Raw genomic sequence first — 72,089 nt, 5'->3', positions numbered from 1 at the left:
ATCCCCCCAACAATTAACTTCTCGAGAATGGTTAAGTTAACGTCTTTAAACTTAGATATCAGAATCAGAAATTCATGAACTTGATCTAAGATAGAAGTACCATCGACCATAGTAAACTCAAAGAATTTAAAAGTTATGAACTTATCTGCCCCTTGTTTCTCTGCATCATATTTGTACTCAAGGGACTGCCACATCTCCTTCGCAGACTTCATAGGAGTATAGAGATCATATAGGCGATTAGACAACGAATTCAGAATGTACCCTCTGCACAGCATCTCGTCTTCAGCACGATTCTTGCGTTGGACAACTTCCTCTTCAGTGTCTTTGTCTGATGGTTCTGGTAAGGCTTCCAGTTTAGGATCAAGAACATAGAATATCTTCAAAGTGGTGAGTAGAAACGACATCTTCTCCTTCCAACGAAGGAAATTAGTTCCATCAAAACGGTCCAATTTGACAGCATCATTGCCGAAAATATTCATTGTTGCATCCATATTCTAATTCTAATATTATCCTAAGATTGTTAGAAAATTATGATTACAGAAAATTAGAAAACTAATTACAATAATAATACAAACAAAATAGGACGAGATTAATCTCTGTCCTTAGGATAATATTAGCCCCCACTACGATGCTGATGGGAATTCCTACGCTAATTTACCCCCAGGATTATCCTATTTCTAAGAATGAAAACACAGCATAATTTTCACTCTCCATGAACATGTTTTTGAGAAGAACGTTTATCAGAATGAATATGAAAAACTGATTATTTTTTACTGCCAATGAAACAATTATATAGAGATAAGTATGGCAGTTATTTTATCCCAAAAATAACTGCCTCCCTATATTATCCGAAAATTAAATTAAAAAAAATATTAATTAATTAATAGGCACATGTTAGTCATAATTAATTAACCGTCGCGCGCGTGCCACGTGCCTAAGTGCTAGTTTATGATTAGTAAATATTCTGATAAATATACTACCAATCATCTGCTAACAAGCCCATGATCAAGCCCACACAAAAAGGCTTACAAATCATAATACACATAGTACACACTAGTTAATAAACAAGACCAACCTTTCATATTCTTTCCATGTGGGACAATGTTCCCACAAAAACTTACTTGTTGAAGACTACATACAACAGTACGTAGCAATCGAGCATGAAAAAGTTTCACATTTTAATCTAAACTTTAAAACAATATTCTCTTTGTCCCTTAATACAAAGGCTCTTTCTATTATTTATTACTCACATAATAAAGAGAAAGAGGTTTTTAGCTTAGAGACGGAGGGAGTATTCTTCTAATATTCTAAAAGGATAACACACAATATACTCCCTCCGTTTTTTTTATTTGCATCACTTGCAAGTGCGTGGAGTTTTAAGAGAATGAATTAAAAATGTGAGTAGATGAATAATTTATTATGGTAAAAGTAATGTGGGGATCATGAAAGTGAAAGTATGTGAGAGAGTAGTGGGGACCATGAGATTGAGAAATGGTAAATTAATTTGAGTGGGGTTTAAAGTAAGCTAGAGAGAAAAATAATAAAATATACTGTAAAGTTACTATGGCCCCGTTCTTTAGAGTTTCTCTGCTCTGCTCTGCTATGTTGAGCCCTGCTCTGCTCAAATCAAATCTGCTCTGCTTTGCTCTACTCTATTTTCAAATAATAATTACTAATAATAATTAATATTCAATAATAATAATTATTTCAATATTCTACTTTTAATTTCAATCAATATTAAAGTTTTATTATTATTTTTATGATTAATATTATTGTTGTTATTATTATTATTATTATTATTATTATTTTGTTATTATTATTAATTATTTTGATTATTAATTATTATTATTATTATTATTATTATTATTATTATTATTATTATTATTATTATTATTATTACTATTACTATTACTATTGATAATGTTATTATTATTATTATTATTATTATTATTATTATTATTATTATTATTATTATTATTATTATTATTATTATTATTACTACTACTACTATTGATAATAATAATAATAATAATAATAATAATAATAATAATAATAATAATAACATTATCAATAGTAGTAGTAGTAGTAGTAATAATAATAATAATAATAATAATAATAATAATAATAATAATAATAATAATAATAATAATAATAATAATGATAATAATAATAATAATAATAATAATAATAATAATAATAATAATAATAATAATAATTAAAACAACATTAATAATAGTAAAATTAATAATAGTATTAATAATAACACCATTAATAATAGTATTATTGTTGGCATTATTGTTATTATTATTATTATTATTATTATTATTATTATTATTTTATTATAATAATAATAGTAATAACATTATCAATAGTAATAATAATAATAATAATAATAATAATAATAATAATAATAATAATAATAATAATAATAATAATAATAATAATAAAAACAACATTAATAATAGTAACATTAATAATAGTAAAATTAATAATAGTATTAATAATAACACCATTAATAATAGTATTAATAATAATGTTGAAATCTGCTCGGCTCGGCTCTGCTCAAAATAAATCTGCTCTGCTCGGCTAAAATTTAATCTGCTCTGCTTTGCTGACTCCTGCTCTGCTCTGCTCAGAAGCTCAAAAGAACAGGGCCTATATATAAAAGTGATGCAAATAAAAAAAAAAACATCCATAAAAGGAAAGTGATGTAAATAAAAAAAAACGGAGGGAGTATTACTTTAAGAATATTATTTTCCAATATCTCATGAAAACTGTTCAATGACATGTATGAACTAATCAACACACTAATGGTACAAAGTTATAAAAATTAGTGAACTATATATATATATATATATATATATATATATATATATATATATATATATATATATATATATATATATATATATATATATATATATATATAGCAATGGATTTGCTTGTTGACTATATTTTAATTTCAACCATAATCAATTTAAAATGTAAATGTAGACTAATATCCCTACCTTATAAAAAGTAGAATATAACTCTTAGGAATAGTGTACTAATGTGTATTTACTTTAATACCCTCATTAAAATGTTTACTATCATTAATATATTTAATGTTTTTTTCATTAAACATATACTACGTATATATCATCAATTAATTCTGTTTTTGTTAACAAATAATAATAATAATAATTATTATTATTATTATTATTATTACTACTATTATTATTATTACTATTATTATTATTACTATTATCATTATTATTATTATTATTATTATTATTATTATTATTATTATTATTATTATTATTATTATTATATCTCAAAAACAAACAAAGTCATCCCACCTATAAAAAGTTAGTGGGTAGCCGAGATACAATCTGGGCCCCCATTCCTCTAGCTATAGCAAATCCAATCCTAGTAAATATATGAGCTGCAGCACGTGCCCCAATTTCTTGCGCCGTCGAGAATTTTTGAATCCGCTTCAGCAATGCAACAACCTCTTTCTCTAATTCCCCAAGTGAAGAAAAGGAGAAGGGAATGAAACCATATCCAATTGCCTGACATCGAGCTTCATACTTAACCCGCTTCCGATGAGCCGCATCGGCCACAACCCGCCCAGGAATGAAGTCAGATAGCCCTGACTGGGTCAAAGGAGAAGACCCTGTCAAATCAACACAGACATCGCGACCACGATCCCAGGAATAAAGTAACACATCCGCAGGTCTGAGAGCCTCGTCGTTCCCTCTAGAAAACCCAATGTCAACCTCTTTTCTCGCTGAAATCCCAGAATGATAGCAAACATCAACAAGGGTATCCCGAACAACATTATGCCGATGTTTAATACCCACCATACCAGCACACAACACCGCGTGATCACCGAAAATATCTCCTGCAAAAACCCTCGAACAATCAGAGCACGACGTCGAGACAGAGAATAATGGAACACCCAATCGATATGACAACACACATCGATAAGTCTTTGCGTTCATCGTCTGACCCAAACCCGAAATGGGGACGGCCCGAAGCCAAGCAGACGTGTGATCTCCCTGCTTAGATTTCCACAATGCTGATAGTCGAGGAGATAATGAAAAGGAGGATTCTACAGAAGCGGTTATGTAGACACCCATTTGTGTCACCCCAAAAACAAACCCGGTGATGAGTACCTTTCACGTCGAATCGTAATCGAATGAAGTGAAAGTGTGGAAAGTCTAGTGTTGCGGATAGTTTTAATTTCTTTTCTTTTCTCTCTATTTTTGAAAACCTATTTTAAGAAAACAACCAATCCAGTTTGGTTGGTCCATGATATGGGTCCAATAGTAGTGTAGTTGGATAGGGCTTAAAAAGAGCTTTCCAACGATATATTATAAGCCCAATTCCGATGAATTTTGAGGAAGTTATGGCCAAATTACTAAACTGTGTCTGGTTTGAGCCTTATATGCGGCCCAATGATCTAGGGGAGGGCCTATTATGGATTTATCATTTCTAATGCAATTAGGAAAGGTTTTAGTCTTCTAGATTCTTCTAGAAGGTTCTTTTCATTCCTAATTCAATTAGCATTGATAAATTGACTTTTGTTGACTTTTAGAGTTTTAATCAGAATAAAACAACGTTTTTGAGGAAAATACGATTTTATCCTCTTGTACGGTTAATTTCAATCTGATTTTAGAAAACGCGTCAGAAATTTAATTAGCGCCAAACGCCAGCATTAGCGCCTGACGCTAAGCCTGGCGCCTGGCGCTAACCTTGTTTTTGCGCGTCAGAACCCTGTTTTGATTTTCTATCTTTTTGGCTGATTTTCTTTATAAATAGCTTTTTAAAAACTCTGTTTTCATTCTACAATCTCCAATCTAGAACTTCCAATCTACAATAATCAGACCTATAATCATCAACTTTCTCTTTAAGCTAAAGCTTCTCTCTCTCTCTTTTCTAAACCTACTACCTTTCTCACAAAATTCCGCATTCACAAGACCTAGAGACACCTAGCCAAGTTCGAAGTTGTCTTCGCCCTAGACGTGAAAGGTTTTAATTTTTGAGGGTTTGGTCCTAAATCTCTTTTTCAATTATTTAATTTAATTGTTTGTTTTATTATTTTCCTTGAAGTTACTAACGTGTGTATTTTGTTATTAGAAAGAGGTACGAGGTATCCAAGTAAGTGCTTTAATGGTTTTTATTGATATTATTATGTAGAAATCATGCTTAGGTTATTACTATGATTCCCAATGTTATGTTAGGGCGTTTTGATCTTCCTAGTATCATGTCTAGGGTAACTTTAATATCAAGTATGATTAAAAGTATGATGCCTTTTATGTTCTTCCTAATATTTATGATTGTTAGTATCATGTTAGGGCTAAAGTTTTGATTTTTATTGCTTAGTGACATGCTAGGGTTTGTTATTAATCTTGTTAGTATCATGCCTAAGATCTTGTTATTATTATTATACTTTAACATGATTATTTTATGATGATGATTATAATTATTTTTTATAGTTGTTATTATAATTATGATTATTATTATGTTGCTTGATATTTATTGTTATTGCTTGATCACGCCTTTTACGCATGTTTAAAGGGAATTGGTACTTGTAATCACGCTTAATAAGATAATTAATAATCTTGTTTGGGGTTAATTTGATTATAATTCAAGTGATCGCCAATAATAGATTTGTTTGTGCATTAATATTCAACCAACATAGATAAACAAGTTTATGTTAAACCTATTGATTGCATGTTAGTCAGAAAGCGCACATGAATACGATCAGAATAAAGTAGAGGCCTATAATTAGGGCAGGTTCAATCTCTTTTAGGTTGAATTTGTACCTTCATCCCCGAACTACCAGTCATGGTTCCAGACCTATTGGAGTTGACGATCTCCTGGATCGTTAAGGGGTGTAACCTTCACCCTGTGAACGGTTTACAAGTTCCTAAAACTTGGTGGCGACTCTTTTGCTCTAGCTTCCTTCCCTTTGGACGTCACCGTACTTAAGTGTATGATCACAGTGGGGTTCAAGCTTGGGGTAATGCTTGAAATATTCCCTACAGGTTACCTTCGTGAAATATATGTCTGCCAATTTCTTCATGAGTTTCGGGGCAGCTACCTCACTAGGATTACTCAAAAAATCAAACTCCACCGTGCCATTAAACAGACTCAATACATCTTCAAAAGCTCGACCAAGACCAATAATGTCAGTATGCCGTAGAAGCTTCATCTACAACCCAGCAGACTGTAACCGAGAAGCAAGAAAAGCATAATGCCGAACACTTGTTTTTTGGCTGCTTCACCGGCGAAGTGTCAGGTCTGGGTTCTCGGCGGTTAGGCGGCAATTTCTGGGCGAAATCCTGTTGAGTTCCAGGGGCTATTTTCGGTGCAGTTTCAGGGGATGTTATATGCGAGTTTCGGGCAGTTTATGGTGCAGTTTTGAGGGCTGTTTTATGCGAGTTTGGGACGGATTTGTAACCGAGTTTTTGACATAATTGTAGTGCGTTTTGGGTCCAATAATCTGGTCAGATTTTCGTGCTTTTAGGGTGCCTTTTTCTGGTCTTTTTGGGTGATGTTTTACGTGCTGTTTGGGAACATTTTTGGCAGCAGCTTCTGGTATGTTCTTGGTGTGCTTTTGGCTCCTAATTGTAGTGCGTTTCGGGTCAAATTTCAGTTTTCCGTGCTTTTGGGGTGCCATTTTCTGGTCTTTTTGGGTGCTATTTTACGTGATGTTTGGGAAAATTTTTCTGGACAGTACATGTGCAGTTTCTTGTGCATTTGGGTGCATTTTTTGGTCGATTTATTGGGCTTCTTGAGTGTTGTTTTCTGTGTGGTACTTGATCCGGTTTTGGGTGGTGGTTGCGTATAGCCATGTCGGTGAAGTTTCATTGTCCCGTTGTGGGTCTTAGTGGGTGTCAAGATGGGAGTGGTAATGGACTTACTAGACGTTCTTTAATCAAGCATATTCATGATCATCATTGTTGTACTAGTGCGCGGGATGTCACGCGACATTCTCTTACTTCTAATTTGGCTTTTTATACTGAGACGGAAGTTACTTTTACGCGTATGGGGATCTGGTTATGTTGGGTTTGTTACAGAACTCATACGCTTCACTCTAGGTGTCGTCATGATAAAGGTGAGGATGTGTCACCCCCTGATGAAGGAGATGGTATTATTCATTTTGTGCTTCATAATTTCTCTAGGCCACAAGCTCCCTCTTCTTCGACTCGTATTGGACATATGGATGGTTTGACGCGAGATTAGTATTGTGGTTTTGATGTGGCTCTCCTTAATTATTTGTTCTCAAATTAAGGGGTTTCGCACAGTGAAATCCATCCCTCCCAAGTGTCGTTTGGGGTTTTCTCGGGTTCTGAAAGGTGCTCTTGATAAGGTGATCTCTAAGCCTGATGACATTTCTAGTTGGGTATCGTTGTTGGTGTTACCTCTTTGCACCCTTAAAACCTTTCGCCCGCGGAGTAGTCGTGAGTCTAGGTCTTCTATAAGGCGCCGACATCAAGAAGAAAGTATTTCACGTGCTATTTGTTTTTGGGGTGCACTAGGTGGTAGTTTGCAGCTTGTGAGGGAAACTTTGGCAGAGGATTCTCCTACTATGTCGGTGGTTGATGATGAGGACCTTGATTTGGAAGAGCGTAATATTAAGCAGTGTCGTATTATTTTTATTATCATTATTTAAAAAGAAAAAAACAATTGTTTGTACGAAGAAACGGTTTATTACCAAGAGAAGACTGTTTATTTTTACTCTTCCATAGTTGCTCTTTTTATTTACTATCTTGTCGTTCTTTAATTGCAAATACTATTAAGGTTTATTAGCTTTTGAAATGTACATATAAACAACGTTATAGATTTTTAATGGATTCATATTAAATAGTTTAGTCATATTTGAGCAAACATATGTTATCAAGAGGTATAAAGAACTAAAAATCCTAAAATCAAGGAAAATCTATGGTAGAAAATAGTTGGAATTAATGATGGAGAGAACTTAAGAGGAAAAATATAACTAATTGGTTATTGCTTTAGTATTGATATAGATATTAGATAGTTGTCGTAGAACATTAAGGAACTTACATTAGGCCTTTTTGGCATTAGCTTTAAAGTAGTTGTTAGCTTTTAGACCTAGTCAAAACAGTACCTTAAAATAATATTAGTGTTTGGTGAAGTAGTGTTTTAACCAGTAGTTAGAGGTAGATGTAGCTTTTAAGTAGCTGTTGCTGAAAGCTAAAAAAGATAGCTTTTGAAATTGTAAAGTAGCGTTCAACCTTTTTTTTTTCCAATGATTTTTTTTTTTCATTTTTTTTTGACTCAGTATTATTTGTTTCGGTAAACCATAATATCAAAATTTACTATTCCATATCCTTTTTTCTTTTTTTTTTCTCTTTCATTATGAGGAGTATTTTTTTCTATCTTATTTTTTAAATTAATTATTTATTAGCAATATATGTTATACTATATAATATTTGAAATTATCAAACATATGATACATAACACGTCACACTAATAATAATAATAATAATAATAATAATAATAATAATAATAATAATAATAATAATAATAATAACACGTCACACGTCACACGTCAAACATATGTCAGGGGGTGCAGCAGGGTGATCCTCTAGCCCCTTTGCCTTTTTCTTTAGTTCTTCATCCGTTGGTATGCCAAATCAGAGATTCTTTTGATTTATGTTTGCAGGCTTGGTATTTAGATGACATCATTGTTATTGGTGACACCTTAGTGGTAGGAAAGGTTTTGGAGTTAATTTTGGCGGAGGGACCTTGTCTTGGACTCCATGTCAATGTTGAGAAAACGGAAGTCGAAAACATGTCCATATCCATGGCATTAAGTTGTGTGGTGGTCCTCTCAGTGATGATTTCTCTTTCTGTGGTAAGCTTGTTACGCAGAGAGTGTCGAAAATCATTGTGCTAATGGATGTTGTTGCTAAGCTCGATGATCCCCAATGCAAGTTGTTGCTTCTTCGTGCGTGTACTGGGGTTTTGAAACTGAACTTTTCTATGCGCACTTGTCCTCCTCGTCTTTTTAAAACGACACAAATTTCTTTTGATGTGGCTCTTCGGGCTTCTTTGGAGCGCATTGTAACTGCTTCGAGACCTGGTTTTGGTGATTGGCAATGGCGACTTGCCACCTTACCTTTTACTTATGGTGGTTTGGGTGTCTATTCGGGGGTAATGTTCGACACTATGCTTTCCTTGCGTCGCGTCTGCAGTCTTCTTGTCTTCAGGCTATGCTTCTTAGGAATTCTGGTATTGTTGGTTCGGGACCGGCCTTAGATGGTGCTCTTAGTATTTATAACAGGACTGTGGAGACTGACCTTATGTGTAACCCTAGTGAGATCGCTGCCACCAAACTCATGAAAAAATTGGCAGATATATATTTCACGAAGGTCACTACATCTGCGGATTACACTTTCTCCTTATCTGCACGTCAGGTTGCCTTATGGAAGTCCCAACAGGGGGATCATGAAGGAGTTATGTCTTCGTCGTGTGCAATTACTAGATATATAAATGGATCAAATTATATATGGAGATAATTAAGTTCGTACATTTGGGTCGTCGTTTTTCCATAGCTAGAGGTACTAACGATCTTTGGACTTGTAAAATAGGCCAAAGCCCAATTGGACGGATCCTATAAGGTCACACAAAGGGGTTAGATCAAGCATTAGAGGACGAGGCCCATCATGGGCCTCATCACTCTAGGTGTCGGTCATGTAGGGGAATTAAGAGGTTTTTGGGCTTCGTGCCCTAGTCTAATTATAATGAGATTATAAATAGACTAGGTACCTAGGTTTGCAGTAGAGTATGCAATTAACTGATCAGTGTGATCAAACCCTAATTAGCAAACACGAAACCCAACCCCTCTCAAAGTCCTCTCTCTCACACGGCTCTCTCCTCCTCCTAGCGCCGGTGGTGTGTCGCGGTGGTGGTGGTTCGTGCGGTGGTCGGTTGTCCATAAAGGTGGTGATCGCGGTTTTCCTCAATCACTCGACCAATATAGTATTGGTGGACGGCTCGTTCGAATCTCATGGACTAAGTAGAGGAGCAACGCTTGGGGCTCTATTCTCTCCCGGATTTGCATGTCGAATAGCTTCGTGGAATTCACGCGTCAAAGGTATGATTATGTGTCTTGTGTGTTATGCATGTGATTCTTGGGATTGGTACTTGATTGAATATGATTCATATTATTTCCGATGCGTAGTACCTATAAACTCCTACAGTGGTATCAGTTAGCCTCTTGCATGAACGCGCTAGATCATAATTATACGATTATTTGATGTCCACGTTAATTTTATAATCAATTAAGAGGGAGAAATTAATCTAATTATGGTTCAATTATTATATTTAATGTGATTAAACTTTTGGAATCGATTAAATGTGATTTAATTATGCTCATAATAGCCATGAAGAGACCGAATTTTAGCCCTAATATGTCCAAAAATTTCGAACCCCATAAACCCTATTTTTTGAATTTTTCGAAAATTCTAGCCCTAAAATATGATTTTTGTGCTTGATTTTGATTTAATTCGATTTATTTTATGATTCATAATTTTAATAGGATTGATTTATGCATAAAAATGTTTTATGTATGATGATCAATTTAATTTTAAAAGTTAGAATTAAATTGGGATTAATTTTATGAAGAACCCTAATTTTAAAGTTAAATGTGATTTAATTTTAATCTTATGGACTGATTTAATTTAATTATGATAAATGTTATTTTAATTAAATTAAAACACACAAAAAAAAAATTGTTTTAGGTGGTCGGCAACCGCGGCTGGGTGGCGCAGCCACGGCGGCTGGCGACCAGGTGGCAGTCCGAGAGGGAGGGCAGGCGGTCGGGGTGGCTGTGGGCAGCAGCGTGCAAGTGTTGCACGGCAGCTGCCACGGGTGCCAGAGCAGCTGTTGTTATGGCAGCCAGCCACCGTGGCTAGCTTCGGCTAGCCAACCACGGTGGCCGGCGGTGGTGGCTTGCGGTATTTCAAAAAAAAAAAATTAATTATCTTATTTTAAAAATTATTTCAAGATAATTGTGAATTATTTTGGGATAAAATCAGTTTTATTTTGGATAAGATAGAATATTTTGAAAATATGATCTTTTATTTTGGATAAGATAGAATACTTTGAAAATATGATCTTTTATTTTAAAAGATAAAATTGGTTTTATTTGGATAAAATCTTTTATTTTAGGATAAAATCAAATATTCAAAAGTTGTTATATTTGATATTACCCATATTTAAAGTTGTTAAATTGGTAATTATCCTAATTAAAGTGGTTAATTTTGCATAAGATTGACTAGATATTTTGAGCATATTCCAAAAGGATAATAATTGATTTAAATAATGTGATTATTCCATAATTAGATTAGGATATAATTGATTTTAAAATTATTTGATTGGCTAGTAATTAGGATAGAATCTCCTAAATTTGTTAGGATAATCATGAAAGATTAAATATGATTTATCTTTCTAGATTAAAATATGATTTGATTCTATCTCATGACTAAATTAAATATATGATATTTTATAAACGGTCATGAATAATATATGATATTATCTAATTATGATTAAAATATGAGATATTTTAGGAAATGCGTTGACTTTATTATGAACATTCGATGTTGTAGTTTAGACAAACATGTTGAGTGATTTATTATATGGAACTTTTATAATATATGATATTATGTTGCTATATATAGACTAGTATGGCCCATAGATTCCTAAATACGATCTGCGCATCGTGATGTATTTTTGTAATCTAAATACGGTCTGCGTACCATTAAGTATTTTTGTAACTTTTATTTAAAGTAAATAGAATAGTTATTTAAATAGTGTTAGTCCAAAGAAGCCCATGAAGTGAAGGCCCAAAGGAGCAAGGTGGATGGAGATCCATGGTGATTCAAGTGGGAGCTTTTTCATTTCTAGTTTTCTTAGGACTAAGGGGCCATAATATGTCATGATTTATTGCATTAGTAAATTATGCATGTTAGATTTTATTTATGTTGATTGATGATGCGCTAGAGTTCACTAAATAATCACAACATAATAAATCTAGGTCCCAGTAATATTGAGATTGCTTTTCCAATTAAAAACCCGATGAAACCTTTGATATTTATGATGGGTCATGACAAATCTGGGTGTCATATTATATCTTAGGGGAGTGGGGGTAAAACAAATTTTACACTTTTAATTGGTTATGCTCAACAAGGTTACCTAAAGAGTTTAGAACCTTGAAGCAAAGGGAAATAATTAAACATGTGATGATTAATTATTCAACCAAGAGTTACAAGAGTTGTAATCAGTAAAGAGTTTACTCACCTTGAAAATGTAATGGTTGATGGTAGGGCCAAAGTCCGGTCAATTATTGCACAAATAAAGGATCTTGGAATCACTTAAATTCAATTGGGATCAACTAATTATTGAATAAAGTGTTTTAAAGTTACCAAATGAATGCGTTTATGGTACTTTAACTTTAAATTGAACATAATTTTTAAACTTTGCCTTATTTTGACATAGATGGGTAGCCGTAACCACAATGACAACAATGTTAACAACCTTCGACCATTCCTTGAGAAGGATAGGTTGACAGGGGAAAACTTTTCCACTTGGGAAAGAATGCTGAGACTTGTTCTGAAATCTGAGGATAAAGAGGATATCATTGACACCCCATTGCCAGGACCTCTTCCAGAAAATCCAACTGCGGCAGAGATCAAGAAGCACAAGGAAGATCATGACAGAGCTATACCTATCACTTGCTTAATGATTGCTACCATGGAGCCTAGTCTTCAAAAGCGTTTTGAGGACCAGGATGCCTACTCAATCATGCAAGAACTCAAAGCTTTGTTTAGGAAACAAGCTAGAGTTGAAAGGTATGAGCTCCATCGTGAGATTCTGGATTGTAGGATGGAGAAGGGAGCCACAGTTCATGATCATGTTTTCAAAATGATCGGCCTAATTCAAAGTATGGAGAAACTGGGGCACCCATATAGTGATGATTTGGAAACAAACATCATTCTCCACTCACTACCAGAAAGTTTCAACCAATTTATCATGAATTTTAACATGACTGCCACTGCAAAGACTATGAATCAATTGCATGCAATGCTGGTTAGTGCTGAGAAACAAATCCCTAAGGAACCTAAGAAGGAAGTTCTTATGATTCAAAAGGGAAAGGGGTTCAAGAAGAAGGGGCAAAAGGCTAGTGCTAAGAGCAAGGGCAAGCAAGTTGCCAAGGCTCCTGAAAAGCCTAAGACGACTCCAAAGCCCAAGGCTGCAAGTGAAAGTGAATGCTTTTACTGCAAGAAGAAGGGGCATTGGAAGCGAAATTGCCAGAAATACCATGACTTCCTCAAGAAGAATGGAGCATCAACCTCAGGTATAATGTTATAAACATTTTAACTTTCACTTAGGTATGAGATACCAAGTTGCAGTGCTTAACATAGTGATGTTGCGCAGGAACTGCAAATAAGTGAAGCTGGCATGGAAATGGAGCTTGAAGGTGCACTAGAAGTTTTGAGTGACCAGAAATAGCTTCATAGTTTTAAATTTTGATTAGTTTATCATGATTTTAGAACAATTTCCAGTTTTGATGAGACAATATTTCGGTTTTCTTGTTTTGAATATTGAATTTGGTTTACTTGGCTTAGACAAGTGTTGATTCATGACCAAGGTAATAAATTGTTTTTTCATTTTGCTAGATATGAGTTAATTTTGTTTTATGACATTGATATAAGTAGATCACAAAAGTAAAATTTAGATGATTTAAAGTACACTTACTTATAACAAGTAAGGTTAGGTCACACTAACCATTTGCACATCCTAAGTAATGGATGGACTCTTACTCTTATATGATTATGAATCACTTGAGAATTATAAGTCATGCTTGATAAAAGTTAAAATGACCAAGTTGCCTTTTAGTAGAAAGGGTAAAAGAAGCTAAAATGACCTTTTGGTACTCATACATATGATGTATGTGAATCAATAAGTTCAAAACTAGCAAAGGGATTTAACTATTTCATCGCTTTTACTGACGATTTAAGTAAATATATCGATAATTACTTAATGAAGTAAAGCTTGGAAACATTGAAATGTTCAAAATTCCAAAATGAAATGTAAAATCAGTTTGAGATAAACAATTTAACACCACAATATGATTGTTGTGATAAATATTAACTCAAAAGGAATGATCATCTAAAGGGAATTGTTGAATTAATTCACAACCCAGAAACATTACAATTAAACTGTATGTTTATGAAGAAGGAATCAAACTTTTCTTGCCATTGTTTGATCCAAAAATTAATGATTTACAAATATTGTTTTGAGGATATGCATTAGTAAAACAACAATTGCGAATATACTAAAGTCATAAGAGTTATGATTTGGAAATGTTCCAAAAGTTATTTTTTCTAAACATGATTAAGGGTTATGAAATCAATGTAAAATGTTTACAAAGATGACATAATGCACCCTAAATCAGATACTAGTTCTTCATGGGTTTTCTCATGGAAACTAAGAGGTATTATTCCTACAATCGCGTAGAAACAAAGTGTGTGTTGCTCGCGATAATGTCTTTATAGAAAGAATGTCTTTCTACAAAGCCAAGTGGGAGTAAAGTTAGATCTCGATGAGATTCGAGACGAGCGAAAAATGGATATGGATAACACTACATCAGAGACAAAGGCATATGAAATCAACTAATTTGATAAACCATGTGTCGAAGCAAGCTAATTCCACTAGCGAGGCTTCTATCGTCCCACTAGAATGAAAGGCTTCAAAGAGTTTAAGAGAATAATTCTATTGTCGCTCATACCTATCGTAGGTTACTTGGGATCAAAACAAATAGTTTGTGTTGAAATTCTGAGAAAAGGTGGATTCTAAAATTTTCTTATTAGAACGGTTAGAATCCTTGGCCTACAAGCAAGCTTTGGATAAGTGCCAACTCAGGAAATGGCTTAAAGCCATGAAATCCAGTATGGACTCCATGTTTGTAAAAATGTGTTAGTCTATAATAGTCTTACAAATAGGGTCAAACCTATTAGTTGGGTAAGCCTATTCGGATTATTCTAGTTATGGATATCAAAATCACATTCATGAAATGTTCTTGATGGTGAATATGTATATGATACATCCTAAGAGTTTTGAAATCCATAAATTCCTAGAAATTTTTGCAAACTTCCGAAATTCATTTATGGATTGAAGTAAGCATCAGGGAGTTGGAACATTCGTTTTGATTAGGCAATCAAACAGTTTGATTTCCTTAATAGAACGAAAGAATTCTTGTAGAGACAAGAAGTTTAGTGGGAGCAATTGGTCTTTTATTCTAGTATGTAGTTGACATACAGTTCATATGAAATGATACATCAATGCTTGAATAAGTCAAGCAGTGATTAGAGAGATTGTTTCAGTATGATAGACTTAGAAGATGTTGAGTACATATTGGGATTAAGATTCATGAAGTGAATCTTGAAGAATGATTGGAATGAATCGAGACTTATGTTGATAAGGATCTTGACAAATTCATGAAGCAAGACTCTAAGAGAGGATGTCTTCCCATGTTTCATGGTATTACACTCAGTAAAACTTAGTGCCTTCAAAAGCTAATGGAGTTGAGTTGTATGGATAGTGTACCTTATGCTTTTGCAAAAGGTTCATTATATGTGCCATGAAATGTACAAAGCAAGATGTTGCATGTGACTTGTGCATATGTAACAGTTTTCAAGTAAATTCAGAATAAGCATACGGAGAATTACCAGGAACAAATCCTTGAGTACTTGAGAAGCACTAAGAGGAATTCTTCTAGCTATTGTGTTAAATGGTAATTTAAACTAGTTGTCAAAAGGTTACACGAATGCAAGTTTTCCAAATAGGCGAGATGATTCTAGATGGTGATCTAAATGCATATTTATGTCTAGATGAAAAGGACAGTGAGCTTGAAGAGTTCAAAGCAGAGCACTGTTGCATACTCAATGTCAGAATATGTGTATTAAACTATAGTCAGATAGTTACAGAGGAAGTTTGGATTAAAATGTCATGTGACTAACAGATCACCTTTGCCCAAGAACAAAGGAGCCAGAGTCACATCACAAATCCAAACAAAAGGATATGAGATATCACCTCAATTATGAGATCATTGACCAGCGGAAGGTCGTGTTCTGCAAAGTTTTATTATGAGTGAGAAATCACTAAAACCCTTCCATGGACTAAGGTATGAGAGTCATATTAAAGTCCTAGGATTGAAGCAAGTTGTGTAATTTAAGTTGTATATGTTTTGAGAAAACATATTACATGAGAAATGCATCAATTTGCAGAATTATGTTTAAAATAGAAATTATCATTTCTCTTATTTAATTATGGTTTTGGAAATTAAATAAAATGTCCAAAATAATTATGAATTTATGGGCTCATCAGGTTGATGACCTGGTGAATTGAAACCCCACAGGTGAACAAAATTCATATATTATTTAAAGTTCCTAGTTCGAGATCATTGAGCCTTGCCGACCTAGTATGTTAAGACAGGGGTTGTTGAAGGTTTGAGACGGACGCACTAAAGTCCGCCTGAGTTGCAGAAGGATGCCTCCCAGTAGATTGCAGCTCGAACGACATCAAGACCAAGCTGGTGAATTGAGAACATTGCACATCCGGATTTCGCCCAAATGTAGAAGTGCCTAGCTGATTTTTGGCGCTCTTTGAAAGAGGTGGTTAGTTCGATCACCGAGCGTTCACTACCACTAACAGTTGTGGTACCTTTTTCGTATTCGAGGTTTCCTCGTCCGTATTATTCGGATTATAGGGAACTCGAGGATTTACAGCGTGTAGGTCATACGCTTGCATTGTATACTTGTCCATCGTACGTTTATATTGTATGCACCATGTTCGATTGTATGGGCAGAGAAGAATAGGTGGGGGTGAGTGGGTACACACTAGAAATGGACCCACTTCATAAAGATGAGAACTAGTCTTCGTCCACTCTAGACTCCTTAGTCTCAGGAGAACGATCGGCCTCATGAGGAGATACGGACGAGGCCGAGTGTTGAGTTAGTTTGTATTTTAAAAAAAGGGAAATTCTACATGGTGGCCTTCAGGTTTCAATATTTCTACGTTGAATACACTTTTTTCCAACTCTCTCAAGTGGCCCTATGGTTTTGCAAAATTATGTATAGTGTCCTTTTTTTAGTTTATGGCTAACTTTTATAATTTAAATGGTTAACCTAAAGTTTTTTACTTTAAAAATTAATTCAATTATATTTTAAAATAATAAAAAAAGGAAATTAAAAAAAAACATCCATACCCACGACCACCTTCCCACCACCACGTCCACCATCCACAACCCCAACCCCCTTACACCGCCGGCGCCGAGAATCCCTTTTTTCCGCGCTGGCGGCCTAGTCCCCCTACCTACTGAACCCACCATGGCACCACCTGAACCCTATATCCCAAACCCGAAACCCCCAAATATCCAACCTGAAGCCCCTTAAAAACCCTCTCCCACCACTTTAAACCCCGAATCAGGCCCTCCCCCACCCTTGAAACTCCGACGCCCAAGGTTTCGAGGGTGGGAAAGGTCTGTTTTGGGGTTTAACGTGGTGGGGGAGGGTTTATTCAGGTTTCGAGTTGGATATTTGGGGATTTTAGGTGATGGGTTTAAATGGTAAGGGAGAGGGGGGATAGATTGCCAGCGTCGACGTGGCAAAAGGTTGTCTGGGTGGCGGCGAGGGGTTGGGGTGGGCTGGGTTGTCGGAATGGTGAAGGTTGCCGCCTTGCGGGATGGTGGTGGTGGGGAGGGTGGTCGTAGGTTAGGGTTTTTTTTTTTTAAAAAAAAAAAAAGAATTTGATTTTTTGTACAAAAAATTAATTATGGTTAACCAAAAAAACAAAAGGTTACCATAAAACCCAAAAAAGGGCGCTATACTTCATTTTTCAAAACTTGGGTGCCACTTGAGAGAATTGGAAAAAAGTGTGTCTTCCACGTAGAAAAATTGAAACCTAGAGGCCACCATGTAGAATTTCCCAAAAAATAAAACAAGTATATAAAATAAAAGAAAAATGGAAAGACTTTGAAGATCTTGAACGAAGTTGATCGAAAAACTCAAAACTTTTGATCGGAAACCTCAAATACTCGGCTAAGCTCTTAAAGATTCGAAGGAAAGTAACTTTCTCTGTTTAGAAGGCTCTGACTTCTCTCTAGAAATTGCAAATTTCCAAAGTAATAAAGTGAAGTCAAACAAGCTATATTTATTGTCAAAAATTAATGAGGGTAAGACTGTAAAATTGTCGTTCCCGCCTAGAAGCTTAAACGGTAAACTTTCAAAGAGTTTAACCTAGAAGCTGAACGGTTAAAAAACCGCTCCGTCATTTGAGACGGAAAGCCGAACAGTCATCATAATGGTTCATCAAAACAGATGGTAACCTTGGAAATCGAACCATCATTTCAGAAAACATGGATGACAGCTGGTCTCTTCAAAAAATCATTCGACACTCACTGTTCGCCTGATTTAAAGACTTAAAATTCCACCACTGAAATCAGGCTGATCGGACAAGGCACCAGCCCAGATGGGAAATCCCCATGGAAGACGGACGACATTATCCGTCCATTATCAAAATAACGGATGCTCAAAAAGCCAAAGTTCTCGGCTATATTCGGACGAGAGAAATGAAAAGAGGAGGTGGCCCGTATGGTACTAGTCACCCCCTCTGAGGGGAAAATGTTAAAGGTAAAAATACTCCCAACACGTGGTCCAATCCCATAGTGTCACGTAGCCCAATTAAAGGGCAACACGTATCGCTATAGGAAGATGACACGTGTAAAACCCTAAGAGAGCGCTTGAAAAGAGAGCAAAAGGAGACACCTTACATCAAGAGGCCCAAATCTCGAGAAATTAAAGACGCAAAACGGCGCCCCAGGTGAACACGTGCCCATTCTTGATTGCGCCACCTGCCAGGGCACGCCATCCTAGGTCACTAACCCTAAGGGGCACGCTTTCCCACCTCTATAAATTATGATAGGAGGGTTGGATTGTGACATGACATTCTAAGAGCATTGAATAGCTCCAACTTCTTTCAACTTCTCTCTCTAAATTACTTCATTTTCCGATCACTAACTTGATCGTTGGAGGCGAATATACTGATAAATGAAATATTCGTTGTTTTGCAGGGGTCCGCGTCCATCCAACTGTATTCAAGACCAGTATCCTGAGGAAATCTAAAAAAATCCCAAAACAATTATTATTATTATTATTATTATTATTATTATTATTATTATTATTATTATTATTATTATTATTATTATTATTATTATTATTATTATTATTATTATTATATCTCAAAAACTAATAAAGTCATACAACCTACAAAAAAATTAGTGGGAAACAGAGATACAATCTGGGCCCCCACTCCTCTAGCTATAGAAAAGCCTATCCTAGTAAAAATATGAGCAGCAGCACGTGACCCAATGTCCTGAGTCGTTGAGAATTTCTGAACCTGCTTCAGCAACGCAACAACCTCCTTTTCTAATTCCACAAACGAAGAAAATTAGAAGGGAAGGAATCCATATCCAATAGCTCGACAACTAGACTCATACTTGACCCACTTCCGATGAGCTGCATCGACCATAGCCCGTCCAGGAACAAAATTAGATAACCCCGATTGTGTCAAAAGAGAAGACCCCGTCAAATAACACATACATCACGACCACGATCCCAGGAACAAAGTATCACAACTGCAGGTCTAAGGGCTCCGTCGTTCCCTCTAGACAACCCAATGTCAACCTCCTTTCTAGCTGAAATCCCATATCGATAACAGATATCAACAAGAGTATCCTAAACAAAAACCTACAAAGTTAATCAATTTACAAGAAATTAGTGGGGAGCTAGGATATAATCTAGGCCCCCACTTCTCTAGCTATAGCGAACCCACTCCTGCTGAAGATGTGAGCAGCTGCACAAGCACCTATATCCTAAGTCCTTGCAAACTCCTAAACCCAACGTCAAGTCAACACGCGCATCAAGGCCTCTATTCTAAGAATAAAGCAACAAATCTGCAGGTCGAAGAGCCCCATCATTGCCTCCAGTCAACCCAACGTTAACCTCCTTTCTCGCAGAAATCCCTGACCGAAAAAAAATATCAACAAGGGTGTCGCAAATAACTTTATGCCGATGTTTAATACCCAGCACAGGATACTGCATGATCTCCAAATGATTCCCCATCGAAAACCCTTGAGCAAGGGGAATGCGGTGCCGAAACCGAGAACAATGGAACACCCAATCTGAAGCAAAGAACAGAACGATAAGCCTTACCATTCATAGTCTAACCAAACCCCGATATTATTATTATTATTATTATTATTATTATTATTATTATTATTATTATTATTATTATTATTATTATTATTATTATCATTATTATCATCATTAAAACCTACAAATCCAATCAATTTATAAAAATTGGTAGGGAGCCGAGACACAATATGGGCCCCCACCCCTCTAGCTATAGCAAACCCGATCCTATTGAAGATGTGAGCAGCTGCACGAGCACCAATATCCCGTGTCTTTAATTAGATCAGATTGGATGAATGAGTAGCTTTTAACACCTCTAGTTGTGACTTATGAGGTGGGGAATGAGCATGAGCACGAGCATGAGCATGAGCATGAGCACGAGCATGTACACTACTAACAATATGTTATACTCCGTACTCATTATTACTCTGTACCATATCAAGCACTCCGTTTATCCCCATTTTTTTTTGTCCCATTTAACTTAACACGGTTTTTACACGTATTAAAACGTTTCTATCTCTATTTTCGTACACGTAAAAACTATAAAAAGTTGATATTAATAAAATATATACAATGAGACGAATCAAATAAAATTCCATGTGACTATATTATGTCTTGTAGAATAACAAGAATTCATGGTCAAAGTTTGACCCAACTTTTGACAATAGAGCAAAAAAAAATAGGGATAAAAAGATTACTCCTTAATATTATTGTTTTTGCCTTAATATGTATCGATTTGAGCTGGTCTATTCAGTCCCACACTCCCACCAGCAAAACACACCTGCTAAACGGCGTTAATACAAAGCAAGTCTAATTTTAAATTTTACTCCTTTTCAAACTAACTTAATATCCTCGAATTTTATGAACTCAGTCACTTTGCACGATGATTGGGAAGGTTTTGCAGTAGCTAGTCATACGGTTTGGCCACATTGGTCTACTAGAGTAATATTCATTTAAATATATGGATAACCTCATTTTTTTTATAAGAGTAACTCCATGTTGTCCATAAAATTAATATTAAGACTAGAATAGACTCGGTCTACAATAACTTATTGTAGACCCAACCTTCTAGTATACCATACGAATGTGATTATATCATACGAAATGTGATTATATTATTACAAAAGTGATTATATCATCTTGAAACTATTATGTAAATGTATCACTCAAAAAGTGAATTTATCATTACAAAAAGTATCAAATAGTAAATTACATCATTCAAAAGATGATTTTTAAATTTTATCATCCTAAAAATAATTATATAATCTCATTAAATGGTTTAATATGAGATCAAAATATGACTCATAAAAAGATAATTATATCATCTAAAAAAGTGATTATATCATCCAGAATGTGATTATATTATTTGAAAGTGTCAAATTTTGGGTCTACAATAATTTATTGTAAACCGGGTCCATACAAGATCAATTATAAAAGTAACCCAAATTTAATATGAGTAAATAAAGTAATTTAGAAATAAGTAACCCCATTTGTTTAGACGGGTAACCCCTATTATTTTGTTTTAAAATTTGAAGGAATAATTCTACATACTTAAGAGAGTAACCACTTTTTCTCATTAAGTAACCTACATACATTAAGGTAACCTCATTTGCTCATCAACGGGCTCCTATTATTAAATTAATTGACTTATAGTATGTGATTATGTGAATTGGCCACATTTATACGTCATGTGACTGGCCACATATAAGAATTTGTGTATAATATAAAGCTTAAAAAATTATCAACTCTTATGGAGTATTATCTTATCCGAATATATCAACCCTTATTTTATCTCATCTAAACTAGATTAATAATAAAATAAAAAAAAATAAAAAGTAAAAATGCTTGAAATTGAATCTTCATAATTATTTTTGTAGAATCAGTCACTCGTACTATACACGTTAACCTGGTCTAACAAGCCTTCTAATAAATTAGCCTAGGTAACAATTTGGTTAGTTTAATTGTTTAATTTAATAGTGAAGAATGTGATTTATTCATCTTTTTAAGCTAATTAGTTTTAGTCAGATCTCAAAATTACCTTTTCAATTCAACCACATTAGAATAGTAATTCAATAATAATTAATTGTACTATGTTGTTATTAATTACTTTATGTCTCCATGATTAAGAGTTGCGAGTTGGATGAATAGTTGAATAGAGACAAATCTGTAATACGTTTCATATAATGTTGGCATAATTTGTTCCAAATTGTTTAATTACAAATAATGATAGAAGTTGATATGTATCTTTCACTTTTAAAAATTTGCCAACTCTCACCATCTCTTAAGTTGACCCAGTTATCCAATCAACATAATTTTTTTTGTTTTTTTTTTTTTTTTGCCCACATTACATTGGTTGATACGTTCTTCATATACCATGAGTCCATGAGATAATTATCAGTGAATTGACCAATGATGTCTTTGCCAGCTAATTTTCTAATAATTCTTGATATTTTTTTTATAAGGGACGTTATATATAAATATATAATTTATTGAGATTTAGGTAATCACTAATTCTTAAAATTCATATATCACCAAAAAAAAAACTAAAGCGAATGGGTAGACTACTTTATAAATACAAGTCCTATATATACGCAATGCATGCATAGATATCAATATAGATAAATTGGTATCAAATTTTCAAAATTGGTTCATTATAATTCAAGTTGACAAAATTATGACATGAATTGCTAAGCATACATGTAAAAATGTCTTGTTTTAAAAGCAATCAAATTCAACATAAGAATATTTTCTTTATTTTTTTCTTAATACGGAGTACATAATAACCATTTAATTTTAGTTTGTACTGCTGATTTTATCAAAGATTCTTTTATATCTAGAATTTTTATTAAAATAGGCAAACACACTAACACAAGTTATATTCTCAAATACAATTTCACCAAATTATAAAAAAAGAAATAGTCAAATGTAGCTTTTACATACTCTGCACTATAATCCAAAAGTATTCAACACCACAAGATTTATGATTGTTCAATAGCCTTCTAGCCGATTTAGTTTGCACCAACTTTTCATTATTTTTGGAGCATAACTCATCCATCTATCATCTTTTTATGAGTAAAGTTTCATCTTTTACAAAGTATCATTTCAAAAAAAAAATGTACCATAAACAATACTCTTACATATTTAAATATTTTGGTGCGTCATTGTTCGTCTCAAGCTTACAACAATGGTATGTCAATTGTCAAGTGGTAGTAGATTAATGAGGTATGGTCCGTACAGACATTTTTTTTTTTTTTTTGACAGGACATACTGTTGATTTCGAAGTAAATAAAATTAATAGAATTTTATTTATTATTATACGAAAGTTAATGCTATATGTAACCTTTAGGGTTAAAAATAAATATTTTTTTTTTATTGTTTAATATGTTATCTTATTTGGTGAAGTATAAAATTAGGAATGCATGTATGATAAAATCACGCCCCAAATATTGTATTAATGTTATATTTTTATTTATTTATTTATTCCACTCTTAGCTCCTTATATGTAGCTCTAAGAGTTATGTATAATATTTTTTCAAAAAAATTGTATAATATTTTCCTTAAGTTAGTTATAAGAAAGCTATGCATTTTTATTTAATTGATCACCCTTCAAATATTTAATACATCGATTTCGTCAAAATAAAATGAATACATAGATCAATGGTTTTTTTTTTTTTTTTGACAAGATAGATCAATGTTGTTAAAAATTATTTATGTTTTATAAATTGCGTGATTGGGCTCCTTATATCTCATTAAAATAGTTATGAGAGGTTATTAATTAATCGTAAATTGAGCAAATATTTAAATTAAAAAAAATACAAGTGACTAATTTTAACCCAACTTAACAAGTGTCATTTTATTCTCTAATAATTTCACCATAGAACGAAAGTCTTTGATTCTTTTTATTCTGATTCGGTGAAATAATTTTCCTTGCTCAATATTCAATAAGGAGTATTTGCTGTTGACCGCATATTTATACATTTAATACACACGGCTAATAGTTGGGCCATGAATACAATAAAACATATGCACAAATATATAGTCCTTTAATTTAGAATTTTCTTGCATAAATATTCTTCTTCGTCCTATGTCATAGATATTGGTCTATTGTTGATATTAGAAGGTTGATTCATACCAATTCAAGTATTAAACCACGACTTTAATTGCTTAATTAGTCCATTTTGGCCGACGTTTACTAATGTATGTGTAGTACTTCTTTGTATATGGTTATTAAAAAACCATTATTATAAATGCACCCTATATTTTACAAAAATTATGTTCATTTACTATTTATGCGCTTAAAATGTAAAACAAATTTACTGAGTATTATTTGATACTTCGTAATGAATACGTGAGAAGGAAAAAAAATTGTATTTACTATTTATGAGCACAAAATGTAAAACAAACTAAACATATATAATAAATGAAATACAACATTAATTGTATTTATTTTTAAAATTGTATTTAATCGACACATAGTATAGTTTTATCATAAATTCAACATCAATTTGAGAACATAGTTTCAAATATTGATTGAAATAGTAAGGCAATACCAATTGCGCGTATATTAAAAATTTCTATGTTTGTGAATAGTAATCAACTGAAATATGTTGCTCTAATAGTCTAGACTCTAGAATAGTGGGTATTTTAAGATCTAGATAGTGGATTATACTTGTATGAATTAGCAACAACAAAAATCGAATTAAGTAGTGGTAAACTCCACTTACACCTCTTAATTAATTCCATAATTTAGACTTAAATAACTAAATAAGGGTAATTAGTCCAAAACCAAGCTATGCCCACTTAGGCCACCTTACCAATATTAAGGAGAAATTAGGGAAAAAAAAAACTACAAAAACCAAACTTAAAATGTACACTAATTAAGTACTAATACTAGTCAAGAATCACGCACATATACATGTGCTTTTCATGATACCCTCATAAAAAATATAGACCTATATATTTTTATCTTATGCTTTAAATTTGCACGTCTCTTCTAAATGTATATCATTACTTGACCTTAAACCCCTTTTCTTCTCCTCTCTATCTCCCTCTCTTTCAATCAAACATGGCACCATTGTCGTTGACACAATGGTGCATCAACCTACGACGTCGAAAACCGCCACCGTTGTCCATGCTACCAATATGTTTAGCTTGTGTAACTAGCTTTCTCATCCTTTTGTACATGTCTTACACCTTTGACAACTTCTTTCATCTTACAAAAATTTTTCCTGCTGACACTCCTTCACTTGTAAAACTACCAAAGCAAAATGATAGTATTAGTGATGATTCAGTTACATTTGAGGATCAAAATGGGCCTCCGATTACTCGAATCCTCGATAAGACTCGTGATTCGAGTAGTGTTAATGTTAATGAAGATGATCATTTGATTGTTAATGATACTCAAGAAAATTCAGAGATACCGAAGAAGTTAACTTCACCACCAAAACGTAAGTATATATTTTATTTTTCTATTATTTGGTTTATTACATTTATTTCTATTATTTTGCTACTTTGCTAGTATTCCAGTTTCTAGTACTGTATTAATTTATTTTTATTTTTTTTAATATGAGCTAATCATCCAAAGTTAATTATAGATTACGTAAGTAAACTTACTCTATATCTTTTTTTTTTTTTTTTTTTGAAAACCAACTTACTCTATATCTTGTTAATAGTTACTATCCCCATTTAATTTCCCTATGATTTGAGGTAAATATATGCATGTAAATTATAGATATACCGTAGACTTTTAAATCCCCTAAACTATTAATATGATATAAAGTTAAAAATGGCTACCATTATACTAATTTTTTATTGGTTGATTTTGATTTATTTTTTAATGTCAAAAATCAAAATTAATTATAATTCGTTTATCTCATTTTGAAATTCAATTATTTATTTTGAAATAATATTTTTGATTTTTTTATAATTTTCCTAATTAATTTTTAAAAATTAATTTTTTATTATTACTTATATTACAAAAAAATAATTCATAAATTAAGTATGAAGATATAAATAAAATTAAAAATAAAATTTTAAAATAAGAAAAAGCATTTATAATTAAATTTGACATAAAAAAAATAAATAAAAAGTTAGCCAATAAAGAATTTACAATTGTAGTCATTTTAAGGATGACTACCATAGAATTTTCAAAAATACATGCCCACATTTTATTATTCTATCAAAATTAATGAAATAGTTCAAATTGGAAGTTGATTCTAAATTAATAAAAATTAAAAATATAAGTATAAATAAATTAATTGGATATTGTATTGATGTTATGATTTATTTACCAACTATAAAATACTGTCCATGCACAAATTTTTTTTAAAATTGTTTATTTTTTAAGTTTTGTTTAGTTGGTGAAGTCCTAGCAATATATATCGAGCTTTGTCTACATCACTTGACCTTTTTGTACCTTTCTCTACACTTCTTATATAAGAAAACAACTACTAGTTTGGAACTCAAATAATATAATGTAATATTCAAAGCAATAACCCAAACCACGGGCCATACATCACTAATTAACAATTGAATATTATATATAGTTGGCAATTTGGCATTAATATGGTCTATAAAATAGATTTGTTTTTATAAATCAAAGGACATTTGGCGTTAATATAGAAGTGATCAATAGTTTTATCTCTTGGCGGCCTATATCGAATCATATTAGAGTGAATTTACTATTGGGCCAACTGAATTTTGTATATTTGATGCTAAATTGTTTTATGTAAGAGTAATATATATAATACAACAAAAATATAATTTGGAAGGTCGTTTTCCACCAACCATTGAAATGTTTGGCCTCTAGATATACACTTCGTACGTATATCATGTTACTTGTTAGTTGTTACTTTATTTTAGAGGACTTTTTAGTTGTTACTTGTATTAGAATAACTTAAAAGATACTATATTAAAATCCAAACATTGTTTTTACCATGTAGTTTAATAAATAGATAAATAAATCATGTTATATGATTGTATAGCCATTGGAATAACTTAAAAGATACTATATTTTCCTCTCATAATGGAGTGACTACTTCATGGTTTCTTTTACACAAAACTTAGCCCATAATCTTGGTATTTTACCTTAGTCAATTTTGATCAAGAGCCATCGTCATAAGCACTTTTGATTGTATGGTCAAAAGTTATGATATTTTAAGAATTTATAATAATTTATTTTTATATATTTAAATTATAGATAACTATTTATTTTATTACTCTCTTGATCTGCTTCTTTTTGTTTGTCCTATTTGCTTTTTGCATAGTTTTCAATGCAATATTGTAATTAAAATATAAATCAAGCCATGTATTAAACAGATTTCAAGATGAATCTACAAGACTTCACATAACTTGTTTTAAAGTATATATTTATCACTAAAATATTAGATTTTATTCTAAAGATTCCAAATAAGACAAACAAATAGAAATGGAGGGAGTATAATACTTAATGTCTTGCAAAGAGTGAGGGAGAGCTCAAGTAGTTAGAACTCCCCTCTCGATTTTAAGTCTTCCTGGGAGATCGAGTCTCATCACCTGCCATTGCGGCTCTCTAAAAAAAAAACTTTATGTCTTGCATAAGTTGTTGTCGGCATAATAATCCAAGATTTGCTACATACAAGTACTACATACATTGATAATTTTGGTATTGAATTATGGATCTTACATTTGTTTTGGTTTTTTTTTTCCTTCAAAAGTGCAATTATGTCAATCTCAAAGTTTTGACAAGTTATTGTTGGTCTTTCTACGAAGTTCCACAAGCTAGAATAATTGAAATTAATTGCTAGCGAAAAAAGGAAAGTAAACCTTTTATAAAACATCATAAAATGTTACTCTCAAAACAGAAAAATAATTGTTTTCCAAAATTATTGTACTTGTCCTCTTTGAAGAATTGCATTTTATTGAGTTGATGCATGAAAGTGACTTGAAAGGTTGTTCTTTAATTTTGAAATATATTTATAGACAAGAAGACGAAGTTAAACATCGTTATTATATTACGTAAGGAATTGGAGAACATGGTTTACTCAATTGACTTATTGATGTAATTAGCATTTGATTGTGGTGTGCTTGTGTACGTTTCCATTTCAATTTCTATTTTTGTGTATCCAATACGATGATATCTTCAATAAATGTAATGAAGAAAATGTAGTAGTTAGAATTTAATGGGTACGGAGTATAAACCAACAATTATACTGAGTACAAATTAGCTTTAAGTCATATTTTACATAATGATGTGGTAGGTTGTACCACCCTATTTTTTATTTTGTTTTTCTTTTCCAGGGGCCTAGCCCCTTGTGCACCAAAAAAAAAAGAAAAAAAAAAAAACTAAGTACAAATTTTTCACAAATAATATAAATGAAGCAACATAGTCTGCTGCTTTATTGCCCTTTCTATAAATGTGGCGCGAATTAGCATTAGTGAAATTTCGAATCAGTTCCTTGACGTCTTCCATCCGTAGCTTTCCATCAGTATTTTCCATCTGTAGCCTGGACAATACTTGTGTTTTATTTTGGGGAAGGGAGAGGGGTGTACGAAAGGAGGGGAGGGTTAAGGGTTCTTCGTAGAAAAAGAGGAATTGTATAATTATATGACAAAATTAACAACGAAAATTAACAACGCAAGGAACAATAAGTTACTGCAATGAGACATTATATGCAAACGCACTAAGATATGAAGTAAGTCCTTTTGTAAGGACAAAAATAAATTTAATGAAACTGCCCGTCTGCCCATGTAATTTTATACAGTAACAATTAAAAATTTACCGCTTTTATTTGTAATTTTAATTAGTTAATGTTTCTTTCTTGCTATCACTTGTTCTACTAGCTATTGTATTGATTTTAAACACTTCGTAAAAAAAAATTCCCTTTTCTTAAGGCTATTTTTACCTCTTGCTAGTTTATATACCATCTTTATAAAGTTGATCCTTTTTATGTTTTCATTTCAGGACCCTCTATGAATAAACCACACAAGACAAAGTATGAAGAAGAAGTTTACCATGACAAAGAAATCTTCTTTCAAAACTACAATGAAATGAAAAAAACCCTTAAAATCTACATATATCCACACAAAAAAGGTGAACCGTTTGCTCATGCCCTACTTCCAACAGATGATCACTATAAACCTGGTGGTAACTATGCAAGTGAAGCATACTTCAAGAATGTACTCTTCAAGAGCCATTTCGTCACCAACGATCCCTCCGAAGCAGACCTCTTCTTCTTGCCCTTCTCCATTGCTAGCTTGAGGCTTGACCGAAAGATCGGAGTTGGTGGCCTTTCGGATTTTATCCTTAACTATATGACCAACATTATTCAAAATTACCCTTATTGGAATCGAACCGGGGGTGCTGATCATTTTTATGCTGCTTGCCACTCTATTGGTAGGGTTGCTATGGAGAAGGTTGGTCAAGTGAAAAGTAATGCTATCCAAGTAGTTTGCTCATCTAGTTATTTTCTTACCAATTATTTTGCTCATAAAGATGTTTCCCTCCCACAAATTTGGCCAAGGCATGAAGAGCCTCTAGATCTTGCTTCACATTCTAAAAGGTAAGAATTAATAACTACTCCGTATTATATATTTCGTACTTAAGAATGAAAAACATGTTACAATATTAATTAAAAAATCAGTTTTAAAAAATCAGTATGAACATTCATGTAAATGGTGCAACATTGGCTAGTGTTGGAAAAACATTTCAACTTTAACTAGTAGTAAAAGAAACTGCAAATTTGTTCATATATTCTTTCTACTCCAATAAATATAAACTAATTTGTTAAACATGTAAAATTAAAGCTATTTTGCAACATACTAACATAGCATATGTTCGTTGTTGCATTTACACCTTAAAAAAAACCTAACACTTTATTCTTATATTTCTTGATACTCATCAGAAAGAAACTGGCCTTCTATGCCGGAACAGCAAACTCACCACTACGAAAAGCAGTGGTGCAAACATGGGAAAATGACTCTTCCATCTTTGTTCACGGTGGGAGGTTGAAAACACCATACTCGGAACAACTCCTAGGAAGCAAATACTGCCTACACGTTAAGGGATTCGAGGTAAACACGGCTCGAGTAGGGGATGCATTTTACTATGGATGTGTACCGGTCATACTAGCAGACTACTATGATCTCCCATTCATGGACATCATAAATTGGAAGAGTTTTTCCGTCGTTATTACATCTTCAGACATCCCTTACTTGAAGAAAATTTTACAAAGTATAAGCCCAAAGAGATACTCAGTTTTGCAAGCTAATGTTTTGAAGGTTAGGAAGCATTTTCAGTGGAATAATTCTCCTCTTGACTTTGATGCTTTTTATATGGTTATGTATGAACTTTGGCTTAGAAGAAGCACCATAAGAGTCCTGTATTAATATTCTATAAGGTCATTTAAATTAGTTGATGTAAATTGTGGTTAATAATCTTTGTAATAGTAACTAAATTAATTAAAAGAGGTCAATTGAATTTGTAGCATCTTGAAATAGCAGCTGTACATGTAGAATTGAAGGATAGAATTAAAGATAAATTTTTATGCATATTTTGAGGTGTCCTATGGAGTGGTCAGTGTTGTCTACTCCGAATATATCAATACGAAATTAACAAAATTCCACGTAACAAAATTAACAGTGTGTGAATAATGTAAAATTTGAACAATAAGAAATCATGTAAAATATAAACAAATCTTGACTGGACTGCTGTTTTGATTGCAAAAGCAGCATATTCAGCCATTCAGGTTAGTATTTGCCCAAGCAAAGTTGTACTGTCTTTCTGATCAATGATTACATAATCCAAATGATGAAAGAAAAATTAAGATGAGAAGAAAATTGAAATTACTTTAAGTCCAAGGCATTCAAAAGATAAATGAAAATGGTGATGCCAGAAAGAATAAAGTTACATACACACGGCGTTCGGAAGAGAAAATAAAAGGGATATAGGGATCATAATAGGTCTGAGCAACATGAAACAAAGGGCAAAATCTGGGTTTGTAGATATTTGAACAACTGATTCACACAAAGCTGATGAAGTTACAAGGAGAATAAACTCACAAAATCAATTTTTTTTACCTATTTTGTATTTTGGGGAGACAAGGATTTCACATGATCTTGTTATATGTATAGAATGTACGAAAGGAAGCAGGTCAAGCACCGTTCTTGCTTTGCCAAGGCTTGAGTACACCTAGTACGACAATAGCAACAATGATAAGAAGGATTATAATTGCGATGCACATCCATTTACGTGAGTTCTTCTGCAAGCTCTTTGCCTTTTGCAAAGCTGTGTTTCCTGTGTTTACGTGATCTACAGCATTTGAAACCTAAAAAAGGGGAATGAATGCCATAATTTATTGCAATTAGTATAATAATCAAGTATCCTAGTAATATATACATTCAGAATTCTCATGAAAATAATAGCTTTCTTTTTGTAATTTTGGAAAGCAATTGCTTTCTCTCGTTTCACTTTACCTGTGTTTCGATATTGTCAAGCAAATCTCCCTGGGCATTAACCAGAACAGCCATGTCCATAAAAATCTGCATACAGGAAACAAAAACATGAGAACTACTCGCTGCTTAAGTGCTTAGTATAGGGATGCCATATTGTCTACTGATATACAGCATCAAATTTGTAATATATATTTCCCAAAAAAAGGGGAAGAAAGTTTGAGGTGTTCTATTAATCAAGGTTTAGCCTTAAGTTTCAAGAGCATGAATTCATAGCAAATATATGCAATGCACCGGTAGACAGTAGCTGCTTAAACGAGGTGAACAGATGGGTTGATTAGCAATTGAGTGTTTGGAGAGATGAGGGGAAATTGAGACTTTGAGAGCGCCAAATTTTCAAGTGATTTCACCATACAAAAAAGGCTGCAATGCTTCAACTGTGGAGGGCTAGACAAAGATTTGCAAGGTTGTTGTAAGGTTCATGACCACCTTAGCTTTGAACCTGATGAGTTCCTTAACTACGTATCACATTAACAGTCAACTCAAGGATGAGAGTGAGGGATAGCTCAAGTGGTTAGAGCTCCCCTCCCGGTTCCAAGAGATCTTGGGATCGATTCTCATCACCCGCCCTTGTGGCTCTCTAAGCACCAAAAAAAAAAAAAAAAAAAACAGTCAACTCAAGGATAGGTTGGTTTGGCGACATTCAAAAAAATGACTACTCGGGGATAACTTTGTGCGATGGACGGGTTCTTTGGTGCAAGTATAGTCATCCAATATCACTCACATCAAACTTTTAAAAATTGATTCCACCCCCCAACACCCACAAACACACACAGAAAATCCTTTCAAGTTCAGAAATTGATAGTGCAGGACTGCAGGTGCGCTACCCACTAAACTTATATGAAAAAGAATCCCACAAGCTATAGATTGTGGATTTACAGGTTGGGGTGCAGACATGGAGCAGAATCTGACGTTCAAGCAAATATCAAGTGACCCCAATCTATTTGCGTGTGGGAAGCTGCAAGGAACTTCCAAATAACGGGTGGTATTTCATATTTGACATGATTTGGTTGGCATGAAATGAAAGAAGTGGGGCTTCCTTGGGAAGTTGAGCAAACGAGTGCCATTTTGTAAGAAGTTCCACGACTTCCACTTCTCACGGGAGTTCAATTCCCAAGAGAACCAAACAAGCATCAACAACATCATGCTAAAATCTAATGGATATACCTGTTGCAGCTCGAGCAGCTTTCGCTCTACATCTCTAACAGCATCATGGCGCTCTTGTATTTCTGCAAGTGTATCCATTATCTGCAGGAATGGATAAGTAGATATACAATTATGCAACTGATATTAATGTTAAAAATTGACTAATAAATTAAAGACCCAAACATTAACCAATAATCATTACTCACTACACCTGGAACTCTGGAAGTGATAGTCATATACGGTGTTTTGAGATTTCATGATACAGCTGTTGCATTCTCTAGTTCTAGTTATTCATACTAATAAACTTAAAAAAAAAAAAAAAAAGAAAGAAAGAAAGAAAGAAAGAGAGAGAGAGAAAGAAAATGATCATACTACTTTGAATATTTGAAGAAATTTCAAACTAATCATATCAAATTCTAACTATGATGAATTGGGATTATCTGATGCTACTTTATAAACTAAGGGAGTACAAGTTAAAATTGATTTTTTTTTTCCCCGTTAAAATATAGTGCTGTCACTACTGTGCATAACTTATGCTTCTCATAAAGCAGACTAAAGCCCACCTATGAAAACTTATGTTAGTATGAACTATAAAGTTGTTTAGCTAGCCAAGGTGGGTACAAGGGCGGAGCCGACACGGGGGGAGGGGGGGGGGGGGGGGTGGAGGCCCGGCCCCCCATGGCCCAGCAGGTGACATGAGTTTTACATGGTGAGAAAGGTCTTAAGTTCAACTCCCACTATGAGCGTATTTTTTCTCCGTTTATTTTTTTTTTTAATTTCTAATTTTTTTGGGTTAACTATATGGAGTCTAGGCCCTTTCAATTTTTTTTTTTTTTTGGTTTAACTTTATCGAGTTTTGGCCCCCTTAGATTTTTATTTCTGGCTTCGCCCCTGGGTGTATACATGCAGCGCCTGTTCCATTAATTATGCCCCACGATTAGACAAAATGAGCCTGAACAAGAAAATTGATAAACCAAACTACAGTAACGGGTAGCCTAATTTCAAAATAGCTAAGAGCCAGGTGAACCTAGCTATTATACAGTATACAACTATACACTATAACAAACTAAAAAGACAAACCAATCCCGATTGCTGAGTACCAAAGGCATTCTGATCTTATTATCAGTTCCAACATCTCGAATCTTGCAAATTTCCAAATTGATACTTATAAAAAGAATTCAGCAATTCTTGACCTTTTTTTTCAAACATGAACAAAATTTAGAAAATAAGCAGATAAAGGATCCTCCAAAATATAGCACAAACAAGTCGTTTTTTATTAAAGAATGAAATTAATGCCCAATATTATCTTATTGGTTAATCACTTGTTCTTAGTATTTTTAATACTTTTATGGATATATAATTACAAATATTTCTCAAGAATGATTATGATCCCTAGTACTTATTTGACTTTTCTGATTTTAATGTAGTGAGTGTATAAAACTGGGGAAAAAAACACTATCGTCCAAAGCTTCTAGTAGTTTACAACCCCTTTGCTTTAAGGCCATTTACAACACCTATAAAATAGTGTATTACAATAATCTTTTAGAATATCAGTGGTACATCATAACTATACCCAGACAGCAATCTTAAACCTTCCAAGTATTGGACTAAAGTTTTCTTTAATTAAACACCCAACAAATGGCAGCCTGAAAAGCTATGCACCACTACACAGGGTATTTTCCGGCAATAATTTTCCTACAGAGATAAGACACTAAGAGGGTGATTCTGCGATCTAACTGCTTAATTTAAAGAAAATAAAACAGGGTTAAAAGACACACCTGACCACGACCTTGCTCTTGTATTGCCTTCTGAAAGATTTGTTCACTATCACCAGTCTCAATTAATTGATCTATTGTCTGCAAGTAAACATGAGTATCACACAATTAAGCAAAAATAAACTTGCAGCTTAGCGGGTCATAGATATTTTATCGCAAGAAATAACAATTCACCTCTTCATCAGCTCTTTGACCCGTTACTGCGAAGCATAGAAAACCAAAGACATATCATCAAATCATCATCAAAGCTTCAAGAATAAAGATTAACAAATTCGTTATCAGCAAGCCAAAAGGTGAACCTGTATAAACACGACGCTCAACAACTTCCCGGTACTCTTGATGAATATTTTCACGTAATGTCTGCAGAGAATAAAAGTAAGCAGAAAACCAAAAAATGAAATTTGGCTCTCGTCTGAAAACTTGACATTACCTGAAACTCTGCCATCTTATCTCTCAATTTCTTCTTTAATGCACTGCAAACAACATAGCAATCATTATTATTGAGCACAACAAACTTCATCGGGATCCCAAATGAAAATTTTGCTAAAGTTTAGGTACTAAAAATTCTAATTCATTGGAAATGTAAACAACCAGAACTTAATGCTACCAAAGAATTACACAAGAGTATTAAGAGAAATTTACAAAAGGATAGTACAGTTCTATGCATCTCTAAAATCATTCAAATTCCTAAGCTTTAATTCTAAGATTAATTTCTTTCACCAAAACCCTAGCACCACTTAAGGCGCATATAAACTACAGGAAGATCCTTCTTAGAATCAGGCATTCAAATATTTTTGTTTTATAGGGCCAACCAAGGCTCATTCTGATATCTATTACAAACCTGCATTCTGGGAATTCAAACCATAATTGAAATCTGTAATTACTCTAGGTGGTTCAGCCAATGGCATACAGCCCATACTTCACAGAAGTTTATAGTCCACAAGAAGACATTTGAATGAGCTTTGAGGTTTGTTTTAGTAAATTTGAAGTTTCCCATGTAGCTACTCTAATTTCTACTAACTAAATGCACTAATACAATTATGCAAACCAATAAAGTCCAAAGGAAATTTGAGGAGAAAAGAATAAGTATAGGGGTAGGAAAGAGGCCACACAAAACCATAAATCATATATAACATTAATCCCACGACAAAAATGAGCATCATCTGACACAAGACTTACACTGTCTGTGTTGACCTGGTACGCTCTATAGCTGTTCCTTTTCCACATCCAGGCTTCTGCAGGCTTGAAAAATTCTGGAAGAGAAAGAAAGGTCAGCTCAGATATTCAAAGACATAAAGTCAACCAAATAAACTAAAGCATCTTACGTCTTTATCTAGTTCTTCTATTTTTGACTTAATAAGCCGGGCAATCTTTTGGACTTCATCTACATCTTTCTCCATGCGCTTCTTGATAGCTTCAGATAAAGAATTGCAAAAAATAAGGTTGTGCGTACACATAGTTTCAGAAAGCAGACTTAAAAAGCATGATTATGTAATATTTCTAGCATACAACAGAAAGATAAATTACAGCCTTATTGCCCTTATTCATAAGTAAAAGCACATATGCCATCAAAAAAGTTCTCACCCTTTCAAAATGCAATCTACATAATGGTAAGTTTCTATTTCTTTTTGAAAGAAAGAAAATTAAAAATCTAGAAGAGGAAAAAAAAACGACAGGACACAGGAGGACCAACAGTTGACACAAATAGAATCAATAAAAATTAAATGAAACCTTCAAGCCTTGCTATAAATTATACAAACACACACCATCAAAGCCTTAATATAGAAACCTCAAAGAAAGGATTTAGGATTTTCCCCTCCCTATAGGGGTTAAAAGAACCAAACTTAAACTTATATTTTCCCTAAAATGTCTGCATTTAGAATCTAAACATGAAAGTCAAAAATCTTCATTCCAAAGAAGGGCTCATGCATTAATTTTGAAATCTATTAAAGGAGAATACAAGAACTGAAAGAAAATTACAGGATAATGAGTTTCTAACCAGAAACCTAATTTCAAGTTACGTGTGTGGGTAGCAACTAATTAGTTTCCTTCCTTAAATAAACTTAAAAGGAGTGAACAATCACTTCTAGCCAATCACTAGGATTTGAACAGACTACAAAAGGATAAGAACATGCATATACAACCACAGGGAACTAGAGTTTACCTTTCATAGCAGCAGCCTTTGTTACAGCTTTTGACTCCTCATGAGCATTCTGCATGCAAGATTAATTAACAAGTGAGAAGAAAGGCATCAATGATTTCTATTCCTTGCACAAACACGTATAATACTAAAACTTTGCCAAGCAGTGTTGAAAGTACAGCTAACCTGGAGCTTTCTAAGAAGCTCATTGAGTTTCTCATATTGTTTGTCTATCTCTTGAACCTAGAAAAAAAAGTAGTTCAGTTATTAAAGAGATGAAGAAAAAGAGTAACATAATATTTCCCATCTACAACATGAGATCAAGCTGTATTACTTGATTGGAAGAATGTCTCCCATCTCCTCCACAGAAAAATAAATATAAGCGCACACAAAGAAATATTTAACATAAGGAAATTGAAAAACCTAAGGAACAGAAATATATACCTTCTTAGAGAAAATTTGCAAACCCAATTCTCCTGAATTCTGAAGATTTTCCCCCATCTCAAGATCACCACCTCGCGATGATTCCCCGCGTGGGATCTCAAATGAATCCTACAGGTTACGACCATGTTTATTAAAATAGGAAAGAAGACAAAAGGCACAACTTCACACACACATCAACATAAAAGGGAAAGATGAACTGTGTCCACTTAAAAATCTTTGTAAGACCTTAGCGTCTAGGACAATTCTGGTGGCATAAGAGCATTAGATTAGCAGGCAAATTGTATGAGTGTGTGCTATAATAAAAATATTGCTAATTTATGATAGATACAAGCACTTATGAAAAGAAAAATGAATTATACAGAACTATAACTCTATGAGCAAGAAGATATAATGACTAAAGACCTCTAACTAAGTTCAAAAGAAACCCTAATAAGTGGGGATAAGATTGCGCCTAAATCTAGAGCTATGAGAAGGAAAATCTGAAAAACAAGTGATTTGACCAATGACATAAAACTCATTGAAGTCTATAAACTCTCTCAAAGAAGAAGATGCTATTATCTTCATGTGCCATTACCCCAATTACAGGATGGGCAATTGGGCAAGGCACTAGATTATTTGCAGATACTAGGACAAAGCAGTGTTGTGCAGCTTAAATTTCTTGTTACCCATAAACGATGGAAAATACATAACAAATCTTTAAAATCTGATCCATTCAGCCTTCAAAAATCCCATTCTAGTTAAGTCAAATTAAACAAGACCTACAGTAAATTCCTGAAATCAGGCTACACAAAGCTATTTCCACTATGTCAGGTCCAGAGCTCTAGATAGAACAATAAAGAAGCTCACATATCCTTTTTGGCTAATCTACGACAGAAATGAACAAGATAAACAACCCATAAGTTTAAGAGATTCTTCTGATAAGTTCAAGTTTCCAAGGTTCGTATTCATAATCACCTAAGCAAATCCTGGCTTCAACAAGTGAACTAAGGTTGGTTACTTCATATCTCGACCCATCAACAGCTATATCAAGGCATCTAATATATGGCGCTTTGACAGCAATAAATTGGTTCTCATGACATATTTTCAGTTTATCCAAGGTCAGAGAATCTATATATAGCTCTTTTATGCCTTCACAATATTTAATCATCAGCTCTTTAAGAAAAGGGCAACCTGAAGTAAGAATCTTCATCACATCTGTACCTATAAAACCTCGATTCATAAAGGTATAGAGTCTCAAGTTTTGGTAGATGCAAGCTCAACCAAACATTGATTTCAAAAGTACAAAATAAAGCTCCAGCCATGTTCATCATGCTCAACACAAGTGTCTGACGAGCAAATAAGTCCATTGGCAGGCGCATAAGTTTATTTGGTAAACCCCAATCATCTTTAACAAGATAAAGCTCCCAAATTTTACGCCTCAGTACAAAATTGATCAAAGAAAAAAAAAAAAAAAAAAAAAAAAAAAGAACCAGATCAAAAGCCCCTTAAAATGGCAAGCTTAATCAAATACTACCCCGTTAAAATCAAACCAAAAACCAACTAAAAAAAATTAGAAAAATTCATACAATGCAGAATTATACAATCAATTAAACCAATAGCCCCAGATAAAAATTAATTATTGTAACAGCATGATCAAATTAAAACATCAAAAATTAACAAACCCCATATCACAAAATTACATATCATTGCATCCCACATTGAATTCAAAAGGGTAATTGCCAAAACTCAAAAGGAGATTAAATTGAAATTACCGAAAGTAGATTGTTCATTGTATCAGTAGATGGGTTGAAAACAGATTCAACCCTCTTCTTCCTCAGCAAAGTAGTACCTCAAATTGAAGTGGGAGATCTATAAAAATTGCCCCCTTTTTGAATTTGGAATAATACAAAAAATATAGAGGTGTATTTCAGAAATTAATTGACTTGGGTTTTGAATGAAAAAGAGCAAGAAAGAGAAAATGAAGAAATTGAGAGACAACCTGGCCAAAGGGGGGGGGGGGGAGTGGAGAGAGAAACGCACGAAAGTTTTTGTTTTTATTTTAGTTTTACGAAATTCAATTTAAATAATAAATTACATTGTTCATTCTAATGATAATTAAGGGGTGAATTAAGTACTCGTAATACTATTCAAAAATAAATAAATAAAAAAAAAAAAAAAAAGAACTCGTAATAATATTACCTGCCATTGTCGATTTGTTGTAAAGAAAAAAAAAAGTTCAAAAAGGAAAGAAATTAGTATATTCGGTTGTTCAATTCGGTGGTCATTTGTTTGTTTGTTTTTTTTTTTTTTTTTTAATTTTTTTTAAAATTTTTTTAAAGATAACATTTGGTGATCAAGTTTTCACATTTTTTACCTTTTGGTGATTATTTTTTTTTTCATTGTAGTTTGGTGATTGAGGTCAACTTTCCGGTGATATTAATTAAATTGGACTTAAAAACAGGCCCATTTCTTAGATTTTGGTGGCCTAGGGCGAACATATAGAGTGGGGCCCTAATGATCAAGCATTTCTATTAGTTTTAAGGGTATGTAAAATGATAGACTAGCTCCTCAATTCTAATTTCAAGTTCACATATCAAATATAAAGTTGAAAACGCATTAGTTATATGTTGTTCTTAATTAAATAAAATTATCCTAGATTTTCGATCTTTCAATTACCGAAAAATATTGTGAATTGCTAAACACCACCTACAAAAATGATCATCACCGCCAACATTCGGTGTGAATGGACAATCGTACCCTTATTACTTCACCACCCCTTATCCTCCCGGCGACCCACAACTCCTTTTGATCGGCGATGACCACCACCACCCTGATCGGCGACCCACCATACCCTCCTCTATGACAACCCACCACCTTCCCTCGCCGGCGGGAAGGTGGTGGTTTAATATATATTTTTTTATTTCAGGCAACCGCGGTAACTGGAGCCCAAAACCGGTTATCGTGCACGGTAACCGGTTTTGGGCTTCGGTTACCGTGCACGGTAACTGGTTTTGGGCTCCGGTTACCGTGCACCTTAACTGATTCCATGGTAACCGGAGCCCAAAACCGATTATCGTGCCCGGTAACCGGTTTTGAGCTCCGGTTGGTACGGTTGTTAAAAGAAAAACCACCACCTTTCCGCCAAAGAGGGAAGGTGGTGGGTCATCTTTGAAGGGGATGTGGTAGGTCGCCGGTCAGGGTGGTTGTGGTGGTGGTCGTCGTCGCCGGTTAGTGTGGTGGTGGTGTTAGTCATCAATTGGGGTGGTGGTGTCAAGGTGTTAGTGATTGGTGGCAAGAGGGAAGATAGTGGTGAAGTACTAAGGGTATGGTTGTCAATTCACACTAAATGTTGCGTGGTTTTGATCATTTTGGATGGCGGTATATAACACCCCCCAAAATATTTAGTTGTAAACGATATATGAAATTAAAAAATTAGATCGCTTGTTTAATTACAATAATAAAAATAAATAAAAATAAATAAAAAAAAATAAAAAAAAAACCTTTAAAAAATCTAAATTAAAGATACTAATTTACTACTTCCTCCGTCCCTAAATTACATTCCTATTTCTAGCATTTATTTCTCACATAATAGAGAGAAGTGAGAATGTAATTTAGGGACGGAGGACGCGGAAGTACTACTCAATATCTTTCGAAAAAAAAATTACTACTACTCAATAGTCAAAACTACTAGTAAAATATACCCTTAATTTATGTACAATAATTAATTTCTACATAAGTGTATCATCACATTTATCTTAATTTTTATTTTTTGAAGGAAACATTTATCTTAATTAAATGCTTTTGTTGTTACATTTTTATAAATCTTAATTAAATTTTAAATTGTACAGCATAAACTTAACGAAATTCATATTGTTTTACAGCTATTTTTTTTTTTAAAAATAAGAACGAAAAATTCGTAATATGAAAAAGATCGAACACAAATCTTGTATTATTAAACAATATCACAGCAATTGGTGAAAGATTGAGAAAATTTAATCCAAAATTCAGATGATAGAACAGAATCACTCAAATTCAATAAATTAAGTAGATTTTGTAAAATAAATAAGAAAAATTAAATATTATACCGAGTAGATGAATTATGGACTACAGTCCATTTTACTGGTAATTGATATATTATGCCAACCGTTGAAAACTAAAAAATTATATCAACGTTTAAATATTTTTCATCTTTAATTGATTTTACTAGAGATTTCTTTTGATAAATATGGAGTAATAGAATTTGGATAGACTTTGAAAAATTTAAAGAGATACGGAGTAATTAACTTAAAAAAAATATCAAAAGGGGAGAACTAAAGTGAAAATCAAGGGAATTGCTTTGGAAACTTACTACAACTTGAACTGACACGACTGGCGAATTATAAAAGTACTATAGTGTACCCGTGCAAAATGCACGGGAAATATATAAAAATTCTAATAACAAAATTATATTTCAAATACATGAAGTTGATTTTTATATAGTATATAATAAAATTAGTAGTTTTTTGGGTAGTTGTGTATTATTAGGAAAAATAATAGTGGAAGTTATTTGGAGATTTTTTTTTTTTAGAGAGGTAGAAGTTGTTTGGATGCCAAATAAAATAAAATAAAATAAAAAAAAAAAAAAAAAAAAAAAGAAGAGAGTGAATGAGATTTAAGAGTTGGGGTTTTGAAGGATTGTGGTGAAGTGTTGCAAAATTAACTCTACAGTTATATATTAGACTAGAGTGTACCCGTGCAAAATGCACGGGATATATAAGAAAAAATATATTTAAAACATGGAAAGTTAATCTTGATGGTATAACTTATACTTGGGCTGCAATGGTCGGTTTTGGACTGGTCGACTCTGTTAAACCCTGCTTAGCTTTGCTCTAGTGAGTATTAATAATCGTATTAAAAATGTGCTGACACTTGTTCTATCGTGCTGACACCTGCTTTGCATATGATATTCCCTGCTTCGCTTAGAAGCTCAAAAAACAGGGTCTTACTCTTTTTATGTCGGCGGCCATGCAATGTAGCTAGATATTATGGGGTTTACTTTGTCAAAGTTATAGAGGTTACCCGTTTAGTGATATAGGGGTTACTTGGGTTACTCGGTTAGTGTCATATGGGTTATATGCATGTCTTGCTCTAAGATTTGTATACTTTAATCTGTTTCAAATAGTTATTCGGTGAGGCCAGTTGCGCAAAAACGTGTTGTACTTTTTTTTTTTTTTTTTTTTTTTTTTTTATGATTAGAGAAGTGGAAATTGTTTAGAGGGTAGTCCCTAAAAAAACATGCATATAATTGAAGGGTTGAGGATTTAGAATACTATATTGAATTGTTGATAAAGGATTTGTATATTCGTGCTGATGCATGACATACATTATACTATGTACCAAAAAATACTCGTAAAACAAAGTGAAATGTTGGGGATTTTGAGTGTTGTAGGGAATTATTGATAAAGGAATTGTATACTCGTGCTAATGCATGTCATATATTATACTACGTACCAAAAAAAAAAAACACAAAGTTAAATGTTAGTAGTAGTTTCTTGAAAAAAAACAAAAAGGAAATATTGGATGGGTAGTTATTGTTTTTTTTTTTTAAAAAATGAATAAAAAATAAATAAAAATAATGTTGTTAGATAGGTAGTTATTTTTATCTTTAAAAAAAAACGTTAAATGCATGAGAGTTGAGCATTTGGATTTTGGAGGATTTTTGTGAAAAGTGTCTGTGTAATATTTTTTTTTTTTGACAAAGTGTCTCTGTAATTATAATATAGAAGCTGATTTTAAAAAATATAAATAAACAATTAGAAGAATTTTTAAAAAGGAAAATAGTGGAACTTATGGTGGCGATATTATTTAAAAAAAAAAAATGCACGTAATTTTGGAAAAAAATGTGCAATTATTGTAATATTGGTGTTTCTAAAAAAAATTTGGACAACGTAGGTAGTTTTTTGGGGTAGTGTGTGTTATTAGGAAAAATAATAGTGGAAATTTTTTTGGAGGGTTCTTATTTTAAAAAAAAAAAAAAAAAGACAGGTGAAAATTATTTATAGGGCAAAAAAAAGGAAAAAAAAAAGAGTGAATGAGAATTGAGAGATTGAGTTTTGGAGTGTGGTGGTTAAAAGTTGGAAAAACCACTCTACAATTATAATATAAATGACGTAGTTTTAGTTTGTTTTTTTCCCTGTAATTTTGAGGCCCCTTTTAAACAAATTATGGGCTTTAAAAATATGGGCCTAGACGGTTGCCCCACCTGCCCCGCCCCAAATACGACCCTGTTTAAAACTTAATCACTTGGGGTTAAAAACTTAGGGCCTATTCACATTTACTGAACTAAGCTGAACTGAACTGAACTGATTGGAGCTTAATTGAACTGAACTGAACTGATTGGAGCTGAATTGAACTGGACTGAACTGATTGGAGCTGAACTGAACTGAACTGAGCTGAAATGAATGTTTTATGAGAGAGAAAAATTAGGAGCTGAACTGAACTGAACTGAACTGAACTGAAATTAAGTAAATGTGAATAGACCCTTAGTCACCTAAAGATAACCAATAGGAATTAAGCTGATGTCATTTATTTTTTTTTGGCTTTTATCGAAAACGTCAGTTAACGAAATGACTTTTCTGCTCCCTTTGTTCCCCAATTTCGTGCTCTTTTCCCTCTTCCCTTCTCTCTGTATTATTTACTCAACAAAAGACAAAGGCAAAGGATATTATCCCCTTCCTTTTCATCTTCTATTCTCTTTTAGAGTGAAGCCGAAAAATATTTGCACGAATGATTCATAACTGCATGTTAAGGTACAATTCTGATCTTTTTACAATATTTTTTTTTTTTGTAATTGCATTTTATTGTTGTGTATTGATGATGATTTGTTGACCTAGTTAGAGTTTATATGGAACTTTTTTATAAAAAATAAAAAAAAAAGAAAACAAAAGCCCTTCTAATCATTGTTATATCTTTGGTAAATCGTTGAATAAGTATTATAATTTGTGGAATTGTTGTTCTTTTTTAATTGATCGAATTTTCGAATGTGTTACTCAAGTAATGTGATGCTAAGTATAGATTGATTTACATTGTTAGTATTTTTGAAAACAGAGTATATGTTTGTATGAATTATGTGAAATTGTTGGTGTTTTAACACCATAATTGTTGGGTGTTTTGTAAACACCATGATTGTTGGGTGTTTTTTTTTAGGGTAGATTAATCCAGTATACGACCCTCTTCATGCGGCTGCTCTAGAAGATGCCCTACACGCCTTATCTATTCCAGAAATTTTATGCATGTATATCTTCCCTAAGTGCACCCCTCAAACACAAGTTATGTGCAATTGCGTGTGTAAGTACTGGAATAAACTCTAGTTTCGGAAAGTCGGTCTGGATTCCTGATGTTGTGAGGGCGAGACAAACTAGTGAAAGGTGGTGGTTGGCATATGATACTATGCGGCATAATGGGTATGACTTTCATAATGCGATGGTTCAGGATTGGGCTGATTTTCTGGATGGTTTGCAATAGCTTTTTAGGGATGAGGAAGATATGTGGAGCAAGAAGAGGAAGAGGGAGGAAGCTAATCAACCCGGTAGGCAGCAGAAGAGGATTGAGCTCGAGTGATGTTAGTGGGTAGGTTAATTGCCTTGTGAGTTGGCTTTTGGGTAACTAGAAGGCAGTCTTTTGGCTTTAAACTGACTTTAAGTAATTGTTGTATGTGTTAGCTTTGTAGAAGCAGTCAGTTGTAGTAGCACATGTTGATCTAGATAGGAATTAGTGTATGGAATTTTTTGGTGTTGTCATAGTTTAGGGTGACAGTGTACTTTTGTTGTTATAAGGCAATGTCACAACTATGACAAGCAATGAAATTGATGTAATTATTTGACAATCATTAATGAAATGAAGGCATTGGAGTACTTACTTATTCCCTTATTTATGTTTTGGTTTATTTTTTCTGTCTTGTTTGTTATTGTTTATTAGTATTATTTATCAATCCTTTTAATGCATTATTTGTAGATGGAGGAAGTTCCTATATATGTCTCTACTTGTGCATTATGGTGGTGAATGGAAAAACACCCCTGATTTGGACTATGTTGATGGTAAAGTTAGAATCTTTGATGAGCTTCCTAATGACTTTGATGTGGGTGGGTTGAAAAGGGTCATTGCTAGCTTAGGATATGATGATATCATTAAGCTACATTATTGTGACCCTAGTAAGACACTGCAATATGGGTATAATACCGGGATATTTTACGATTTTGTATAATATATTTTATAGAAAAAATAAATAAAGTTATTTTTAAAACCTATTTTATGTCTAGTAGAACTCTTGTTTACAAACTATAAATTATTTAAAACCTAATAAAATTATTATTGTATTTTAGAAGAAAAAAAAAAAGGGAGTAGCCGTTTTCCTTCTTGTGCATGGTATTTGTTAACCAAAACCAAAACTTTGATTCTTCTTCAATGTTTTTGTTTTATTCTAATCTCCACCAACATAGTAATTGATCTATATGTTAATTGCATCATGAGAGAAGCTGCACAATATTGTTTGTGGGATTAAAACCGTGAGTTGCAAAGTTGTCCACCTAGTTCATCCCTTGTATTGTATATCATGTGAGATTCCTTCAAAGGTAATTACACGATTTATTTTCTTGGAATTGTTTGATTAATTTGTTTGTATTGATCTTAATCTATACTATTATTTTTAAATTTTATGATTCTTTATTTGTATGATCAAGATGTATATATATGTGATTACTGATTAATGTGTTGTATTATATGATTTAATTGTCTTATTGTTTGATTGTGTTATTTATTTTAGTCTTTTAATGTTCTTGCTCTAGGGAGTATTGTTATATTGAGGTTTTAGGGTTACTAATGTGGAGTATAATATTGGGTTGAGAATTGATTATATTTGGGTATTAGAATTATTGGGTTGAGACGTTAATCGGATTGTCATATGTTTATTTATTTTTGGGATCATGTGCCATTATTGAGATATTGTTTATTAGTTTGTGAATGATTATTTGATCAAAGTATGAGATCAAAAGGGTGAACATTATACTTTATTCTTGGTTTGAGGCTCGGCGTGATATACTTTAGTCCTTGACATGTTGGTAAGAGGATGATAATCATGAGTTAAGAATGAGGTACAGTCTTTATTTATATTTTATGTGTGGTCCCCTAGAGTGGGAATTGACCCGTATGTGATCTGGTTCAAGTTGTTTTCTGGTTATTGAGAGTATTCAATTTTTTATACTTGTTGGTTTGTTATTCGAATAATTACCCATGTCCAAGGCTAGGTATAGAACAAAGAGCGTGGCACACTTATTGGTTAGATGAGTTAATTGAGCAGATTATCGTATTATTATATTTGAGGTTACTTTCAGAGTATGGAGTTAATTTTACCCTTGAGTTTGGTATATTTGTGAATGTAGTTTCGGGCTACATTGCTAAGTGAGCTAGTCATATTGATTATTATATTGTTTAATTATATTTTGATAAGTGGTGATTACTCACCTTTTTACTGACGTGTGTGTGTGTGTTATTTTGTTGTGCTACTTGTGTTTGCGGCCATGTCTTTTTCTTATGGTGGCCCTGCGACGATCTATTTTGGAATTTTTCTTTAATGGTGAGCAATCAAGATTGTTTAAGCAGGTTTATCAAGTGATCGTAGCTGAAGGAGCTCAAGTAATCGATTAGTGTTTTTATAATGAGTTTGTAAAGTTGTATAAATAGCTCACTTAGATTTATTGGGTTATTGGGATTTTTGTAAGCCTTAACACTTGTTAAGTGTGGCGATGATACCTCCGATTTTAAGTGTATGTTTCCACAATTTTATTCAAAGGATGTTTATTCCTTTATTTATTGTTTATTATTAGCTAGTAAATCGGGGATGTTACACTGGGGTTAGGTTTTTGAGTTATGATGATACTACATTTATAAAGTTTTTAAGCTTGCTAGTAGAGTACAAAATAATTGATCTTTGCACTGAGCATGAGGTTGCTGAAAGTGATGTTGGGAGTGTTCTTAGGACTGTCAGGGGCATTGACAACTGGTTGACTAGACAAAAAGAAATTGGACATAGTAGTAACAGAACATAATCATCTTTTTCAGATGAACTTGGGAGTGACTATGTAGAAAACCAAGTTGATGATGATATAGACTATGATGATGAGGGCGGTGACCATGAAGATGAGGAAGTGCAGAAGGCAAGAGAGGATCTGCACATCCACAAGAAAAAGGAAAAAGGAACTGGATAAAGAAGTGGCTTCTCTTGATTCAGGGGATGTTATTGATGATGACCAGTCGTGTTTTGTTTGATGAAGGAGATTATGGTCACTTACTTCCTAGCAGCCCCAAACACAGGAAGAGGAAGACACTGACTCATTCTGCTCATATGTTGACACTAAGGCCTAATGATGATGGGCATTTCTTCTTAGGACAACTGTTTCAGGGTGTTGTGGAGTTTAGGAAGGCATTAACCAACTACAGTGTTAACACGGGAAGAGATTTAGTGTTTACCAGGAACACTAAAGTTACTCTGGGGGCAAGATGTAGATTGCATGAGTTGGGATGTCCTTGTTATATTTGGGCATCACTTGAGAAGAAAAATGGAACAATGTATGTGAAAACCCTTGTTCTAAGACATACATGTGGTAGAGTCCCTAAACTGAAGAAAATAAAGGCTAAGTGGGTTGCTGAGAACTATTACACAAAATTCAATGTTAATCCTTACCTTAGATGTCAAGAGATTGTTGACACAATCTGGAGTGAATTTGGGGTTAAGGTGAGTCTCTGGCTGGCACTAAAATCAAGGAAAATAAGTTAGAAACTCATCTTAGGAGAATACACACAGCAGTTTTCACTTCTGTACAGATATGCAAAAGAAATCAAAAGAGCAAACCTTTTGAACACAGTTAAGTTTGGACTTAATCAGGGCCAGTTTCAAAGGGTATACATTTGCTTTGATTCGATTAAAAAGGGCTTCTTAGCAGGTTGCAAACCTTTTTTTTGGAGTTGATGGTTGTTTTTTGAAAGGCCCATATGGTGGCCAACTACTTGTGGCTGTGGGAAGGGACGGAAACAATAAGATGTTTCCCATAGCATGAGCTTGTGTGGAGGTAGAAAACACTGATAGTTGGGAATGGTTTTTGGAGCTGCAAGGGGTTGACTTAGGGACAATGAATGGCTATGGGTACACAATTATGAGTGATAAAAAAAGGGCTTCTAAAGGCCATATCAACTGTTTGGCCCTATGTAGAGACAAGAGTGTGTGCTAGACATGGATACTGCAATTTTAGGAGCAAATTTGGAGGGGGTCTTGAGTACAAAAGGGGATTCTGGAAGATAGCAAAGAGCACTATAGAGAATGATTTCAATGCTAATATGGAAACATTCTCTAAGATCAATGCTGAAGTTAGTGAAGATTTGCTCAACAGAAACTACAAGAAATGGGTAAGGGCTTACTAGACAACTCTCTCAACTTGTGACAGCATAGACAACAACATGAATGAGGTATTCAATGCGTACATTTTGTCATCTAGGCATAAACCTATAATCACCATGTTAGAGGACATTAGAGAGGGGATCATGGAAAGATTGCATAATTAAGAAAAGAGACTTCATGATCAGAATAGAAACCCCTATTTACCCTGGAATCCAAAAGGCATTAGAGAAAGCAAAGGTGGCTGCCGGGGGTGGGTGGCATACTGAGATGGGAACTTTTCATATGGTGTTAGGGAGGGGGGCACACAAACTAGGTATGTGGTGAGTTTACTTGACAGAACATGCAGTTGCAATGCCTGACAACTTCATGAAATTCCTCGCAAGCATGCTATCACTGCTATATGGGAAGGCTATGGAGGTCCCTAAACACTACATTAGCCACTAGTACAGTAAGGAAACCTATTTGAAGGCTTATGACTACCCCCTAGAGCCTTTGAATGGTCCAAATGAATGGCCACATTCAAATTATCCACCAATAACAGCTACTCACTTCAAAAAAATGAAGCATAGGCCAAAGCAAAAGAGGAGACAACCAGTCGGTGAGGCTCATGGAGAAAGGCTCACAAGACAAGGGCAACATCATAAGTGCAGTATATGTAGACAGACCGGCCACAACAAGATGATCTGCCCCCTCAGGCAGCTGCATCAGGGTCAACAAACACAAGCAGACAACAAGACCATGTGTATCAACAAGCAACAACTACTCAGGCCACTCAACGGTCATAGATTACCATACCATTGTATAATAGGGGGATTGGGATGTACACATACACCAATGGTTATCAGAGAATGGCATTGGTAAGCAAAATCAATTAAACATACTCACAAAGGCACCAGTTTCAAAATACCAACATTTTTATTTCTTTGACAATTTCAGTACATGAATGCTACTCAGACACATGGTGGGACTACTTGATGAATCTGATCTACTTCATCACTTAAATAGTACTACAATAACCAAGGTAACTATTAAAAACAAAATTACAACACTTTGTATATTACATTTCTTCCTAATTTCAGTAGCTTCTTCCTCCAATTCCATGTTCTTCTTCAGCATAATAATCAATTCATATGTAATTTCTGGATCATGTTGGTTATCAATCCATTTGTAAAAATTACAGCCATTAATTTGTTTGTATTTGGGACACATAAGAAATCTCATGAATGAATGTCTAATGTCTTACAGTCCTTGATACTCTTTGTAATGGCCTTCTATTGCAATGACAGAAAATATTCAATCTTTCCATAACCTGTTTTAGTTTTTGTTGTTCTTGTCGGATTTAAAAAAAATTGATGGTTGTGCTACTGGATTTGCTGTAATTTATGTAAGCGTTGCAATGGACTTAGGATAGCTTTTTTTTTAATTGTTCTGTTGCTATTAGGAAATGGAATGAATATGTAATATCCCAACGGCTAATTTTTTGGAAAAACAGATTTCATAAATATTTTGAAACTTATTTATGACAGGTGATTATGTTTTTTTTTTTGAGGTGATTATTTTTTTTGGAGGTTATTAAGTTTTGGTGTGGTTAAAGGTGAGTTAAACATAATTCAGGTGAGTTAAGTCACCGGAAAGTTGACCTCAATCACCAAACTACAATGAAAAAAAAAGTTAATTACCAAAAGGTGAAAAATGTGAAAACTTGATCACCAAATATTATCTTAACTTCTTTTTTTTTTTTTGGAAAATTAAAATCAACCCGAATCGATTTTTGTAAACCTGAAATTGAACATACTCGAATTTTTTAAACTTTTAATGACTTTGCTCGTTATCAAGCCAATCCGTTTGGGTAATAAAGTGGTTTCTAATTGTAAACCATTTAAATGTCAGTAAGTAATTGGTTTCATTTAACACTTGACAACTACTGTCATTAATGGCACAGTCCTTTTGAACACGGTAAATACAACTCTTTTTTTTTTTTTTTTTTTTTTTTTGACAAAAACACGGTAAATACAACTCAAAAAGAGTGCGTACAATGTAAAAAATGAAGAATTAAAGGGGAAAGTATAATGTAGAAAATCCTAACTGTTATTATAATAGGTATATTTATTAGGGTAATGTTATATGTACTCTTTAGGGCTATGAATAAGCATTTAATACATTTTCTAATTTGGTACTATCGTCGATGTGCCACGTACATGTCATCTTCTCTAACATCTCATGATGTCACATCACTCCAGCAAACAACATTACTCCTTATAAAGCTGTTAGGATAAGGAGGATCTAAGTCAATTATCAATTATGTTATTAATATGTAAAAAAAATTATATAAGTGCAAACCACAAGTTTCAATTTAAAAAAAAACTCAATTTTAGTTTGACAATGACAATTTTAAAAAGCCTTTTAAAAAAACTTATCGATTGCACATCTACAACAGTAGCAACCAGGCAACGTTTGGGCTACTAACTAGTTTTACATTTAAAAGTATGCAATGGCAAACCGCAAACGTGCCTAAATGAATGTGTCAACTAATAAAAAACAATGAAAGTATTACTTTAGGATTGCATGACAAAATCACATGCACATCAATGTAACGAATGTTATATTTTCATTTGTATTTTCTATTTTAGCTTCTTATTTATAGTCCTAATGGCCCCGTATAGCATTTCCTAGCTCATCTTCACCGCTTCAAGCTTGATGCGAAGAGTGTCATTCAATGTCTTTGCATCTTTTCAAGTGGAGATTAATTGGAGTGGCCTCTCAAAATGGATCCTTAATTTGCTAGAAATATATTTCTTAAAAAAAGTTGATCACGTAAACAAGAACACTAAACATTTATTTGAGTGGAGCTCTAGCCATGTTCATCATGCAAGTCATGAAGTCAAGTAGCTTAGATAATAGAATCGAGATTAAACCTAACAATGTTCAACCTACATGTTCTTTACATCACTAGCTTTAATTTAAACTTTCACATATTTCCTTCAAGAGACCAGGCTCATTTGTGAACTTGCATCTCATAGTTATCATTGTTGGTGACTAGACTTTGAAACTTAGCTGCACTTCCTCCCAGCAAATGACGAGAAGAGAAAGGTAAGTTAGTTCAAGGACTTCAAGCTTCTCGAACCTGAAATAAGTCCAGGATATTCAGGAAGCACAGTGCAATCAGGCTGCCTTCAGGTGTTTGAGATGGCAGCTGAGTTTCGTCAAAGCTGTGCCAATAGAATCTAAAAGAGACAATTTAAGAGCAGGACTGTTTTCGGTACAACAGTTGGCATTATGCTTTAAAAACAGCTGATAGCCAGTGCCACAGTTCACCTCGTCTCAATTCATTCATGCCAAAGCAACTAGGTAGCAGAAGCAGGAGGAGGAGTGGGAGCAAGACAAGGATCAGGATTATTTAGGAATGAACTTATGAACCTCTTGCTTGTACAAGTACATTATTTTTCCTTTTGACCTCAAAAAACTTAACGTTGTATAAAATTGCTAATATATTCCTGAAGTTTGTAAATAATGGTAAGATGTACAAGATAAATGTATATATATATTCTGTTCAAGGAGTAACATTAGAGCACCACTCAGATTTCCAGCTTACTATCTTCGTTCGGTTGTGTGTTAGCGCGATTTCTTAAATCTTCAAATGCTTTCATGCTTTCAGCATCAAAACCTCCAGCAAACTACAGCAAGGAAAATCAAAGTAAGATTAATTAAAAGTCATTTCTTGAGTATTATTGTACTGGGACCTTCAGCTAGAACTATCTCAATGATACTCAGCAGCTATAATATTTATAGCAATAAGGTCACACCAGTAAGTTAATGCAGAACAGGAACATACCTGGTGTACACGGAAAGCAAACCGAATGCCTTGTAAGAGTATGAATTCTCTGTTTGGTTCCTTTTCCGGACCACTGAGTGTATCAAGTTCTGTTGCCACACGCTTCATGTACTTCTTTGCTAATTGTACTGATGATAGCTTGATCTGAATGCAGATACCGATATTTAATAATAAAAAACCTCAATCATGTAGATTTTTTCAATATTAAACTTGAAAAATATGAAAACCAACCAAATAATTTTCTTAATATAATATTAACAGTAACAGATGTGAAAGTTCAGTTTCTAGTCATGAAATTGTTACCTTGCCAACAATTCCTGAGTCCATCAACCAATTCACTGGAATCCCGAACTCCTTATATCTTGAAATAGCCATGTCACGTGTGCGCAACAATGCATACACGCTTTGTTCAACCCTGGATGAAGAAATTCCATGAATGAGGTCCAAGTAAGCCACTAAAGCTGAGTGCAAAATTCATTCCAATATATAGGATTTACAGAACATTTTAGATACACTCGGCAACATTATGCTATGCTCTGCTTTATTTTGCAATTTCACAAGAGGAAGGTTATAGTACTAGTACTTACTTTTCAAGTAATGAGTACATTTTTTTGAGAGCCTTGTCACATGGAATGGTGGGGTCATCTTCATAAGATGAAACACGCTTCTCCAACTTTGCCAGATCTTGATATTCGAAAGCAGCCTCTCTTAAAGCATCAGCTTTACCCTCAGGCCAATCAAAGTGCTTGAGAACTGCCCTCTCATCAACCTAACCACAACATAAGTAAAACTAAGACTTAAAACAATTATAGCCATTACAAAAATTAAAAAAGGGTAACAGGTTGTGATTAAACAAATTGCAATATGCTTTCATTTTGTATAGTCAAGTGAAGAACAGCTTATATGACTTCAGAAGATAGGGACTAAGTCAAGTTAGGTTGCAATAGGAATTATGCTAAGAGATAACTAGAAACTCATTATCCATAGATGAGTTGGTTTTCCTCTCCCTTTAAAGTAGGTAAAGTAGGTTAGTTTTCTTATTCACAATATCACATAAACAAAAGACCTATATTTCTGAATCACAGCACATTTATAGGGAAGATCATTTAGCCACTGCAAGAGCAGCAATATAATATACTTTAATTATTTAGAACATACATACTGTCATACAGAACTTGTACTAGTATTGAAACTAGGAGGTCAAGCATATAAAATAAAAGGAATAACCATGGACATACCAAGAAGGAAAGTTCTTCATCTAGCCAATTCACAAATGCAACCAGATCTTCAATGTCAATGAAAGAAGCAGCTCGGACTTCAGATGCTAATGACTGAACAAAATCACCTTGAGTTTCAACATCAGCTTTCACCTGGTTACATCAAAATGAAACACAATTTTATCAGTCAAGAAACAATGAAGACTACATCCAAACACAAAACAAAGAAAATGACAACTATTAGAAAAACAATAAGACATACTGCTAAGAGGAAGGTGGATTTATTCGCAATTTCACCAATCATATTGCTCCTTGCATCAGCTGTGGTAGAAGTAGTTGATATCAGACTTGTTGTATCTCTCTTTGCCTCTCTTTTCATCAAGCTCTGATAAAATTCAACAACTTCAGGAGCACGGTGAACCTTTTCATCATTTCCAGTCCCTCTTGCTAAGCCTCCTGGAGGTGGAGGGGGAGGCGGAGGTGCACCAGGAGCACGGGGTGGCGGTGGGGGTGGTGGTGGGCCTCTTGATGGTACTCCACTGGACACATTAACATTTCCACTTGAAGCGTTGCTTCCAGATGATTTTGGTGGGGGGCGTGGTACCCTTGGAGGCCTTTTCTCAATCTCTGCAAGTTTCATTTTGCTCACCACTGAAGAATCAGCCATTTTACTATCACCAGATTGATCACCTGTATTGCTAGGAACCTGTACCTTTTCCTTTATCTGAGTAAGTTTTGGAGGCAAAGCTGCAGATTTGCTAATTGCCTTAAACTCAGGCTTCAAACCTGACTTATCACCAAACTTTTCAGCTCTTGCTAGCTCTGCTTTTTCCTTGAGCTGTTTTTCTCTCTCCAATGCCAGTTTATGCCTGTCTTTGTATACAGGATACTTTTCATCAATGCCTCCGTCGACTGATTTTGACATCAGCTGAAATGAAGCTGCAACAGAATTCAATGAATCATTCGAAGGAACCCGGGTTTTAATGCGGGGGAGATCTGGAGTTTCAGATCCATCCATGTCCTGTTCTGCCTTCCCAAATGAGGTTATTGCAACACTGTCACTTGCATTTCTTAGCATCAAGGATTCCAGTGGCCCCCTTTGCTTCTGACTCATGCTAGCCCTGCTCCTAGGTGAGCCTCCTGAGAAAGACCTAGCTGGTGATGAAAGTGCACTTGAATCATCTTTGCTTTTACCCCATCTCTTTAGCTTTTGTATAATGCTTGGTCTCCTACTTAAACTACTGTATTTACTCGTGGAACTGTCAATTGAAGCATTATCAAAATCTTCACTTCCAGGAGAAGATGGTTGAGAGAAGTTGCTTTCAAGATCAGTGTCCCCTTGGCCACGTTCTGAGCCGGCATATTCTAACAAGAGCTGTTTGGCCTTCTCTTGAGATTTAGGGCTTAAGTTCTTGCTAAGCTCACGAGCAGACATCTTTCCTGCTGGTGTCTGGTAGTTTCGAAGTTCATGTCTCAAGCACGCATTCACCCAACGTAGGTAGACCAACTCTTCAACTTCACTGAACCGGTTCATCTGAAGTCCCTCAACCTGCTTTTGCAAATCTTCATTTGAATGCTTTAAGTCATTGACCTCCTCTCTAACCTTTGCAACCATTTCAGTCTGCAGAAGCACAGAATCAGCGTAAGTACAAGAAAGTTAGATAATTGTTAGCAATAACACATTTCATTTACGTGAACTTAACTGTATAACAGTATGTATACTGAAGTTGACTATATCTAGTGACTAAATCCAGTTCATTTTCATAATAACTGAAGACAAAACAAAATAAATAACAATAACTCTCTGCACTGTAGTTCCTTCACCACCACAAACCCCAGTTAGTCTCATGCACAATATACACTTAGTTTACTAGAAAATACCAAGTGTTTAATTGCCGATCCAGGAGTGATAAAAAGGCAAGAGCCTATTTTTATGTATACAAAAAGTCTCAATGTAACCAAGTAAGAACTATCATCTACAACGAAACCATAGATAAAGATATGTTTAAATTTTTTTTTAATAGCATTCGTTTTAGGGAGCTGAGCAGAATGAAAAAGATTTTAAACTCCTGACCTCTGTCATGTCGGAAAGTACAGCTGCTTTAGCTTCAGCAGCATCTAATTTAATCAACAAGTCCCTCTTTTCATGCTGAAGCTCAATGTTTTTTCTCTTAAGCTCTGCTAAATCGGCCTCTAATTGTTTAACAGCTTTAGATTTCTTTTCAACTTCAGAATCCCTCTTGTAGGCCTCTTCCTCCTTAGACTGTAATCCACTGACTTGCTGTTTAAGGAGCAAAAGTTGGCCCTTCGTCTGATTAGCTTCGAGCTGAATTTGCCTCTGCAACTCCTTAATTTTCTTCCTTGCCAAGTCCAGATCCTTCCTGGCAGAAGCTCCTAGCTCAACCTCTTCTTGAAGTTTTTTTCTTTCTGCTTGCAGCGAGTTAATGTTAACCTTCAGCATATCAATCTCAACGGTCTTGATCTTGAGTTGCCGTTGGAGCTCCATTATATCAGACTCTTGCTCTTTTAAACCATAATATTCCAGCAGTTCCCCTTCTAGTCGTACTTCTCTTTCCTCAAGTTCCTGTACAAGAGTGCGCAACCGTTCTAGTTCACTTGCATTGTTTGCCATCTCTTCTTCATAAACTCGCTGACGATCAGCCTTTGCAACCTTCTCAGCATCTGGTACAGGAAAGTCCATCTGCCCTGATAAAAGCTCTTCGAATTCATCCTCTCCAATGTCAAAAGTATCAACAATGGGAGGGTTTATCTCCCCGCTTATTAGTTTAACCTCTTCTTTTTCCTCTTCTTGCTCCTGAACAATAAATTTGAGAGCTCAGTAAATCATCTAGCAATGCTTCATCATTTATACATACACTGATACACCAGAGCAACCTTGATAGTAAAGAATCTAATTGAGATTGCAATATTACCTTCTCATTGCTGCTGATATTTGTGTAGTCAAGATTTTCCTTTTCTTGCGCATCTTGATCATTTACTGCATCACAAATTTGCACATGAATAATGACACGAGTCAGATCTGATAGAAACTTCAGTAAAAGTGTCATCTCCAGTTGGATATAGTTTGTATAATTAGCTAATGAAATTAATTTAAAGATGACTTCGTCTCATAAGACATAGATTGACGAAGATTGATACAAAATTACCTAAGGCAAATAAATTCTAATATCAACAAATACCTTTACGTTTAACTGAGGACTTTGATGACTTTGGACCTCTGACATTAACCTGCCTAACAGTGTAGGCTGCGATGGAAGCACCAACCAACAGGCCTAACCTGACTATCATGTAGATATAATTTTTTTGCAGGAATCATGTAGATATAATTGGAAGGAAATTAACAATCTTCCAATGAACTGGTAAAGCAAAGAGCCAGTCACAGTCAAACCCATCATCCATCTTCCCTTAATCCCATAACTGAAAACTAACCCATATGTAGCGCAAACAAGGGGCCTCAAATGCCAAATCTGCAACAAAAAAATGCAACAATATGCTATCATTTTTAACTTTGCCGTAAATGAAGATTCAGACAGTAGCAAATTTAGGAATTCGGAAACATATGAGTAACAATACATGTTCAAATTGATTAATGACATACCAACTGTATACATAAGGAATAGGTGAAGGCATGAAGAAGAAGTTATAGCATCAAATAGATGAAGATGACTCTACTTCCTTACACAATCTTTCCAAACAGATTATGTACCAAACTTCATCTTCTAAGCTAGTTTCATAGCAATTCTATAAAACCTCCTTAAATCCGTAATGAATGACAATTCAGTTCATCACCATACAATCGAATGTAGTCAAACATACAATTGAACGTTTTACTCCCCTTAAATACATTAGCTACTTTGTAAGATGGTAATATCCTCATTCCAAAATACAAAAGAAATACAATATACATACATACGGTTAAAATTGTACAGAAGTATATGACATTGCTCATTTGCTCTAATAGTCTGATACCACCTTCCACAACATAAAATTGCCAACTAAAATTAATTCACATCATTTCAGCAAATATAACATTTAACCAACATTTCACCAAAATCTACACATACCCACTTGCATATAAACAAATTAAAAACAACAAAATACAAAGAGAAGATAAAAAACAAAAGGGTACTTCAAAATTCAAAAACCCATCAAAAATATTGACACAAATATAACTAAAGTAATGCTTAACATCATATTAAATTTAGTGAAAAAAAAAAAAAATAGTACCTTAACCTTTAAAGAGAGAAAGAACTAAGAAGGAATAAGAACTAGTGGAAGAAAGGAGAGGTTGCAGATGCCTAGAGTGACGGCGGTTGTCACGGCTGCGCCGTCGCACAAAAGGGTTGCGGTTTTGAAGTTTGGTGGATGTTTGAAATATGTCTGAATGCCTTGAAAGTCGTGAATAAAATTTGAACTAAAAAACATAAAAAATGTAAAGTTTGTCTTATTGAAGTGTAACAAGATGAGATAAGACATCTTTGTGAGGTTCATACACACCCTTAATTTGTGGCAATTAGCAAACCATATCTTATATTTTCCTTTTCTTTCTAGTAATATTGATCATCTACTCAACAAGAAGAATTATATGAGTAGAGTTTTAATGTGTGGAGCCAATAATTAAAGTTTTGATATTGACTAAAGTATTCATGAACCACAAGTTGAACTCAACAATTGACTTTTTTTTTAATTTTTTTTTAATTTTTTTTAATGAATGAATTGGATTGTTATCTAAATGTAAGGATCATATTAATTTGTCTTTCTTTGAGGTGAATTATAAAAAATAAAAAATAAAAAATAAAAAAGTTTAACAGCATAAAAGAGCTAGAATAGTCTTAACAATAATAGTATGTAGCTCTTTGTCTTTTTTTGAGGTGAACTAACTAATATGAAAGGCTAATAACTCATAAATTCAAATTAATTTGAAAATATAAGAAAGAAAAGGCGAGTGTATTCGGAGGTATTATATTAGGTGTAGCATTGATGTATATCTTTTGCATATATTTAGGATTGTATAACTGTATTTTCTTAGTTAAGATTAACCTAATATGCATGTAAATATTGGAGGGGCCGCAAGGTATCGCTCAAGAAATACAGAAGAGAACAAACTCTCATTCCGTTATTCTTGATTCCAGCATGGTATCGGAGCAGGTTGCTCTATAAGGTCTGCATTGGAACGAGAAGACCAAAAGGTTCACCAATTTTTAACTGGTATTGACTCCTTCATACATGGTTTTTAGGATTTGGTTGCTAGCTTATCAATTCTCAATTGACTGCTAATTATGTAGTATGTCAAACCCTAGTCCTGTCCAGGCTTGTAGAAGAGCAAGTGCAAGGTGCCCCTTTGCTCAAGGCCTCCAATTTTAAAGGAGCCTTTTTTTTTTTCCACACACACACATAAAGTCTCCTTGTTTATCACCCTCATTATCTTTATCTCTTTATTCAACTTTCATATTAAATTCTACAATTTTCCAAATTCCTCCATCAATTCAAATTAGTACTATTATAATTACTTCAATCAATTTCATGGAAAATTTTATTTTCTTTTTCTCTATTCAAGGATTTTCAACGAAAAAAAAAAAAAAAAAATTCCTCAGTCAAATTTATCAAACGCTGGGTTATCTTCCATCATTCTTCAATCATCTATTCATCTAATTCCCAATTCAAATTGAAGCAATTAATTCACTTCTTTGCCCATCGATTAAAGGTTAATTTTTTATAGTTTTTTTTTTAATATTATTTTTTCTGGTTTTGAATTGAAGCAAATTTTTTTTTTTGCACGGGCCAGATAGTTTCTAATTCTTCTATGGGTGTATATATTGTATTTATGTAGTATGTTCATCATTCCTATTATTTCTTAGTTGGCTGAATTTCTTTTTAATTTTGCAACATTTATGTTAGAATCTTTACTGGCTGTTTTTTGCTTTGGCTTTTGGGTTAGAATGTTAGATTTTTTATTTGTTAAAATCTTGATTATTTGTACGGGCCTAGTATAAATTGTAATCATTGTATATGTGACACTATTATTATTATAAAATTTTCATTTTTTTTGCATATGGTTCGATTTCATTGTTATATTATTGTTATAAGAAAGCATTTTAATTTTGTAATTTATATATAGGGAAATTGTACATTGCCTAAATTATAAAAAAAAGTTGTATAATTTTCACATTATTAAGGGCCTCATTTTTTTTATTTGAAACAGGGCCCCCAAAATCATTGCTACGGCCTTGTCCTAGTCAAGGCCTTTATTTATACATCATATGTATAATTATAGTCCAAACGAAGTTCATACTACTCCCTAGGAATGGCAACGGGTCAAATTTGGAACGGGTCCATCCGGACCCGAATCCGTCAGGTCTGGAAAATGGAGACCCAGATCCAGATTCGGCGGGTCCTTCGGATATGGGTTTGGGTCTGAATCCAAAATGGATCCTACTTATTTTGCTATTTTTTTCTACAAATGTAATAAAAATGCAATTATTATACAAAAACAAAAAACAAAATTGCAACTCATTCAACATTTAAACATGTCAGACATTCTTCAAATCAACCAAAACTTGTACAAATAAATCAAAAGCAAAATTATATTACTAGTCTCATTAAAAGTGGTTACTGGAGTACAGAAGAAAGAGAAGGGAGTTATTGATGTATTGAATGAAGGTTGGCTACTTGGCTCGCGATTAAAGAAGTTCCTCGGTATTGGTTCCATCGCCGACATGACACAGACTTAAGGGTAGAGAGATTAATTACTAATGCCTACGTCATAGGTAGGTAAATACCTACCCCCCCCCCCCCCCCCACCACCACCACCAATTTACCTCCCTTCCAAATAAAGTCTCCCTACAAAAATACAGAGGATATATTTTACCATTGTTATCTTTTAAAAAATTTCATTCAATTCTATGATTTATCTTTCCAAAAACCATCAAACTTTATTTTCTCTCTCCAAAAATTTCATCATATTCATTTTCTCTCTCCAAAAACCTTCATTTTTAGCTTTCTCTACTTAATTACCTTCATATTTTTCATCATAGAAGTTTAATCATCACCTATTTATGTCACTTCTTATGGGAGCTTCATTTTTGACACAAATCATTGATGAGATACTAATTTCTTTCTCCAATTTTCATTTCAATGATTTGATATAATTGTTAAATGTTGATTTGATTACACTAATTTTTTCCACAAATTGATTGTCAAAATCATAGGAAAAAAAAAATTAATGTGTTGGTTGAATTATATTACTATTTGATGTACTCTTGTTTTGAAATAGTTTATAGTGTGTTATATATTATATAATTATTAGACCTAAAAAATTGAAAATAGAGTGTTGTCCTAATTTGTGGATAGTTTGATCTATTTCTTCAGATTATTGAGATATAAATTTAGTTTATTGTGAAAAATAATTGTTGAAGAATGTTCACTTTCGTTATGATAGATGTTCATTAGCGTATTAGTAAATGATCATTCGGATATTAATATACGAGCATTAGATTTTTTTATATATGTTCATATTATTGTCATCTTCATCAAATATTTTCTAAGGAATTAAAGCTTTTGAGTAAGATTTTATGACTTCTTATACTTTTTGTGGAAGTAAGTGTGTAGACACCCATTTGTGTCTCCCCAAAACCAAACCCAGTGATGAGTACCTTTCATGTCGAATCACAATCGAATGAAGTGAAAGTGTGGAAAGTCTAGTGTTGCGGATAGTTTTAATTTCTTTTCTCTTCTCTCTGTTTTTGAAAACTTATTTTAAGAAAACAGCCAATACAGTTTGGTTGGTCCATGATATGGGCCCAATAGTAGTGTAGTTGCATGGGGCTTGGCAAGAGCTTTCCAACGATATATTATAAGCCCAATTTCGATGAATATTGAGGAAGTTATGGCCAATTTACCAAACTGGGCCCGTTTTGAGCCTTATATGCGGCCCAATGATCTAGAGGAGGGCCTAATATGATTTATCATTCCTAATGCAATTAGGAATGGTGTTAGTCTTCTAGATTCTTCTAGAAGGTTCCTTTTCATTCCTAATTCAATTAGCATTGATAAATTGATTTTTGTTGACTTTTCAGAGTTTTAATTAAAATCAAAGAACATTTTTGAGGAAAAGATACGATTTTATCCTCCTGTACGGCAAAATTTATCTGATGTTAGAAAACGCGTCAAAAACAGGATTGCCGCCTAATGCCAGGCATTGGCGCCTGGCGCTAATGTTGGCGCCTGGCACCAATGGCCAATTCCTGGCGCCAATCTCGTTTTGCGTGCGCCAGACTCTGTTTTGTTAATTTTATCCTTTTGGCTGATTTTCTCTATAAATAACGTATTAAAAACTCCGTTTTCAATCATCAACAATCAGTTTTCAATTATAATCACCTACAACCTGTTTTCAATTCTCTCTTATTCTCTTTAATCATTCACCATCTCTTTTTCTTTTTTTCTAAACTTACTTTTATATACAAAATTCCGCATTCATTAGATCTAGAAACACCTAACCATATTCGAAGTTGTCTTCGCCCTAGAGGTGAAAGGTTTAATTTATGAGGGTTTGGTCCCAAATCTCTATTTCAATTATTTAATTTAATTGTTTTGATTATTATTTTCCTTGAAGTTACTAACGTGTGTATTTTGTTATTAGAAAGAGGTACGAGGCATCAAAGTAAGTGCTTTATTGATTTATTGATATTATGATGTAGAGATCATGTTTATATTGTTATTATGATATTCCTAGTATCATGTCTAGGGTAATTTTAATATTAAATATGATTGTTACGATGCTTCCTATGTTCTTCCTAATATTTATGATTGTTAGTATCATGTTAGGGTTAAAGATTTAATTTTTATTGCTTAGTGACATGCTAGGGTTTGTCATTAATCTTGTTAGTATCATGCCTAGGATCTTGCTATTATTATTATGCTTTAATATTAACATGAACATGATTATGATTATGAATATTATTATTATTATTATTATTATTATTATTATTATTATTATTATTATTATTATTATTATTATTATTATTATTATTATTATTATTATTATTTTTATTATTATTATTATTATTATTATTATTATTATTATTATTATTATTATTATTATTATTATGATTATTGTTATGATTATTGTTATGATTATTGTTATGATTATGATTATAATTTTTTATTATTTATTATGTTGCTTGATGCTATTTTTTATTGTTATTGTTTGATCACGCCTTTTATGCATGTTTAAAGGGAATTGGTATTTTTAATCACGCTTACTAATTAAAATAATTAATAATCTTGTTAGGGTTAATTATGATTATAATTCAAGTGATCGCCAATAATAGTTTTATTTGTGCATTAAATTCAACCAACATAGATAAACAGGTTTAGTGTTAATCCTATTGATTGCATGTTAGTCAGAAAGCGCACATGAATACGATCTGAATAAAGTAGAGGCTTATTATTAGGGCAGGTTCAATCTCTTTTAGGTTGGATTTGTACCTTCATCCCCGAACCCTTATTTGGTTCTAGACCTTATGGAGTTGACGATCTCTTGGATCGTTAAGGGGTGTAACCTTCACCCTGTGAACGGTTTACAAGTTCCTAAAACTTGTTGGCGACTCTTTTGCTCTATCTTCTTCCCTTTTGGACGCCACCGTACTTTAGTGTATGATCACAGTGGGGTTCAAGCTAGGGGTTAATGCTTGAAATAATCCCTAGAGTTTTTTGGTGACTCCGCTGGGGAAGATTTCTATTTTAATTCCTGAATTTGTTTCGGCAATGATGTAGAATGAGTGGATGAGACTCGAAACGTTCTAAGTATTTCATGTGCGTAATTTTTATTAACATTATTGTCATATGCAAAAAAGATCTCATTAGAAAGACCATCTGTAATGAGTTAAAAACATAGGATTTTACATGTAGGAAATTTGAGAAATGTCTTTCACAACTAGGACTGAAATAACACCGCACAAAACTGGAAAATTTTATCGAGCACAGAAAGCTGCTGAGGCATGTGGGAAGTAGCGCCAGGGGCCAGAGCATTGGCGCCTGACGCCAGCATTGGCGCTAGGCGCTACAGTTAAAAACTGGCGCCAGTTTCTGTTTGCTGGCGCCAACCTCCCCCAATACCGAGCCAGAAAAATGCGTTCTAATTTCGACCGGTTTTTCGTATTGTTTGCTCGATCCTACTTCCTGATTGAATTTTTTCTCACTTTTCTGAAACCCATATGTGTTCTACATATGGACATAACCCTCTGGGAATTCATGCTCCATCTACCTGATTGAACGCTCTGTGCAACAAAGGGTACATCCAAGATGTTGAATTCACCAAACCATGGAAGCTAGTTTTTTCTAAAACTCGCGGTGTCCCATCCACTCGCGCCAACCCTTCACGGTTAGGCTTCCGCGCGGTGCATCCGGACAATTAACCATGGACATTCTATTGACTAAACCATATCCCGAACTTTAGAGAACTAGAGCCATTGTTAGGTTGCAAACTCATTGCATCATATTGTGCCTACTTGACTAATTGTGCATTATTTGTTGTGCATATGATCTATGATTTCTTAACCGTTTGTTTGACTTGTGTTGAGATTATATAAATTAATGACTTAAAGAACTTTGCCTAATTAATTAATTAATTAATTAATTCGAGTAAATAAAGTCTAATATTTTAATCGGAATTGACCTAGTACGACTTCAGGCATACCCCAGTTGATTAATAACACCGAAAACAGTCCCAGATTGAAGCTCCAATATTGGCGCCAAAGTCTGAGCTGTAGCGCCACACTGTGGAGTGTGGCGCCTGGCGACAACTCTGTCGTCTGGAGCCAAGCTACACAGTGTGACACCAGTCCTGTCGTTTGGCCGACAGTTTGGATTATTAACCGAGTCATCGCCTAGTGTCTAATTAACCAATTTGCTAATTAATTTGGTTAATTTTTCGCTTCAATAGCACCTTGTCGAGTCATCAATTGAGTCTAGTCACATAGTCTAGCCACATGGTCATGACACGAGTCTTAACGTACCACCTATACTCACTAGTCTTAGCACACACTTTGAGTACAACACCATGACCATGTCTTAGGTCCATGCATGAGTTGGTCTTTCCGTCATTTGAGTTGGGGGGTACATTCTATTCCTAATTCTTCATATCCTTCCATCTACATCATTCTTCTTCATATTCTATTCCATCTTCACTTCTTCTATCCATTGCATGTTGAATAAAGTTTGAGCCAAATAATTAACAACAAATACCCCCAAATTCCTTTTCCACAGTACTTGGTCGAGGAGAGAAGGGAGATTAATCAAGGACAACCTCTTTATTCAAGTCTCACTTTTTGATAAACCGATTCGTCAAAAGAGGAAGGCTAAAAAGATAATGGCAAGTCAAGAAGAAGTCAATGAGCTTAGGAACCAATTGGTTGCCGTAACTGAGACACTGAAGCTACTCACACTCAAGATCAATGATCCCGTGAAGCAACAACAAATGGACCTCATGCAAGAGAGTTTAAGCAAGCTATCTAGCGACTATAAATTTCAGGGCATGAGTTCACAAGGGGTCTCGCTGGACAAGGAACTTCTTCCGCATAAGTTCAACGCCACTGACATCCCTAAATTCAAGGCAACAGATAACCCTTACTTCCATCTAAGAGCTTTTGAAACTATAATGAGCATTAAGGGTATCGATAAGAAGGTTTTCCCCTCTCTGTTCCCACTATCTCTCGAAACCGTTTACCAACAATGGTTCTTCTCCCTTGACAAAGAGAAAACCTCTTCTTGGGAATCGATAACAAACGCTTTTGTTGATAGATACAAGTGCAACATCCAAGACGAAACAGACCACAGACAACTTGAGATGTTAAAACAAAAAGAAAACGAAGGGTTCACAGCTTTCTTGAATAAATGGAGGGAAACTTCCGCTAATATGGTCAAGGCTCCTACCGAAAAAGAATCTCTGAGGATGTTTATCAAGAATCTCCAAGGGAAGTATACAAAGCACTTAAAGTATCAACACAACTTAAATACTTTAAAGGCTGTCTATGATATAGGCATTAACATTAAAGATGACCTTCTGAAAGATAATAGTGCGAGAGGAAAGAAGAACGACCATCCTTCTTCTCCCATTAATGAGGTACATGCCACGAACGCCTCTAAACCACGAATCCAAAGGTCAAAAAGGGCATTCACTCCACTTGGCATGAGTTATGAAACAACTTTCGATAAGCTACATCACAAAGGACTAGTCATGCCCATAGGGCCCATCAAAGATCCAGTTCCAGAAGCTAGGCCACCTAAGTGGGACCCTAATAAGCACTGCAAATATCATCAAGGAAAGGGTCACGACACCAAGGAGTGTTGGAAACTCAAAGAAGCTATTCAAGATCTGATCGATAACAATGAAACTTCTGAGATTCTAGCCATCGAAGAAAGTCAAACATCCTTCGATCCATCACTTCTTATCACACCCGTAGGAGAACCCATGATCGAGACATCTTATATGACCTCTCTCGATGAAGTGGCCATGATTGGGGAGGATGAAAGTCTTTTCTTAGATAATACTAGGGAAGACTCGTCAAGTCTAAAAGAGGATGTTCGAAAACTGCAAGATGTCATTGCCATGCTCTTGAATGTGGTAGAAGGATTAGCAAATCGGGTGATGGCCATTGAACAAAATTCCCGCCAAGAGTTTAATGAAGAACTCAATGCTCCTAAGCCACAGGCAAAACGGACCATTGAAGAATACACGCCAATAGGAATGACTTACAATGAAGCTTTTGACTGTCTTCACGATCAAGGTCAAGATCCTCCACCTGAAAAAAGTTTTCCCAATGGGGATCCAAATTCCTATTGTCGATACCATAGAGGTCGCGGTCACACTACTGAAAAGTGCCTCGCCCTCAAGGATCGTGTTCAAGACTTCATTGATTCAAGTCTCCTTCATGTTCCTCTGCGCGACAAGAAGGTCAAGACTAGTAACAATAATAACAGTGGCTGTAAAGGGAAGAAGAACGACTATCCTTCTTCTTCCGGAAACACCTACTCTAGCAACAGTGTTGGTACTTTCGATCTTAGTGAGATCCTAGCCATGGGTAATCGAAAGCAACTGAGAAGGGAATTTACCCCTATTGGAATTAGCTACGATGATGCTTTCGTTCGACTCCATGCCAAGGGAATCATTACTCCCATTGGACCTATTCAAGATCCCCCACTTAAGAAAAGATTGCCTAGTTGGAATCCAAACGAACACTGCAAGTACCATCAAGGTAGGGGTCATACTACTGAGAGCTGTTTGAAGCTAAAGGAGGCTATCCAACATTTGATTGATAACAACAAGCTTCCCATGCCTCCAGTTAATAAGAAGAGCGAGTGATGATAAAGGAAACAACGCAAGACAAGAGGCGAGCTTCAACGACAAGATTTCGTGACCTCTTTGTTCTATTCTTTTTTTTTTTATTTACCCTTTCCCCAATAAGTCTAGCATAGGCACCTTTTTATTCTCCTTAGATTTATTTTGTAGGATCATTATATATTTTCTTTTAATAAAATGAGCATTTATTTCCTTATATATGATCATTTCATTATATTGCATTAAAAAAAAAATCCATGTCGAATTAAGCACAAGGTATACCAATGATTTAAGGCACCCCTTGTAGCCACATCATATCTCCTTTCACCTTTCAAATTCACAATCCTTTCTTCATAAACCACTTTGAGCCTCGTCTAACGATAGACCCTTCATTTTTCAACCCACACCTACCTAACCTTGGGATGGGATGGTGTAATACCCGAATATTTTATGAGTTTATATAATGTATTTTATAAATAAAATAGTTTATTTTATCTATTAAATAACTTTACTAATCTCATATTTTTTATTTTAAAGTTCGAAAAGGCTTAAAACCCTATTTTATTTTAAATAGGACTCTCTATTTTTAAGCATATATAAACTATTCTAACCCTATTAAGTTTTTGGGATACAATAATATTATGCAGCCGTTTTGATACAAAATTCCTAGCTTTCTCTTCTTCCTCTTTACTCCATTATGTACGTTCGTGGGTTTATACCAACAGCCTGCTATTAATCTTTGGAATGTTTATCTTCTGATAATCATGTGGCGAAACCAATTGATTTTATTCCAAAGGTAATCATCCGCATCTTTTTGCTGTTGTGTCATCATACCACAATCATGTTTGCAAATTTGTAATCTAATACTTTGAAATAAATAAGTTAATCATGTTTTTCTTTTTTTTAAAAAATTTATATATGCAAGTGTATTTGATGATCAGTGAATTCGTGGAATTGGAGTTATGTTGATAAATACATGATTCTCACGACAACATAGTTTATATGGATTTATTTGATGTAAACTTTTTGATTATCTTAGTTGTGTCGAGACAGTGTATTCGAATATAGAGTATCATTTTGAGGTTAAAGGGTAACTTGTATTACTTTTGAGTTGTGAGTTAATTATTTTTGGGTTGAGATTTGATTAAATTTGGGTACTAGTTTGATTGTCCTATAAGAGTTGAGATATGTTATGGTTTAATCGAGTTTGAATTGTTGTATTATTTGGGAACACGTGCCACTGTTGAGATATTATTTAATATATTAATTTGTGAATGGTTATTTGATCAAGTATGAGATCAAAAGGTTGAGAATTATTATTTTGTTCTTGGTTTGAGGCTCGGCGTTGTATAACTTAGTCCTTGGCTTGTTGGTAAGAGGGTAATAATCATGAGTTAAGAATGAGGTACAATCTTTATTATCTATTTTTCTATGGTCCCCTACAGTGGGAATTGGCCCGTATGTGGTCTGGTTCAAGGTGTTTTCTAGTTATTGGGAGTATTCAAGTTTTTATACTTGTTGGTTTTATTCGAATTACCCATGTCCAAGGCTAGGTATAGAACAACGAGCATGCCACACTTATTGGTTATGAGTTGAGTAAAGGTTCATACTATTATTCGAGGTTGAGTTTGACAAAGGTTATTTTCAGAGTACAATGTGTAATGTAGTTTCGAACTACATTGTTTAATTGATCTAATAATGTTAATTATTATATTATACTCTATATTCTGATATGTGGTGATTACTCAGCTTTTTGCTGACGTGTGTGTTGTTTTATTGTGCTATTTGTATTTGCGGCCATGTCTTTTTCTTATGGTGGCCCTGCGACGATCTATTTTGGAATTTGTCCTTAATGGTGAGCAGTCAAGATTTTCTAAGCAGGTTGATCTAGTGGTCGTAGCTAAAGGAGCTCAAGTGTTTCGATTAGTGTGATGTCATGAGTTTATAAAGTTGTATAAATAGCTCACCTAGTTTATTGGGTTGTAATTATTGGGATTTGGTAAGCCTTAACACTCGACAGGTTGTTGAGTGTGGCGGTAATACCTTCGATTTAAGTGTATGCTTTTGCAATTTTATTTAAAGGTTGTTTATTTTTCCTTTAATTCTTATTTATTTTGGTTAGTAAATCGGGGGTGTTACAGATGGTGTGTAACTTATGCAATTCTAAAAAAGAACAAAAGCTTGAGTGATTCAAAAAATTAAAATGGCAAAGATAAGCAAAAATATAATCATAAAAGTGTACAAAAGGGCAAGTGTTCCAATGTCTTTGACATGAACATGTCTTTGATAAGAACACGTCTCAGATTGCGTCTCTTATTGAGTGCTCGGTACCGTGCCTGAGAAACATGAATGCCAAGTGAGTGATAGACCGCATGATCGGGATTGCCCACACTTATTAAAATAAAATAAATGCTAAAGCAAAAAAAAAAGAGAGCTAAACAAGAGTAGAAAACCTCAAGCATAAAAATACAAAGATTCAAAAGCGAGGTTGCACACCTTGGGGGCTTATCGAGGGTCTTGAGCCTTTATCCTCTTCTTCTATAACCTTTAGCCTAACCACGTTACAACCCTTAAAAAGACCTTTTTGAGGTATACACACACTTGTGCGAGGTTCGGCTAGAGCTACGTTCGGCCTGATTCCTAACGGATACGTAGGCAACCTCACATCGAGGTGCGGCCGTAATAAACATGCATTCATGATCATATCAAAGGATTTCCTATGCTCATCCCTTTTCATGTAGAGCTAGACTTGGGGGCTTGATCCCTACATCATTAGCTTACCTAGCCTAAGAGTCACCACCATTTGACTTTTTTCAATATAGTATTTTCCCACACACTTAGCCTTTGCGGCCTAACTTTAGTGTCACTTTCACACACTGCACAGATACATGACCAAATATACTTTCCCTTAGGAACCCTTTGTCATGAAATCTTAACATTGAAGCATAACTTGTCATATCAAAATCACTCATCAGTCATAATTTTCATTGCATCACGAAGTATGAAGTGCTTAGCCTCCGTGCCTAAGTTACTCAAATGCTTTCATCATTGAGTCAACAATTGAGATAGCCTAGGATGGGTTAATCCTTGCACCTTGAGAGATAGCATCAAACAACATTTGACTAAACTCCTTCAATATGCACCTTCAAAACTTCGCTTCTTTCTTTTTCGGGAGAAAGTCGGTACCCTCCACAAAAATGACGGAAAATTTTTGCTTTTTTTGAATTTTTCGAGTCGCACGATCGCATTACAATGCACACACGAGTCATGTACACATTGAGTCATGTCGTGTCATATCACTTTGATTTGAGTCTAACACATGTGTCAAACAATTTGAGTCGAGTCAACCTCGAGTCAGTCAATCACACCTTAGGTTAACCCTAAGATAATTAAAGAGATTGGCAAAGTTCTATAGTAAAAAATAAATACAGGTGCAGTAGAATAGGGAAGACCCTATCACAGCGTTCGGTGACAGAGTCAATTCTTGGCGCCAGAGATATTCCAGCAGCGACAGAGCTCGAAGCCTCTCAGAAAGGTGATTTCGACCTCGTACAGTAATTTCGGGTTCCTTGGTACGCCAGTTAGCCCCTATAAGCAATTTGACATGATTAAGTAGTCAGTTTGATTACAATCATAATAAGTGGTTGACCTGATGAAAGATCGTCTCACTTAGCTTAAAGCGCCTAATCACGGAGACACCGACATACTGGTTTTAGCGGAAACAAAGTTCAGGCGAGCTTTAGAGATCGACAAACGTTGGTCTTCGGAAAGTTTTCTTCAGAATATTATCGCAACAAACGTTCTAGTACCGAAGCTCTATTGTTTAGAGACGCGTGAACATCTCCATCAAAGCTCTTTGCTCCAGAGACGCGTAGGCATATTATTCAAGCTCTTTTGTTCAGAGACGCGTGAACATCTCCATCAAAGCTCTTTTGCTCTAGAGACGCGTGGGCATATCATTCAAAAGCTCTTTTGCTCCAGAGACTCGTGGGCATATCATTCAAGCTCTTTGCTCCAGAGACGCGTGGGCATATTATTCAAGATCTTTTGTTTAGAGACGCGTGAACATTTCCATCAAACTTTTTTGCTCCAGAGACGCGTGGGCATATTATCAAAAGCTCTTTGTTCAGAGACGCGTGGACATATCATCAAAGATCTCCTATCTACAAGCTCTTTTGCTCAAAGACGCGTGGGCATCCTACTATCAAGCTCTTCGTTCAGAGACGCGTGGACACATCATTCAGAAGATCATATAAAAAAGAAGCTCTTTGTTCAGAGGCGCATGAACATATCAAAAAGAAGCTCTTTGTTCAGAGACGAGTGAACATCGAAACAACAAGGTGGCATTCCCTAGCTTGTGGAGAGTTGTCACAAACAACTGAGGATTGTTTCAAGAGAAGCAATCTTCGATAGTATTCCCTTGGACGTGGAATATTATCAAAGCGAAGGAGGATCGTTTCAGGCGAAGCAGTCTTCTAATTTGGAAGCAGTTACGGGCGTAGCAGTTTTCAAGCGGGATGGCATTCTCTAGCTTGTAGGAGGTCATCAAAACAACAGTAAAGCGACAGCAAATCGGTTACTTTCAGAGACGTGTGCTCGACGGTGCAAGATACGCGTTTCTTAACTCTTTTATCTAGTTTAACTAACGCTAGTTTTGCAGGTATCGGCATTACAAGAGTGATTTAGGATCGCAGAACGTTCTGAATCATTCTCCGTCCCTATCGATACTTTGACTTTCATTTTTGAAACTTGCGTTTCTCCAAACTCAGTCAAAGTGGGGGCTTCTGTAGACACCCATTTGTGTCTCCCCAAAACCAAACCCAGTGATGAGTACCTTTCATATCGAATCACAATCGAATGAAGTGAAAGTGTGGAAAGTCTAGTGTAGCGAATAGTTTTAATTTCTTTTCTCTTCTCTCTGTTTTTGAAAACTTATTTTAAGAAAACAGCCAATACAGTTTGGTTGGTCCATGATATGGGTCCAATAGTAGTGTAGTTGGATGGGGCTTGACAAGAG

General features: G+C 34.2%; 3 protein-coding genes across 4 annotated transcripts; 1 reads left to right on the top strand and 2 right to left on the bottom strand.

Moving 5' to 3' along the window:
• Nucleotides 1-25,298: 25,298 nt before the first annotated feature.
• LOC145584219 (putative glycosyltransferase At5g03795) lies at nucleotides 25,299-30,737 on the top strand. Its single transcript, XM_081641117.1, has 3 exons — nucleotides 25,299-25,714; nucleotides 29,209-29,806; nucleotides 30,149-30,737. The coding sequence occupies exons 1-3, from the start codon at nucleotides 25,333-25,335 to the stop codon at nucleotides 30,630-30,632; spliced, it is 1,464 nt and encodes a 487-aa protein (XP_081497243.1). The 5' UTR covers nucleotides 25,299-25,332; the 3' UTR covers nucleotides 30,633-30,737.
• A 370-nt stretch (nucleotides 30,738-31,107) lies between these two features.
• On the bottom strand, nucleotides 31,108-39,312 carry LOC145584225 (syntaxin-132-like). The gene is made up of 13 exons (XM_081641124.1): nucleotides 39,011-39,312; nucleotides 37,260-37,367; nucleotides 37,002-37,058; nucleotides 36,840-36,888; nucleotides 36,001-36,089; nucleotides 35,855-35,928; nucleotides 35,106-35,148; nucleotides 34,975-35,035; nucleotides 34,850-34,875; nucleotides 34,679-34,756; nucleotides 32,922-33,002; nucleotides 31,719-31,784; nucleotides 31,108-31,570 (listed from the first exon to the last, which is right to left on the bottom strand). Exons 1-13 carry the CDS (start codon nucleotides 39,026-39,028, stop codon nucleotides 31,397-31,399), a joined length of 924 nt encoding a protein of 307 aa, XP_081497250.1. The 5' UTR covers nucleotides 39,029-39,312; the 3' UTR covers nucleotides 31,108-31,396.
• Nucleotides 39,313-52,059: 12,747 nt separating this feature from the next.
• Nucleotides 52,060-58,186, bottom strand: LOC145597119 (protein CHUP1, chloroplastic-like). 2 transcript variants are annotated; one of them, XM_081653289.1, is made up of 10 exons: nucleotides 57,964-58,186; nucleotides 56,916-57,203; nucleotides 56,649-56,713; nucleotides 55,790-56,530; nucleotides 53,978-55,336; nucleotides 53,737-53,868; nucleotides 53,086-53,267; nucleotides 52,802-52,913; nucleotides 52,499-52,642; nucleotides 52,060-52,340 (listed from the first exon to the last, which is right to left on the bottom strand). In XM_081653289.1, the coding sequence occupies exons 2-10, from the start codon at nucleotides 57,022-57,024 to the stop codon at nucleotides 52,242-52,244; spliced, it is 2,943 nt and encodes a 980-aa protein (XP_081509415.1). In that variant the 5' UTR covers nucleotides 57,025-57,203; nucleotides 57,964-58,186; the 3' UTR covers nucleotides 52,060-52,241. The 2 variants fall into 2 exon arrangements, with proteins under 2 accessions (XP_081509415.1, XP_081509420.1); XM_081653294.1 differs by having other exon boundaries at nucleotides 57,970-58,186.
• Between the last annotated feature and the right edge of the window lie 13,903 nt (nucleotides 58,187-72,089).

Source organism: Chenopodium album, chromosome 2, assembly GCF_948465745.1.
Source record: "Chenopodium album chromosome 2, dcCheAlbu1.1, whole genome shotgun sequence".
Taxonomy (NCBI): Eukaryota; Viridiplantae; Streptophyta; class Magnoliopsida; order Caryophyllales; family Amaranthaceae; genus Chenopodium; species Chenopodium album.
Note: the sequence above shows the minus strand (reverse complement) of the source record. Positions and strands in the feature narration are given on the sequence as shown.

Bases quoted from the DNA above. Each gene is read 5' to 3' on its own strand.
- LOC145584219 (XM_081641117.1), top strand. From the start codon at position 25,333: ATGGCACCATTGTCGTTGACACAATGGTGCATCAACCTACGACGTCGA. The intron at 25,715-29,208 runs GTAAGTATATAT...TTTTCATTTCAG, and splicing joins GTTAACTTCACCACCAAAAC to GACCCTCTATGAATAAACCA. The intron at 29,807-30,148 runs GTAAGAATTAAT...GATACTCATCAG, and splicing joins CTTGCTTCACATTCTAAAAG to AAAGAAACTGGCCTTCTATG.
- LOC145584225 (XM_081641124.1), bottom strand. The intron at 37,059-37,259 runs GTATATATTTCT...TTTTTTTTCTAG, and splicing joins TGCAAATTTTCTCTAAGAAG to GTTCAAGAGATAGACAAACA. The intron at 35,036-35,105 runs GTAATGTCAAGT...TATTCTCTGCAG, and splicing joins ATAAGATGGCAGAGTTTCAG to ACATTACGTGAAAATATTCA.
- LOC145597119 (XM_081653289.1), bottom strand. From the start codon at position 57,024: ATGATAGTCAGGTTAGGCCTGTTGGTTGGTGCTTCCATCGCAGCCTAC. The intron at 56,531-56,648 runs GTAATATTGCAA...TTTATTGTTCAG, and splicing joins ATATCAGCAGCAATGAGAAG to GAGCAAGAAGAGGAAAAAGA. The intron at 53,268-53,736 runs GTATGTCCATGG...TGTTGTGGTTAG, and splicing joins ATGAAGAACTTTCCTTCTTG to GTTGATGAGAGGGCAGTTCT.